Source organism: Gadus morhua, chromosome 17 (genome assembly GCF_902167405.1).
Source record: "Gadus morhua chromosome 17, gadMor3.0, whole genome shotgun sequence".
Taxonomy (NCBI): Eukaryota; Metazoa; Chordata; class Actinopteri; order Gadiformes; family Gadidae; genus Gadus; species Gadus morhua.
Window position 1 is genome coordinate 14,612,137 of NC_044064.1, and position 60,948 is coordinate 14,673,084.

The 60,948-nt window shown below is 44.3% G+C and overlaps 4 protein-coding genes and 1 long non-coding RNA gene across 10 annotated transcripts in view; 4 read left to right on the forward strand and 1 right to left on the reverse strand.

The window, feature by feature from the left end:
- abce1 (ATP-binding cassette, sub-family E (OABP), member 1) overlaps nucleotides 1–9,815 on the reverse strand; it is a 10,620-nt gene extending 805 nt beyond the window's left edge. Inside the window, exons 1-17 of the mRNA XM_030338389.1 lie at nucleotides 9,677–9,815; nucleotides 6,881–7,073; nucleotides 6,529–6,614; nucleotides 5,879–5,976; nucleotides 5,116–5,233; nucleotides 4,709–4,846; nucleotides 4,100–4,169; nucleotides 3,767–3,863; nucleotides 3,068–3,157; nucleotides 2,197–2,318; nucleotides 1,731–1,855; nucleotides 1,360–1,456; nucleotides 1,217–1,276; nucleotides 850–908; nucleotides 648–758; nucleotides 220–362; nucleotides 1–88 (exon numbers count right to left, since the gene is read on the reverse strand). The exon at nucleotides 1–88 is cut by the window's left edge and continues 35 nt beyond it. Of these exons, the coding sequence (XP_030194249.1) occupies nucleotides 1–88; nucleotides 220–362; nucleotides 648–758; nucleotides 850–908; nucleotides 1,217–1,276; nucleotides 1,360–1,456; nucleotides 1,731–1,855; nucleotides 2,197–2,318; nucleotides 3,068–3,157; nucleotides 3,767–3,863; nucleotides 4,100–4,169; nucleotides 4,709–4,846; nucleotides 5,116–5,233; nucleotides 5,879–5,976; nucleotides 6,529–6,614; nucleotides 6,881–6,983 (1,605 nt within the window). The 5' untranslated portion in view covers nucleotides 6,984–7,073; nucleotides 9,677–9,815. The remainder of the gene's footprint in view (nucleotides 89–219; nucleotides 363–647; nucleotides 759–849; nucleotides 909–1,216; nucleotides 1,277–1,359; nucleotides 1,457–1,730; nucleotides 1,856–2,196; nucleotides 2,319–3,067; nucleotides 3,158–3,766; nucleotides 3,864–4,099; nucleotides 4,170–4,708; nucleotides 4,847–5,115; nucleotides 5,234–5,878; nucleotides 5,977–6,528; nucleotides 6,615–6,880; nucleotides 7,074–9,676) is intronic.
- A 9-nt stretch (nucleotides 9,816–9,824) lies between these two features.
- On the forward strand, nucleotides 9,825–13,778 carry anapc10 (anaphase promoting complex subunit 10). Of its 3 annotated transcripts, none has more exons than XM_030338395.1 (6): nucleotides 9,825–9,914; nucleotides 11,113–11,228; nucleotides 12,129–12,219; nucleotides 12,537–12,657; nucleotides 12,744–12,797; nucleotides 13,213–13,778. In XM_030338395.1, the coding sequence occupies exons 2-6, from the start codon at nucleotides 11,114–11,116 to the stop codon at nucleotides 13,384–13,386; spliced, it is 555 nt and encodes a 184-aa protein (XP_030194255.1). In that variant the 5' UTR covers nucleotides 9,825–9,914; nucleotide 11,113; the 3' UTR covers nucleotides 13,387–13,778. The 3 variants fall into 3 exon arrangements, with proteins under 3 accessions (XP_030194255.1, XP_030194252.1, XP_030194254.1); XM_030338392.1 differs by having other exon boundaries at nucleotides 9,832–9,914; nucleotides 13,210–13,778; XM_030338394.1 differs by having other exon boundaries at nucleotides 9,881–10,038; nucleotides 13,210–13,778.
- A 275-nt stretch (nucleotides 13,779–14,053) lies between these two features.
- Nucleotides 14,054–18,354, forward strand: LOC115529584 (uncharacterized). Of its 2 annotated transcripts, none has more exons than XM_030338391.1 (8): nucleotides 14,054–14,220; nucleotides 14,332–14,400; nucleotides 14,775–14,863; nucleotides 15,437–15,599; nucleotides 16,689–16,768; nucleotides 16,975–17,056; nucleotides 17,179–17,390; nucleotides 18,168–18,354. In XM_030338391.1, the coding sequence occupies exons 1-7, from the start codon at nucleotides 14,184–14,186 to the stop codon at nucleotides 17,382–17,384; spliced, it is 726 nt and encodes a 241-aa protein (XP_030194251.1). In that variant the 5' UTR covers nucleotides 14,054–14,183; the 3' UTR covers nucleotides 17,385–17,390; nucleotides 18,168–18,354. The 2 variants fall into 2 exon arrangements, with proteins under 2 accessions (XP_030194251.1, XP_030194250.1); XM_030338390.1 differs by lacking the exon at nucleotides 18,168–18,354 and adding an exon at nucleotides 17,678–17,726.
- Nucleotides 18,355–24,122: 5,768 nt separating this feature from the next.
- On the forward strand, nucleotides 24,123–25,347 carry LOC115529586 (uncharacterized). The gene is made up of 2 exons (XR_003973586.1): nucleotides 24,123–24,400; nucleotides 24,535–25,347. It is a non-coding gene; the product is annotated as an uncharacterized LOC115529586 (long non-coding RNA).
- A 7,589-nt stretch (nucleotides 25,348–32,936) lies between these two features.
- LOC115529582 (60 kDa lysophospholipase-like) lies at nucleotides 32,937–56,013 on the forward strand. Of its 3 annotated transcripts, none has more exons than XM_030338388.1 (17): nucleotides 32,937–33,034; nucleotides 45,106–45,223; nucleotides 46,233–46,347; nucleotides 46,561–46,686; nucleotides 47,370–47,453; nucleotides 48,069–48,195; nucleotides 48,315–48,427; nucleotides 50,480–50,665; nucleotides 51,015–51,128; nucleotides 51,376–51,492; nucleotides 51,942–52,037; nucleotides 52,810–52,973; nucleotides 53,457–53,543; nucleotides 54,067–54,166; nucleotides 54,461–54,526; nucleotides 54,672–54,722; nucleotides 55,292–56,013. In XM_030338388.1, exons 2-16 carry the CDS (start codon nucleotides 45,150–45,152, stop codon nucleotides 54,690–54,692), a joined length of 1,590 nt encoding a protein of 529 aa, XP_030194248.1. In that variant the 5' UTR covers nucleotides 32,937–33,034; nucleotides 45,106–45,149; the 3' UTR covers nucleotides 54,693–54,722; nucleotides 55,292–56,013. The 3 variants fall into 3 exon arrangements, with proteins under 3 accessions (XP_030194248.1, XP_030194246.1, XP_030194247.1); XM_030338386.1 differs by lacking the exon at nucleotides 32,937–33,034 and adding an exon at nucleotides 39,396–39,893; XM_030338387.1 differs by lacking the exon at nucleotides 32,937–33,034 and adding an exon at nucleotides 39,396–39,893 and having other exon boundaries at nucleotides 54,672–54,717.
- Nucleotides 56,014–60,948: the final 4,935 nt, after the last annotated feature.

Consider the following 60,948-nt stretch of genomic DNA (forward strand, 5'->3'; position numbering starts at 1 on the left):
AAAGACAATGACTCGGTCTGCCAGGTAGGTGGCCATGATGAAGTCATGCTCCACCACAAAGGCCGTCTTCTTAGAATGGAGGATGTACCTGAACACAAACACACACCGTAGTAAGCAATGTATTTAGTGCATGTTTGTGAACACACACACACACACACACACACACACACACACACACACACACTCTATAGTGGTATATGTTGCATAATGTGGCGGTACCTCTTGATGACGCGGGCGGCCATGAGACGCTGCTCTGAGTCCAGGTAGGCTGAGGGCTCGTCGATCAGATACACGTCGGCTGGCTTCCCCAGACACAGCGTCAGAGCCACACGCTGCAGCTCTCCACCTGATAGGTTCTGGACCTGGGGGGCGGGGTTACAGTGGTGAGTCGGGGGCGGGGCTAGAGGGATATGTTGGGGGCGGGGTTACAGTGGTTCATTGGGGGCGGGGTTACAGTGGTTCATTGGGGGTGGGGTTAGAGGGATGTGTTGGGAGCGGGGTTACAGTGGTTCATTGGGTGTGGGGTTACAGTGGTTCTTTGGGGGGCGGGGTTAGGGTGGTTCATTGGGGGGCGGGGTTAGAGTGGTTAGTTTGGGACGGGGTTGTAGGGCTACTTTGGTGGTGGGGTCAGAGTGGGGGTGTCTTACGTCCTGGTCGATGATGGCCTCGATCAGCATGGGCTTCATGACGTCCGTGATGAACTGAGGGTGTGTGTAGGCATCTCGGATCTTGTCGTGGAGGAGAGCCCTCACACTGCCCTGGAAACACAAACACACACACAGTTAGTGGACTGGTCTTCATAAGGGAGCAGTGATCTTGATGATGATGATGATGATGTTGAAGACAGACCCTGAACTTCGGGCTGATGGTCTGAGGTTTATAGCTGACATTCAAGATGGGCACGTCACCTGACACACAGAGAGAGAGAGAGAGAGAGAGACTATTATCACTCAATACACACAACCTGGAGAGAGAAACAGCTGGACCTCAGTTTGTGTGTGTATTGTCAGGGGGTTGTGTGTCACAGTCTGGCTGGTCGGTCAGTTGGTTGATATTAACTGATTCGACCAAATTCTCATTGGTCGGACAAGCGCTGGTGTTACTTTCATAAGGAAAAAACGCATTTCGAGTGATAGGCTATATTTTGTCAGAAATAACATTAGTTATTGATACAAATTATATTCACAGCTCTGTAGTGTAGTTGTGTGCGTCTCACCTCCACCATCAGGCTTCAGACCTCCAGCAAGCATTTTGATGAATGTCGTCTTGCCAGTTCCTGGATCACATAGAGATAATCACACACATGCAACCATCTTCCCTGCATCGTCAATGTATGGCACGCACACAAACACCGCTTACCATTTTCTCCCAGCATGACCATGATCTCAGAGTCGGTGAAATCCCCCTCTTTGATCTCCAGACTAAACTCTCCTAAAGTCTTCTTCATGTTGGGGTACTGCACACACACACACACACACACACACACACACACACACACACACACACACACACACACACACACACACACACACACACACACACACACACACACACACACACACACACACACACACACACTTAATTCACATGACACAGAAAATATCACAAAAATACTGTGCCTGTGTGTATGCTGATTAGTGGTCACAGGGGACACAAGCGTTGCTAGGCGTTGCCGTGATTCACGGGCATAAAAGGAAGTGATTGGCGCAGGGAGAGGAAGTGGGCGGGACCTGGTAGTGCCGGAGCTTCTTGACCTCCTCCTCGCTGGCCGTCTCGGCCACCTTGAAGACCAGCGAGGTCTCCCTGAAACGAAGGTTCTCCGTAGGGACATAGCCATCCAGGAAGATGTTGATGCCTGGACACACAGACAGAGACAGACAGAGAGAGATGGAGACAGAGAGACAGAGAGACAGAGCGAGCGACAGACAGACAGAGAGACAGACAGACAGAAATATTTATATAATATATATGCATACACACACACTTATCCAACTGTAATGAGAGGAGTCTATGTGTGTATGTGTGTGCGTGTGAGAGGCCCGTTTTGAAAACAGGTCCCGGTTAGGGAATTCAAATCATGCCTGCATGTACATTCGGTCACCATCAGCTTTACAGCCACAATCAATCAAAACAACGGCTGACAGCAGCTTGAGGACATCAGAGCCAGAACATGTGGAGTGTGTGTGCGAGCGTTACCCTCGCGGACGCTGAAGGGCATGGTGACCACGCCATAGGCGCTGGGCACGCCGTACAGACAGCAGATGAAGTCCGACAGGTAGTCCAACACACTGAGGTCATGTTCCACCACGATGATGTACCTGCACACACACACACACACACACACACACACACACACACACACACACACACACACACACACACACACACACACACACACACACACACACACACACACACACACACAGTTAGCAGTAATATACGTTTTAATTAGGGCTGAACTATTAATCAAATTCAAACCAAGACTGCGATGCAATAGAAAACGATTTTGAAATCGCAATGGCAGCGGTTGTTACTGCTACTAAATGGAGATCAGTAAGATTCATATTTATTTTTCATTTACAATTCAATAGTTAAATAAAGATGTTTAATATCAATGAACGCATCAATTCATCTCAACACATAGGCCTGGCCTAAAGGAAAGAGCGGTTTATACGTTGAGTGCTTCCAATGTTGTGTTGGTCATACTAAAGAATGATCTATGGCTTGTTTACTGAATAATACAGAACATAAAGTCCTTTTAAAAGAAAATTTGAATGCTAAATCGCAATATTGATCGAGATAATCGCAATTAGATTATTTCCAGAAATCATTCAGCCCTAATTTTAATGCAAGCAATATAATACTATGAGTTTATAGTATGGTCAGGGTGTCTAGTCAGGTGTTACAAGACAGAGTCAGAGGTCAGGGTTCAGGTTTGTGACTATGCTTTTCAGCCCCTCCCCCTTGGCCCTTTGCCAGGCCGCCATTGTAAGCAAGATTGTTATCTTAATGACAAGCATGGTTTAAACGAAGGTTAATCAATCCAATAAATAAGAGCGGGTCTTACCGGTCAGGCCTGATGAGGGAGCGGATGGTGATGGCGGCCTTCAGCCTCTGCTTAACGTCTAGGTAGCTGGACGGCTCGTCAAACATGAAACTGGAGAGAAGGAAAACACTTTGTTAGTCAACACCGACCACCGGGTGAGGGTAGAGGAGGCAGAGGGAGGGATGAACCCCTCAGGGCAAGTCATTGGGTTGATTGGAGCGCGCTCATTGGACGACACGCCTGCAGCAGCGACCCGGCATCTTCAGAGAGCCAATGGGTGTGCACGGTTCCTTTGGGGATATGGTTGCATTGTGGGCTGTCAATTTGGATATATTTTTGTGTCCACTCCACTGTGAGCCGAGGTAAGAAGAACCGATACTAAGGCTCTAATTAAATTAATAAAAAGGTGACATATTATACCACCAGGTGTGAGTGTGATTAGCCGTTTCAAGCCGTTTTGAAAATCCTCTTCTGACATCACAAGTGCACGTGTCCACCTAGATGTGTGCTGGATAGATCAGTCTACCCAGTCGACCCAGTGGACTGTAGCAAACGTTGCTCATCTATCCGCCATACATCTAGGTGGACACGCCCACTTGTGATGTCAGAAGAGGCCGATTCTCAAAACGGTAATGGCTGATCACACACGCGAGTTCCTATTAGCACAACACGTCTCCACCACAGAGAGGAGGAGAGGAAGGAGGAGGGCGGAGGACGTACATGTCGGCCTGCTGGATGCACACCACGGCGCAGGCGAACCTCTGCAGCTCTCCTCCAGACAGGGCCTCTACGTTACGCTCCCGCAGGTGGGTCAGGTCTGCCGCCGCCGCCACACACACACACACACACACACACACACACACACACACACACACACACACACACACACACACACACACACACACACACACACACACACACACACACACACGCACACGCACACGCACACCCACACACACACGCAAACCAATGAGCATAGATGTAGATACGTGACATCTGCATTTAACACTGAGTTGCAAAGACAATGCTATGATGACGGTGTGTGCGTGTTACCTAGCTGTTCACAGACGAGCGTTTGTGAATCTGTGTCATCCTTCCTGGTGAGGATGGCACCTACTGACCCCTGGTGGAGAAGGTGGGAATAACAATGCAATGTTAACGCCAACGCTTAAATATTAGCATTTACATTCAGCCATAGAGCAAGCGCTTGGCTGTATTTAAAGAGTAGTTCTACTCAGTATTTAAAGAGTAGCAGACAATATTTAAAGAGTAGTACTAGTAAGTATTTAAAGAGTACTAGACAATGTTTAAAGAGTAGTAATAGTCTGTATTTAAAGAGTACTAGACAGTAAAGAGCGAAAGAGTACTAGACAGTCTTTAAAGAGTAGTAATAGTCAGTATTTAAAGAGTACTAGACAGTCTTTAAAGAGTAGTAATAGTCAGTATTTAAAGAGTACTAGACAGTCTTTAAAGAGTAGTAATAGTCAGTATTTAAAGAGTACTAGACAGTATTTAAAGAGTACTAGACAGTTAAGAGCAAAATAGTACTAGACGGAATTAAAAGTGTGCTGGTCAGTACTTCAATAGAAGCAGACGGTATTTCATCAGCAGACCTACACAGTGTTTAAAGAGAAGCACCAGACAGTATGCAGAGAGCCGTACCTTCACAGTCTTGGGGATCTGGTCCACATACTGGGGCTTGACGATGGCCCGCAGGTCGTCCTCCAGGATCTTGGTGAAATAGTTCTGGAGCTCCGAGCCCCGGAAGTAGGTCAGGATCTCCTGCCAATCGGGGGGGTTCTGAGAGAGACGGGAGTACCAGTGAGAAAAGGCTCGGTTAACCTGTTTTGGTTCTGCGTCGGGTTTAGGAAGTTTGAGTGGACCAATCACAGCCCTCGACGCAAGGTTCCAATTTTTGGGCGGCGCACGTCAGGCCGTTGCGGTGGACGCACGGAGGGTCCGCAAGGACTTGATGGGTCCGTAAAGCCCCTTGGGTAGCATCGTCGTGGAACCATGACTAAGCCTTAACTCTCTCCCAGTGTGGTGGGGGGGGGAGGGGGGGCACTCACATCAAACTTGCCCAAGTTGGGCTTCTGTTTCCCAGCGAGGATCTTGAGAGCGGTGGACTTTCCTATTCCATTGGTCCCCACAAGTCCTAGGACCTCACCAGGTCTGGGGATAGGCAATCTACACCAAACACACACACACACACACACACACACACACACACACACACACACACACACACACACACACACACACACACACACACACACACACACACACACACACACACACACACACACACACGTTCAGTCACTTAAAGGCTAACCTTCAGGATTCTCCATCCTGAACCCTATTTTCCACGCCTTTTGGTTCGAAGTTACTACTACTATGGAAAATGCTTTTTGAAATTGAAATCAGATTGTTCTTACACGTTTCTGACAAGATAATGGGATGGTTCACAACAGAGAATAAAACACAGTAAAAATGTAAAAAATATATTGTTATTGTGTTTAAGGCTCAATCAAATAATTTCCCTATTGTCCTGATGACGTGCCGGCAATCTCTTGCCGGCACTCCCCTCTCCTGCCCCCATTCATGTTTCCACCCCTCTCATCATGCAGCAACTAAACATCTGTGAGCAAAACTTGGTTGGTCACAATGACAAACAGAACGGATCAAACTAAAAATAACTATTGCACTATTACATCATAGGGTTTCATTGAGGCCCTTTGTGGATTGAATAATAAGGTCCAGGTTGAAAAATTTAAAAAAAGTTATAATTAAACTCCAGTGTGTGTGTGTGTATATCTGTGTGTGAGTGCATACCGATGTAGTTTGAAGGAATTGGCACAGTATCTGTGTGTGGTCTCCTTCTCCAGATTGCTGGGCAGATTGACGATGGACAACGCCCCAAACGGACATTTCTAGAACAACAGGCCACAGAGTTCCCCGTGTTAGAAAGAGATAGACAACAATGAGCCACAATAAACACAAGCCTCAGACTCCTCATTCTGCTGACCAATGTCATACAAAAGACCTTAGCAGGACAGAAGAGGAAGGAGAGGATAATAATAATAATACATTTTATTTTTTCAAGGTGCCCAAGGGCACTGTACAAATTAGAAACATAAAGTTAACACAAAGTACATATAGTCAAGCAATCAGACACTGACACTATAGACATAATACACTCAGGGACGGTCAGAGAGCAAGCGTGCAGGACGGAGATTGACACAAGATGGACATGGAAGCAAGGTACAAAGGGAAAAAAACCACATGGAGACACTCAGAGGGGAAACAGACAATACATAGGGCATACAATTTACACCAGATGTAGGGATGATAGCAAGTAAAAACAGGGGGAAAAAAACATGGCAGCCCAAGTAGAAAAGGATAGATAGTATAGGAAGAGGGGAGTGGATGAAAGGAAGAGCTGGAGGAGGGAGTTGGAGAGGATAAGCGGTAGTAGCAGTTACCTTGACACAGATACCACATCCTATACAGAGAGACTCGGAGATCCACACAATCTTACTCTGGGCCGTGACCTCGATGCACAGCTTACCTGGAAATAAAACACACATAATGAGTTACGAAAAACTTTCCATAACTTTGTAAATGCACTTTATATATTAAACACCTTCCATAACTCAAGATATACACTTTATATATAACACCTTCCACAACTTTAGACACACAATTTTTATACCACTTTGTTTGGGCTAGCAGGAGCCCCAGAACTAGCTGCAGCTAACTTTGGCTAACTGTAGCTCCAGACCTAGCTAGTGACTAACTGTAGCTCTAGACTGAGCTCATAGCTAGCGGCCTCACCCATGCGCACCACCGGGCAGCTTTTCTTGCACTCTTGTCTGCATTTCTTGGGTTTGCACTTGTCTCTGTTGACAATGGCTACCCTGGTGTTCTTTTCGGCCATGATGGGATGGGGGTGGGGGGCCCAGGCTGGGGCCACACAAACACACAGTCACACACACACAGACAGACACACACACACACACCAGGAGAGCTGTAGGCGAGAGAGAAGACTTCAGTATCTAGTCATTTACGGGAGGCTTTTATACAACGTGAATACAGACACAGGTCAGGGGTTAGACAGTACAGATACAGGTCATTAGGGAGCAGGTAGGGGTTAGACAGTACAGATACAGGTCATTAGGGAGCAGGTAGGGGTTAGACAGTACAGAGACAGGTCAATAGGGAGCAGGTAGGGGTTAGACTTTACAGAGACAGGTCAATAGGGAGCAGGTAGGGGTTAGACTTTACAGAGACAGGTCATTAGGGAGCAGGTAGGGGTTAGACTTTACAGAGACAGGTCATTAGGGAGCAGGTAGAAGTTAGACAGTACAGAGACAGGTCAATAGGGAGCAGGTAGGGGTTAGACTTTACAGAGACAGGTCAATAGGGAGCAGGTAGGGGTTAGACTTTACAAAGACAGGTCAATAGGGAGCAGGTAGGGGTTAGACTTTACAAAGACAGGTCAATAGGGAGCAGGTAGGGGTTAGACTTTACAGAGACAGATCAATAGGGAGCAGGTAGAACTGTACAAAGACAGATCATTAGGGAGCAGGTAGAAGATAGACAGTACAGAGACAGGTCATTAGGCATCAGGTAGGGGCTAGACAGCACAGAGTCATTAAGGAGTAACATCACATCAAGGTTGTGTCCACGCCTTGAATGTGTTATAACACATATTTATCAACAGATTAATACAATCCTGAATAAATGAAGATTGTGTCCATGTCTGGACTGTAATGAAGCCTCAACAACAACAGCTTGGTTAAATACTGGAGCTAAGCTGTTCCAAAGGTGAATGACTTTTCACTTAAACTCATCATTAGGTTATGTTAATAACAATGTGATTAACATTTTTCTATGAGAAGTTTTGCCAAAAATACAGACAATGTGTGGTTTTCTTCTCACTATACTAGGAGTGTTAGTATTTCGGTGTTAGTACTATGATAGGACTGTGCTAGTAGATTGTTCTTATACGTTTCTGACAAGATAATGGGATGGTTCACAACAGAGAATAAAACACAGTAAAAATTTAAAAAATATTTTGTTAATGTGTTTAAGTCTCAATCAAATAATTTCCCTATTGTCCTGATGACGTGCCGGCCATCTCCTGCCGGCGCTCCCCTCTCCTGCCCCCATTCATGTTTTCACCCCTCTCATCATGCAGCAACTCAACATCTTTGAGCAAAACTTGGTTAGTCACAATGACAAACAGAGCGGATCAAACTAAAAATAACTATTGCACTATTACATCATAGGGTTTCATTGAGGCCCTTTGTGGATTGAATAATAGGGTCCAGGTTGAAAAATCCCAAGTTATGATTAAACTCTAGTGTGTGTGTGTGTGTATATCTGTGTGTGAGTGCATTCCGTTGTAGTTATGGAGCTAAGCTGGAGCTAAGGAGTGTTAGTATTTCGGTGTTAGTACTATGATAGGACTGAATGCACTGTGTTAGGACTGTGTTGGTAGTATAGTGCTAGTACCATGTTAGGACTGTGGTAGTAGTAATACGTTAGGACTGTGATAGTACTATGTTAGTAGTACAGTGTTCATGCCATGACAGTGCCATCACAAATAATAACGGTTTGGTAGTTAAATAAAAAAAATGAATAGAACCGGTATGAATGTTTTTCCTTTTTCTGGTGTCTAGGCCTGCCGGGCAATCAAAACTTTCCACCATGTACAAACCACCTGTTTACTTTGGGATAACTGGAAGTAGGTCTAACCGATAGTATGGAAGCTGTGTCTTGGGTACATCTTTAGGCTACTGACTTTGGAGGATAAGTGGATCTGAAAGCAACTGATGTCCAAGCAGCAATATTTGTGCTGTGGTAGTTTTGCAGTTTATTTAATTGAAGCTCTTTTGAAATTAAAAAAATAATCGTTAATTTGATTTGTGCAGCAGCAGCTGTCTCCTCTGGTTTTGATTTGGGCAGGGAAAGTTACAAACAAACAATGATTTATTGTTTTAACCGGAAACCGCGGGGTTCTCAGAAGAACATCCATCGGTGGGAACATATCCACACCTTGTCAACACTAGTGTAACTAATATGCGAGTGCTGTGTTAGTACTGTGGTAGTAATGTGGAAGTCGGCCAGAGTCCTGTTATCCCTGCATAGTGCGTGTCGGCAATGGTTGTTGAAAGTTGCTGAAAGTTGTTTCAAGTTAAATCCCCTAATACTTCCTTGAGGTTTCTTGTTGTTCATGTTCTAACGATGAGCTTTAGTTTAGCGGTGTTTTCTAAACGCTGGATACTGGAGCTGTTTGCTCCTACCTGACATGGTGTAACGACCGGTAACACACCAGTAGGTTAACCCTTCTCTGACCGCCACCGTTGAATCCACACCCTCCAATGGCAATATATATATATATATATAGGTCGACTCAAAGTGTGTTAAAATGATCCTGAGGTGAGCTAAGACAGTAGATGCCCACACGGCAAAGTAACAGCTCCATGTCCCTCTATTTGACAGCTGCCATGCTGTGGATGAGCTGTGTCTGCGTTTGAGACATTCTATGCCTTAGATATCCTATAGAAGTAGCTGTTCTATGTAATAGATTGTATCGGAGAAGACAAGCAAGATTTAAAAACTCACTACTACTTGGCTCCTGACAACGCGCTCCTTAACATCGACCGATGAGTGTTGGGTTGAGCTTATTATATTCCTAGGAATCAGTGATCTTCCAGAAGCAACGTGTTCTTTCAGCCGGTCTGGAGAGATGGCGCCGACACGCACTAAGATCTGCAACGTGCCGCGTCACAACCCGGCGACCCGGCGGACGTCACCACCCCGCGACCCGGTGGACGAGGGAGTGGGAGATTCAACTTGCTAAGTATAAACCATATCGTTGTTTCGTTGTGTGTAGAGCCTGTTATATACGTGTCATATCCTCAGTGTATCGAAACAGAGTCTTCATTCGTCGCGTTGACGTGGACTGAGCCGCGTTAAACGTTGAGGTACGAGTCGTTAGAGACCGTTCGTTGATGTCTATGTTATGAGTCATGGTAATATTAATAGACTAAATACATTGTTACCAGGAATGCCATAGCCCATAATGTATTTTCTGCAACTACCATACACCGTCGATATCATTACCATAACTACCATAGACCATTTACCGTCACCATAACTACCGTATGGCCGCAATAAACTAAGAGGATGTTGGCACTACGCACCATTGGTCGCAATTCTCTCCATGGAGTGCCCTATTCATGAAAACATAATTAGCAGATTATATTTAAATGTAATAAACTCTATTGGATATCTTGGGTCATCCTCCTTGAATCAGTATGCATGTGGTTCCCAAAAAAATTGCCATCTATGAGCAATTTTCTGTCAATAAGTCTGAAGCGTTCAATCACGTCAGAACGCTGATTAAACACAATAATCCCATAAATAGGGTCATAATTGCTACAAAGAGGTTTTAATGTCAACGTCTTCTTGTCGCTTGCGGCTTAATACCGTCAAAATACGACCTATAATCTTTAACATAATCATGGCCCATCGAAAGCGTTACCATAACTACCATATATCATCGATGTTGATACCGTCCAAATACCATTGATATCGTTACCATAGCTAACATGGACCTTATCGTTACCATGAGAGCCATGGCCCGTCGGTATCTTTACTATAACTACCATTGCGCATAGATATTGTAACCATAACTACCATAGACATCGTTACCATAAATACCATGATGTCCCAAATATTTTGTCACCATAAGTATTTTCACCATACCATATACCTTAGATATTGTTACAATAACTACTTTGACTATATCTTTAACATAAATACCATTGACTGTATAATTCGATACCATAACTACTTGAGAAAGTATAGAAAATCTATTTCAGAAGTTATATTCATCACAGCTGGACTCTTGTTTGTGATCCAACGTGCATGGGGGGAATAAAAGACTAGCTCAGACACATGTCTGTGGTAAGCTAAGTGCTAGTGCCAATGTGATTGGCAGGTAGAGCTCTAAGGTGGAGAGTGGTGGTGCTCACCTTGCAGGGTTCTCCTTTCAGGATGGCCACCCCCAGCAAGACCCCGCCCGGGGCTGACCCCAAGCAGCTGGAGCGGACCGGAACCGTCCGGGAGATCGGATCCCAGGCAGTTTGGTCGCTGTCCTCCTGCAAACCTGGTAGCTCACAGTGCAGGATGGAGGAGAACAGTGACGCTATGCTAGTACTATGTTAGCACTGTGTGGTACTGTGGTAGTTCAATGTTTGTACTATTGTAGTACTTCATAAGTACTGGTAGTATTATGTTAGCACTGTGTGGTACTGTGGTAGTTCCATGTTTGTTCTATTGTAGTACTTCATAAGTACTGGTAGTACTATGTTAGTACTGTGGTATGGAGTCAAAAACGAGTCCAGAAAGCGTTGTAAACGTGAAGTATTATACCTGTATAATAAGTATGTAGTGCACACTTGAAATAGTATTTTTTTACATTTTTTGTGCTCTTTTTGCTTTACTTTTTTTTTTTTGCGATAATTGTCTGCATTTCTCTGGTGGGCTCATTTTGTCATGAGGGTTGCGTAGAGCCCCTTTAACGCATAGTTCCTGGGACCGTCCAGCAGATGGCGGTAATGCTTGCACTTATGGATGCTATGTTGGTACTGTGGTATTATGGTAGGTCTATGTTAGTACTGTGATACTATGTGCTGTGGCACTGTGGTAGTTCTAGTTTAGTATTGTGGTGCTATGTTAGTGCTGTTGAACTACAGTGGTACTATGTTAGTAGTGTGGTGCTATGGTAGTACTATGTTATTACTGTGGTGCTCCGGTACTATCATGTTAGCACTGTGTTACTATTTTAGTACAATGTTACTCTACTAGATGTTCTGATGTCCCTCGAGCATGTTTTGTTCGGTAAGTCGTAGCTAAACGACCCTCCAAATTTATCAAGCTTGATTTATGAACACAAGTATTTGAATAGACGAGGAACTGTTGAGCAGAGGGTTTCTTCTGCAAATGGTTTATTAAAGACAAATGAACAGTGGACTCCATCACAGTAACCCCTCCCCTGTCCCTGGATCAGGCTTTGGAGTGGACCAGCTGCGGGACGACAACCTGGAGACATACTGGCAGTCTGACGGCTCCCAGCCTCACCTGGTCAACATCCAGTTCAGGTAACTCACCTGGTCCACATCCAGTTCAGGTAACTCACCTGGTCCACATCCAGTTCAGGTAACTCGCCTGGTCCACATCCAGTTCAGGTAACTCACCTGGTCCACATCCAGTTCAGGTAACTCACCTGGTCCACATCCAGTTCAGGTAACTCACCTGGTCCACATCCAGTTCAGGTAACTCACCTGGTCCACATCCAGTTCAGGTAACTCACCTGGTCCACATCCAGTTCAGGTAACTCACCTGGTCCAGATCTTCAGTTGAGGGCACAACCTCAAATGGACAAGATGTGTCTTTATGTTTATGTTGATGTTTGCAGGAGGAAGACCACCGTGAAGATGTTGTGTATTTACGCCGACTATAAATCTGACGAGAGCTACACGCCCAGTAAGATCTCTGTCCGCGTCGGAAACAACTTTCACAATCTGCAGGAAGTTAGAGTAAGAACCTATACCGGTCCTACCTCCCATATTTACCCACCTGTCTCACCTCCATATAACCTCTACCCATCTGTCTGTCTCTGCAGCAATTAGAAATGGTGGAGCCAAGTGGCTGGATTCACATATCCCTGCTGGATGCGGTAATTGATAATCTCTTTGTGTAGTATACTGTGCAAACTGTGTTGCACGCCTCGCCTAGGGGGCGCCAGAGTTCTTTAGGGGGGGGGGAAGCAATGCAAGCAAAAAATAAACCGGAAAAAAAAAAAATATTTAGATGTATAATACATGTTTCAAATGTTTAAAATGTGTAAAAGAACAAAAAGTTCTTTAAAAACACACAGAGGTGTTTGAGATGTTTCAAATGTGTAAAAGATCTTTTCAAAACGATTTTGAAAATGTTTGGGGGGGGGCAGAGCTCTCTATTTGTGCTCTAAGAGGGGGCTCACTCCATCACACTTTGAAAACCCCTGCTCTATGTAGTATAAGTAGTATATATGTGTACAACAGGGAAACCGTCCATCTAGTATTGATAGTATTTCTATGTGACCCCAGAAGAACAGTCCGATCCGGACCTTCATGATACAGGTGGCGGTGTTGGCCAACCACCAGAACGGCCGGGACACCCACATGAGACAGATCAAGATCTACACGCCGGTGGAGGAGAGCTCCATCGGGAAGTTCCCACGATGCACCACGGTGGACTTCATGATGTACAGGACCATCCGCTGACTCCGGAGCCCACCGTAATCCTTATCAATATGGACATCAATTCAAATGTCAACAGCGTTAGGACCCGGGGTCGGTCGGTCGGTCTCTCTCTCTCTCTCTCTCTCTCTCTCTCTCACTCTCACTCTCACTCTCTCACTCTCATGGTGGAGAATCAAACGCACCAGGTTACCTCTGGATGTCCTTACAGAGGAACAAGATGAGGTTCTCCTCCCACACCCTGCTGCGTGCCATTGGGCCGCGTCCCAGACGCGCGCCAGGAACCACGTGCTTCTGTCTGCGGTTGCAGGGGAGGACGCGCGTATAGATGCTGCTGAAGAACCTTTCTGTGCATCAAATGACCCTGTGTATCCTCGTCTCTGCTGTGTTTCTATTAAAAACGCCTTTCACATGTATGCCAGTCTCTTGAGGTTTATACACACAGAACATACATCTTCATGTTTCCCTTCTACCATCACAGTCTTATGTATTGATACACATCTCGCTTTTACGATTACCATCTCGCTGTATATCGGGTGACAAAGTGTGTGCCAAAAGTATAGATACTTGTACAAAGCGTGAGATGGTAAATTGTCTACCATCCTCACTTCCTGTGTGGACCATCACCTAGTGGTTTTGTGACTTCCTGTGTGACACATTCGCGCCCTCCAGTGAGTTGCTGAGAATCGGAGTGACATACTGAGTCGGGGTGCTTGTCGAAGAAGAAAGATATACTAAGAATCAGATAGAGATTGGCACATTAGTACAGGAAGTAACTTGGATACAGGTCTCCATCCTTCGGAACGGATAGCTTTGTTTCCATGATGACTATGGATTGGTTGAGAGTGTACCTGGCAGGTGAGCTCTCCTTTCGCACTTGTTCAAGTGAAAACATGATATTGAAAGCTGAACCAGTGAGTTTGAAACCTGTTGAAGTTGAACTATCATCATCCTTTCTCTTTTTCTCAGGGCTCTTCTTGGTACCTCTTATTTCTGCGACCGACTCCACCACTCAGCGGACTTCTGCGGTCACGGAAGGTGCAGATATTAACCAAATGTTTCACTTTATCTCTGAGGGACTTGTATTGTGAAGGAAGGATCAGCTATTAACAATGTTCCACTATACCTTTCATGGGACTTAAACTGTAAAGGAAGTTCAAGATATTAACCAAATGTTCCAGACCACTTAGGGACTTTTACTGTGAAGGAAGGACTATACCTATATTAACCAAATTCTGAGAAGGATGGTCCAGTCCAGATATGAACCCAGTGTTCCACTATACCTCTGAGGGGACATTTACTGTGAAGGAAGGTTGAGATATTAACCAATTGTTCCACTATAGTCTATAACGCTGAGGGACTTAGAAGGAAAATATTCCCCTTGTTGTGTGTAACCTATTGTGTCCCTACAGTGCAAAACTTTTCCACAAGTTCTGAGCCAACCACGGCAGATAAAGGCTCATCCACACTCGTTTCCAGGATACCGGCAAACATTTCCATGGTAATGTCAATATCCACTTCCATCACAGCAAATAGTCAAAGCATCAAGCAAGGGTCTTGTCTAGTTTCTTGGTCAATGCTGGGATTGTCTAACATATGTTAGTATGGTGAGTGATTTGATAGTTTAGTATGGAGAATGTTTTGATACTTTAGTTAAGCATGGAGTTACAATTATTTTATAGTTTCTTATGTTATTGGCTTCAGTCAACACTGGGGATTACTTATTATTAGTTACTGTGATGTGTGGGCTGTTCTTAATGACGCCAGCTTCAGTGAGTAGACCCAATCTTTCACCTGGTATTGTGGATCAATCCACGCAGGTGGCGCTCGTTGTATTGGGGGCATCAGGGAAAAGTTGACTTTGTTGGGCTGAGTACCCGTGCTCAAACTGAGGCGATGGAAGCCCAGTGTAGCACTGACTTTGTTGCAAACCTGCCATTTTGTCTGTGTAAACACTCCAATTGTAGAAAAGCCTAACCCGGAGCTACATGTAGTACATCAGTGTCCACATATAATCATGCATAAATGAAGATATCAACACAAAAACATCAGTCCATCTCCTCTCTTCGTAAAGACCCCGTCACCCTCAGCCAGAGGAAATGCAACTACACCGGAAGCAATGCACCCCACAACCACTTCCAGCTATTCACAGCAGCCAAACAACACAACAATCTTCGTCCAATCAACCAGCAGCCCTGCCGGAACAGTTGCCATAGTTACGACTTCAACAATTGCAGGTAGGGCGACACACACACACACACACGTCTCTCTATACAATATATGGTATATTTTTTATGGGGAGACCCTTTAATTCAGTCTACTCTCTCTCTACAGGTTACGTGTTGTTGGTGATAATAGTCTCTCTCTCTAGAGGTTATGTGTTGTTGGTGATAACAGTCTCTCTCTCTCTCTCTCTCTCTCTCTCTCTCTCTCTCTCTCTCTCTCTCTCTCTCTCTCTCTCTCTCTCTCTCTCTCACTCTCTCTCTCTGCAGGTTATCTGTCATTGGTGATAATGGTCTCTCTCTCTACCCGTTATGTGTTGTTGGTGATAATAGTCTCTCTCTACACGTTATGTGTTGTTGGTGATAAGTCTCTCTCTCTCTCTACAGGTTATGTTTGGTTGGTGTTAATAGTCTCTCTCTCTCTACATATTGTCTGTTGTTGGTGATAATAGTCTCTCTCTCTCTCTACAGGTTATGTTTGGTTGGTGATAATAGTCTCTCTCTCTCTACATATTGTCTGTTGTTGGTGATAATAGTCTCTCTCTCTCTCTCTCTACATATTGTCTGTTGTTGGTGATAATAGTCTCTCTCTCTCTCTCTCTACATATTGTCTGTTGTTGGTGATAATAGTCTCTCTCTCTCTCAACAGGTTATGTGTTGTTGGTGATAAGTTTCTCTCTCTCTCTCTACAGGTTATGTTTTGTTGGTGATAATAGTCTCTCTCTCTACATATTGTCTGTTGTTGGTGATAAGTCTCTCTCTCTCTCTCTACAGGTTATGCGTTGTTGGTGATGATAGTTTCTCACTCTCTCTCTCAACAGGTTATGTGTTATTGGTGACTAACGTTTCTCTACAGGTTATGTGTTGTTGGTGATAATAGTCTCTCTCTACAGGTTATGCGTTGTTGATGATAATAGTCTCTCTCTGCAGGTTACGTGTTGTTGGTGATAATAGTCTCTCTCTCTCTACAGGTTATTTGTTTTTAGTGATAATAGTCTCTCTCGCTCTACATATTGTCTGTTGTTGGCGATAATAGTATCTCTCTCTACAGGTTACTTGTTATTGGTGATAATAGTCTCTCTCTCTCTCCCTCCCTCTCTACAGGTTATATTTTCTTAGTGATAATAGTGATAGCCCTTGCTGTGCTTTGCTGGATCCTCATTTCTCTCAGGAGAAAATCCAGGGTGAGTCAGCTTAACTGAAGCCAACATAAAAAATATATTGAAAAAACTCTTCAAGATTGGAGAAAAACTAATGAAAATTGTTTGTGTGTGTGTGTGTGTGTGTGTGTGTGTGTGTGTGTGTGTGTGTGTGTGTGTGTGTGTGTGTGTGTGTGTGTGTGTGTGTGTGTGTGTGTGTGTGTGTGTGTGTGTGTGTGTGTGTGTGTCAGTGGTATTCCTTTGACTTCAAGTACCCTGTACTCCTGACGGACCCTCCTGGGACTTTTGAGACCGTCAACATGGACGGACTGAGTGAGTGTGTGTTCCTGTAGTCACAGTATCTGTGTACGCCAAGGTGTGTGTATGTTAACGTGTGTGTTTGTGTGTGTGTGTGTGTGTGTGTGTGTGTGTGTGCGTGTCTCTATCTCCTGCAGATATTGTTGACCTTTCACCTTTGCCAGCATCCAATGGGGAGCGTCTCCTGGACCAGGAGGTGCTCCTGCCCTATAGCGGCTTCCTCCCATTGGACAATGAGCAGACTGACAGGAAGTGGGACCAATCCGACGGAGTGTCACTTCATATAACAGAGGAAGAGCTGGAGAACAGCACTGCACTGTCCTGTGGTTCTACTGCACCCTAGTACTGTGTATGTACCCTAGTATTATACTGTCTATGTACCCTGTATGAATACTGTGTATGCATCCTAATAATGCACTGTGTATCTACCCTAGTACTGTACTTTGTATGAACCCTATTACTGTGTATCCTAGTATTGAACTATATAAATACTGTGCATGTACCCTGTATTACAACTGTGTATGTATCCTGTATGAAAACTGTATTTACCCTATTCTGTCTTTTTATTTGTAGCGTATTTGTTGGTTCTTATTAACATTATCTCTTCTCCTCCTCCCCTCCCCTCCATTTCTCTAGTACCCTGTCTCCTCCTCCTCCTCCTCCCCTCCTCCTCCTCCTCCTCCTCTCACCTCTCCTCCTCCTCCTATACCCTGTCTCCTCCACTCCTCCTCCTCCTCCCCTCCCCTCCTCCTCCCCTCCCCTCCTCCTCCTCCTCCTCCTCCTCCTATACCCTGTCTCCTCCTCCTCCTCCTCCTCCTCCCCTCCTCCTCCTCCTCCTCCTCCTCTCACCTCTCCTCCTCCTCCTATACCCTGTCTCCTCCACTCCTCCTCCTCCTCCCCTCCCCTCCCCTCCTCCTCCTCCTCCTCCTATACCCTGTCCCCTCCTCCTCCTCCTCCTCCTCCCCTCCCCCTCCTCCTCCTCCTCCTCCTCCTCTCACCTCTCCTCCTCCTCCTATACCCTGTCTCCTCCACTCCTCCTCCTCCTCCACCTCCTCCTCTCTCCTCTCCTCCTCCTCCTATACCCTGTCTCCTCCACTCCTCCTCTCCTCCTCCTCTCCTCCTCCAGTACCCCGTCTCCTCTTCTCCAGAACTCCTTTCTCCTCCTTCTCTCCTCTCCTCCAGTACCCCGCCTCTTCCCTTCCTCCTCCTTCTCAGTCTCAGACAGAAGATAGTGGTGGAGAAAAGAGACTTAAACAAACTTAAACAAAAATAATTCAAACTGTCAAATATGAAATAAAATGTGTCAACGATTATTTCTTTGTGTGGGTGTAGGAATCTGTTTCTTGACTATTTATTTTGGTTTACTTTATTTTGCATAATTTTTCCAGAAATGACACCATATATAATGTACCAGATCGTTAAACATACATGAAGGCGAACATTACCCATTTGTAACAAGGGAACCAAACAAGTTGCTGATCGGAGGTGCTCCTACAACGTGACGGTTTGCCACGCCACCGTGACGATAAGCTACGCCTGCGTCCTTGTAAAGGCCGTATTATTCCTCACGCCTAGTCCGTGTACCCATGTGCATGATGGAGGCCGTACCCTGCGTGCGTTTGGTGTGTCCTTTGTGCACGTCTCCCTGTCCTTTAGTGGATCATGTAGGCACGGTGCAATACCAAGCATGAGTCATGTTCTGCGAGATGGAAACAGGAAACGGCGAAGTAGTGGTAGTAGTACAACGCCGGTGAATGCGGAAGACTCTGGTCGTATATTCCCAAAGCAGTAAGCCTACGACCTTTCCTAAACCCTTGTGCTTGACCTCTATGAAAAACGCTGTGAGATCAAGGAAAGATGTGGAGAATTCACAAGGATTTAGGAAAAGACAACCGTGGTGCTTTGAAGAACCCGATGGCCCACTAGGCTACATAGCTACAATGTTCCGAAAATGGAGTAAAAAATCTGCAACAGAGAGTCCCTGTGTGAGGCTGTGTTGCTGTGGTAGTACTAGTGTGTGGCGGTAGGGGGTGCTGCTGTCATCAGAGAGGGTCCCTGTGTGAGGCTGTGTTGCTGTGGTAGTACTAGTGTGTGGCGGTAGGGGGTGCTGCTGTCATCAGAGAGGGTCCCTGTGTGAGGATGTGTTGCTGTGGTAGTACTAGTGTGTGGCGGTAGGGGGTGCTGCTGTCATCAGAGAGGGTCCCTGTGTGAGGGTCCTTCTCCGGGGTAGTACTAGTGTGTGGTAGGGGGGTGTTCTTACCATGTTGCTTCATGCAGGCTATATAAACGTGGACAACGCAGTGAAAATATTACTATTATTAATATTATCCATTCATGTAGTCACATGACTGGATGCTCACCCCCCCCGTCCACTCATATGTACCAACATTCATCCAAACTGCTTTGCAGAGGTGGGAGGTTACTCTACCTACTGAGTTACACAGGGAATAGAACCCCTGACCCTGCAGCAGGACTAGTTAGGGAGAGGTTTATCTCCTAACATCTGTGTGACTGTGCCTTTCATTCATGATATAATTAACCTAACCTGGTAACTAAGAGGACCACAGTACTCTCACAAGATAAAATCACTAAAACACACTCAGTATCGGTTGCTTTATTTATATCATAAAGAAGATGCAGAAGAGATTCGATTATTCATTCAGCGAGAGCAAGAAGATGACCTGTTAGTGCCATCAAATAGAAAGAGGTACTATCCAGTATAACAACCAGGAAATATGTCTTTAAAGAAAGAGCCCATAGGGTGTTGGTACACAGATTACTTTGGCACCAGAGTTAGCATGTTGAGGTTCAGGTAGCAGGAAAGACTTTGCTAGCACATAGTAGATTTTCAAAGTTCTCATCTGGGACTATTAGGTACTATCTTTATTCTGTGATCAAGTTATATGGATTGACTGATATTATAAGCAATATTGAAAAAACAAATGAAAAGTAAAGGCTTGATCATTAACATGGAGAGCGCAATTTCCATTGTAAGGTTGTGTTTAAGACTGACTAGCTCCACGGCAATTGTCATTTGGAAACGGCTCAACTTTATGAGCAGTATTCAGTTCTGCTAAAGTTTTGGTCTGTAGCCTAGGAGTATTTGCATTGTTGTCACCCCAGTGTGCATATGCTAACCATTTTCCACTAACTTTGTTATAGCAACAAAATGCTGTCCAGAGAATTGTTGGTATATTGACCTTGTTATTGAGTGGTGGTGTGTTAGCACTGGGAATCGCTCCTGTCACAACAAATGCTTCACTTTGGTCGTTTTGGTTGTAGCATAATTCATCCATCCGATCTTTTACGTTTTCCTCCATTATGCCCCAGCTCCTGGAATTGAATGTTTTATCTTGTGGCACCGCATTGGTCATGGTGAATGTGGATTTCTGAACAATGTCGTCGCTTGCATGAGAACTTGGAAACAAATGCCCTTTATTATAAGTTTCACCCCTGTAGTCTTTTAGGGAAGCCTGGTGTGTTGGTTTCTTCATTTTTCTCATGTTCACTTCTGTACTCGTTGGAGTTTCAAGCTGCAAAGAAGAGAGAAATCAAGGTTCATTTAAGTTGCCCCCTCCAAATTTGTTATAGTTCAATACCCAACGTAACATCACGTCATTAACAACAACAGCTGCTATTTTACTTACATACTTTATTATCAGTTAACTAAGGTCATTATCTTAGTTACAAATTGCATATTAAATTACCTGTGGCTCCCCCTTCCATATGGCACTGGGTCTGTCCACTGTGTGCCCTGTGTATCTATATGCAGAAAACACTGGGATCTTCTTGTCTGTGTCATAGAGCGTCATGAACCTCTTGGTATTATAGAATGTTTGGCAAATGGGCTTGTAACGATTCTGGTCCTGAATGGTTCCGTGCTGCAGGACTCCTGGTATTTCTGGTGGGGTTCCATCCAGGAAGAATTCAGTACAGTTGCTGACTTCGGTCACCACCTCAGTGGCTGTAGGATCCATGGACACGAGAAGCAGAATGACAAGAGCCAATGGACAGCCACCGTGTGAGTGATGTGATGACATCATCACAGGCTGTAGAACTGCAGAGCAGGAAAACAGTGAACCTGATGAGTGGATGTCCAACTAACTCAAGCAATTATTTGAATCAGAATAATATCAATTACAAATGCACAGATCAAGATTCAAACATGTTTTATAGAAATTAACCAATCGTTAATTTACAAATATGACTCTGATGCAGTCATATAATTGACCATTTATATATCAGATGTGAAGAAATCCAATTCTTTACCATTCTGTATATATTAATCACCTACTGGATAGGTGTGAACGTTTAAATTCTAGCTGAATTGAAGAGTGAAGAGCGCATTAAAGACTTACGGGATACCAGCTGATATTTGGTGTGGGCTCTCTGAATGAAATGGTCCAACAGTCGTCGGCGGTGTGAACCACAAGTGCGTTGGTCCACCCCTTTGATTCCTCTTTTAAATTGATAGAAGACAGGGCGTGTCCTAAGATTGAACAAGATCATGTGCAATTATATTATGGTCTAGTTCACATATTATAACATTACTACAACTGATATGGTCTTGTTAACATATTGTAATATTACTCTAAACTAATTTGGTTTAGTTAACTAATTGCAATTTACTATGAAATTGCATAGTAAATTGTTAACATATTCTAATATTCAGGTATTTAATTAACTTGTCACATTAACTATCTATAGTTTCGGTAGGCTTTCCGTCTACTTTTGGTCTGTTGACATAAAATGTTGGATGATGGTGGCGATTCAAGTAGTTTAACGTGTCATGCAATGTTGGGGCAGGGCAGCTCCGCGACCGGGTTCCTCCGTATGTTTATCGCATAACCCTGCAGGCTGTAATAAGAATTGCAATCCGCGGTAAAATACGTCTATATGGTTGTGAAGTAGTCTGCCCCTTGGTCATATTCTAGGACTGTTGTTGTTTTAACTCTAATTATTCCGCCAGTATCTTTTTCGGCAGATAAGCATGCCTTGCGGTGCCCGTGCCTCAGGCCCCCCAATGCCCGGACCAGCTGCATGGCATCTGGGGGCTCGAGGCCGCGACACGCCCCGCCCGTCTCGACCGGGGTTACAGGGCGGTACCGCTGCTGGATCCCGCTCTGTGTGCTGTCTTTGGAGTGAAGCCGGGGCTCAGCGACCGCTGCCCCACTCCCAAAGACCAGCTGACGGCCAAGCTCACAGACAGAGCGCATCAGTGTATGATGCAGCAAGAGGCTGTTATGAATAACATCGCCCTGCTGGCATGACATCTCCACCATGGCGGCTGACCCTCATCGTCTGGCCGAACAGGCAGTCGACGTGGCGAAAACCGGCGGTGTCATCCTCTGCCTCTCCTCCACCGGCGCGGTGGCAGCGGCCCGGACGGCGGCATGGCAGCACCTCATACAGAGGAACCTGTGGCTGCAGCAGACCCCGGGCATCCCTGAGCCGATGAGGCGACAGTTACTGGAGTGCCCCATCAGCCCGGACGGGCTGTTCGGGCCCCGTCTGTCATCTATGGTGGATGACATGCAGGCCGCTTCCGAGGAGGCAGAGAAATTCCGGAGACACGTCTACCGCTCTCCGCCTCCGCCCCGGCAGCAGTGCTCCGCTCCAGGCTCCCGTCGCCGCCATAGGCCCCCCGGCAGCCACTGTCACGGCGCCGCCGGCAACTCCTCCTCCTGGCCCCCCGGCTTACCAGGCCCGCCCGCCCCGGTCAGCGGGCTCATGGGGCAATGTCCCGCCCCACAAGCACCGGCGAAGGCAATTACAGGGCGAGGGAGAAGCGTGTGACAGCGAGAAAAACACCTCTTTACTAAAGACGGCTGTTTTCTCCCCACACCCCAGTTAATGCCGGAGTCTATCGGCTCGGCCATAACCGTTTCACACACATCTCCCACTACATATCAGGGATGGAAATTAACAGCCGCCACCCGCCATTTGCGGGTGGATTTGTATGGTGGCGGGTAATACTTTCCAGTCAGGTCCGATCAAATTTGCATATTTAATACATTCGTCATACGAATGTATTAAATATACACAACCATCCACAACCATTACTGTCAACATCCGGCCCCCTTCTTCTTCTATGCCTCTTTTGCTGAACTGCGACTGTCAACATCCGGGATAATATACCGGTAACAGGGCTCTCAAGTCCCACGCAATTCAACCCATGCACACGCTCACACACCACACTTCGTATTTCTCACGCAGAGAAATTACCAGGATAGCGCCCACCAATTCGGGCTGCTATTTAACAGTAACAGGGTGGAATCAAATGGGTTTCCCATACGTCGGGTAACCAGACATCCTATTTTGCCCGGACATGCCACTTTTTGAGACATGTGTGGCGGAATTTCAAAATCGTCCGGGATTTTATTAAAGCCTCATACATGTTCACATTGAATTTGCGTTGCGTTTCTCGGGGTCGTTCACAAACTAGTTGGTCTACGCCCTCCCCTACTCAGTTCTGTTCGCTTTACATTGGTGGAAGTGAGTAGGAGGAGTGGTTAAGTAGAGCCTTCAGATTGGACGGTTTGACTTGCTCAGGGTGCACTCACACGAGGCAATCTGGCCGTGGCCGTGGCCGTTTTCACACCTAACCGTGCTCAAATCTGCCAGTGTGAGTGTGACCAGTCTGGCCAGGCCAGGCCATTTTTGGCCACTTGGGAGAGGTGTGCTGCTACGGTACGGGCCGCTACGGTACAGATGCTAATGAGTCCACACGCGCACACGCACGGCTACGCAACCTGAGCTGGATGACGTATAGTCCATGCGACGACCATGGACATAATAAAGGCGACGAGCCTTCTTTCCCATTAAACGGTAAACATGGCGTCAAGCGATGTTTACGCTTGTTCGCGTACTCGAAAAACTGGCTGAACGCGTGCACCGTGGCCAAATGGATGGACAGGCTGACCAGCAAGTGTCACACCCTGCAGTTCACCTCCGTCCCGCCACGATTCAACGGGATTGTGGAAACAAAGCTGTCATCCAAGGATCAAAATGTCCCCCCCCCCCCAATAAATCGCTGGGAATAGGAATATAGCATTTCAATATTATAGAACACTTACGGTTTCCCTGAAGTACACTCCGTTCCCTGAATGCATCTCTGCAAAGTGCACACCCTGAATGACTCAATCTGATTCCATTTACAGCCCTTACAGCCAATAGGAATATGGCTGTTCGGGCTAGCTAGCCAATGGGATAGATCCACGATTCGTCCCCGCATGCACGGCTCAGTGATGGCTACTTGTCAGTTGTCACTTGATTGCATTGGTCATCAACCGTCTTTTAGGTATGACCACGACATCAATGACATCAACAACAGCAGCAGTGTTACGGTCGTAAACACAGGTAAGTTATGAAGCTGTTGGATCATACTTCAATTTCAGTGGTAGATATGTGTATCTGGCTCTCATATATTTAACACCTGATAGTAGTTTTTTCACCAGTTGTATTTCTCAATCCTTGTTTCTTTCTGCCTGTAGTGCTCTGTGGATCTCCACTTCCAGCCTGCCTGCTTCACTCTCCAGCCTGAAGCACCCGCAATCACCTCCAACCCATGCTTCATCCCTAATCACCTTTTTTTGTTAGGGTAAAGGTACCATTAAGCCTATTCCTCTACTATCTTAGGATTGGTGCTGTGATTTCTTCTTTTTGTAGTAATTATCTTACTGCGAACAAATTAGCTTAATCTATTATACCAAAAAAAATGTAATACTTTGGACAGTGTATAATCTGTATGTAACCCCATGTAACCAATGTCTTAAAATGAACAGCCTGGCATTTCATCACAGTGAGAATTGGTCTGACAACATGGACTTCCTATTGAAAAACATGAGGTGGGCTTTAATGGAACATAGTCGGCTTATGGTTCCATAGTTATTTCTGGTGAAAAAAAGATGATTCATTACCTTTCAAATGAAATAAATTTATATAAAAGTTTGCATGGAGCCTAAATAACCTGTCGACTAAGCATTATAGTAATTGTTATTTATTCAACGTTTAGAATTATCAAGTCAAGTCTCATTCAAAGTTACAAAACATTTTATAATGTATGTATTCATTCATTCATCTATTACTAATCAGAAAACATTTAGGTTATGTCCTTGACATGTCTAATTCTTTAGCAGTGCATCACCGAACACGGCTAATGGTTTCACCATGAGATCAGCTCAGTGCGCTCTCTCATGAAACTCCTCTATGTACTTAGTAGGTCCATGAGATTGATGCACTTAGGTGGGTTTTATTCAACATTGGCAAATGTGATGGGTATGCAATAAAAATAATTATGGAAATAAGAACTGGCTGGATTTTGTGTCCTTGTTGTGATGGTGCAGGTGTTTCTTTGTGTGTGTTGTAAAAAGACTGATGTTTGAACCCATTGCCAAATCGTTTATGCGTCTAGTTATATAGACGAAGCCAACACATTGCAGGAGAGATTCTTTAGTTTTCAAACTAATTGATGGAGGCACGACCGCAGAGGCCATCTCTAATGTACTTCTGCAACAGTTGGGTGTCGTTTGTTCAGCGGAGAATGAGGTGGACAGAGACAGACTGATGGCACATATGATGAAGCAAGTGTGATGCGAGGAGCAACAGGTGGAGTGAGGAGGAAGTTTCAAGACATTTATCCCAATGCCCAATTTATAGGTTACACACACCAACTGAATTTGGTTATGCAACAGGCCGTTTCCTCAATTACGCCAGTGCGTGGCTTCTTCTCCGACATCAGCGGCTTTTCTTCTTTTTTTCACGTTCCCCAAAGAGAACTGCCACTTTGGACTGCATTGTAGCAGGGAGGTAGCCACGGGCACCGCAGACACGCTGGAACTTTCATAGTCGTGCAGTCAGTACAGTGTATGGGAATTAGGATCTCTTGCTGGAATGCTTTAATACTATTTGAGTATCTCCAGAATTTGATGCAATCTCATTCAGAGACACAAAGGGCTGCTGCCGAATGATGGGGGACAAAGAATTGAATGTCCCGTGTATATACGCTCTTTGCACAGCTTAAGAGGAGTAACATTGATGTGGTGCATACTCAAAGGATCGTAGAACACGTTGTCAGCTTAATTTCAAAAGTTTGTGATTCAGGGCCTTCTATTTGTGCGCAATTCAGTCCTGACGCGCCTCGACGTGGTGGCGCTCCAAACTTGCAGTAAATTGGGTATGAAGTGTTTGACACTGTAATTGCCAATGCAAAGGATAGATTTACATTTGCTGGACAATTGGCTGCCGCTGTACTGTTTGACCGTGAGCGTTTTGCTGTGTACACAGAAGAGTTCCCCACAGCAGCTCTCTGAAAGGCAGTTGATGCCTATCCAATGTTGAGCAAACCACTTCTGCAAACCCTGCAAAAAAAAATATTTGGATATTCTGTAGAATTGTTAAGGCATTGAAGCCTTTTTTTTTTTCAGCAGGTATTTAAATTGTATACCTGATTTCATACCTGATTTCAACAGAGTTGCTGTTGAGAAATGTAATTAGAAATAACTGATTTCAACAGAGTTGTTGTTGAGAATTTTTTTTAAATACCTGATTTTAACAGAGTTGTTATTGAGAAATGTTCACACATGAAAGATCGTTAGGCAAAGTTCCTCTATAAATGAAGCTCTGATAGCTTGCTTGATGACTTCTCATAAGCTATATTCATTTGTTTGATTTTGCCGAATTGCATTCTGTATAGGCCTGGGCCAGGCGCGTGCCGTCCATATGGGCATGTATTGGCTAAAGCTCCATTGTTGTGATCAGTAAATATCTCTAAACATATTCAGTCACTTAAATTAGCTCAGTGCGCTCTCTCATGAAACTCCTCTATGTACTTATTAAACAAGTGGTTGAAAATGTGGTAACCCGAGGGCAATAATGCACGCACACTTGTAACTCAGTTTAACGTCTTTACTGAAACCATGCTCACAGCAGAACAGCCAAAGTATACGAGAGACATTCAGGTGCAGAGCAATCACTACAACAACACAGCGGGGTACACAGGTATAAGCACAAAGGTTCCGGGGTGCAGGATATAAATGAGTGCAACACTAATTCAGTCTATTACAGATATATAATTTCTGATACATAAATATCAGAAATTCTATGTTTTCTGAGTAGGTCCATGAGATTGATGCACTTGGGTGGGTTTTACTCAACATTGGCAAATGTGATGGGTATGCAATAAAAAATATTATGGAAATAAGAACTTGCTAGATTTTGTGTCCTTGTTGTGATGGTGCAGGTATTTCTTTGTGTGTGTGTTGTAAAAAAAGCCAAAACGTCAATGAATATATTGTGAAAAAAATGACTGGATTGGTTGAAATATTGAGTAGCACGAAATGTTTTATTTAATTTAAAAAGTAAAGGAAAACAGAGCTCTGAATTATATGTGTCAACTTTTTCCTAATTTCAAGTCTTCCACACTCCCAGACTGCTTGGTCACATCACATATTAAAGTGTTTTAAACATCCATCGCTAAAAAAGGCTTCAAAATGAGGTGCTAGCCCAGATAGCAAAATTCAGTTGAATCAATGTTTAAATATGGTTTGGCAGAAATGTTGAAACTACGTTGAAGCCTGACATTGAAACGATGTTGAAAGTGTCCCCTCTACTTTTCGTTGAATCAACATTGGATCTTCAACCATATCGATGTTGAATCAATGGTGATTCAACCATCATCTAAATGAGAATCAACGTTTAAATTTCAGTGGATTTAATGTTGAAATAATGTCACTTAATCAATAGTGAATCAACCATCATCTAAATGAGAATCTAAATTTAAATTTCAGTTGATTTTATGTTGAAATAATGTTACTTAATCAATGGTGAATCAACCATCATCTAAATGAGAATCTACATTTCAATTTCAGTTGATTTTATGTTGAACGAATGTTACTGAATCAATATTGGTTCAACCATTATCTAAAATGTATACTAAATATTAATTAATATTAATGAATGAGTATAATACATATATAACTATTACAATGAGTGATGGCCATTTTAGCTTGCAGAACAATCAACATCAACCTCCATTGAAATACACTCTATTTAGCAGTAAGACTATGCCGCCAACAATAGGACTAACTGTATAATAACAACAGACACATTTTGGATTCATTTAGATTTTAGTGATAAAAACATTTATTAGAAAAAACAAATTAAATAATCAAATTGTTGAAGGTACTGAAAGAATCTTTGGCTTGCCTTCACCACAAAAGATACCAACAAGAAAAGGCGAATTAGTGTAATCACATGTGTAATCACAGACCAACAAGGGCCATAGCCCATATGAAGAGGACACTGTGGGAGAGAAGCAGAGACAACATGTCAGCACTCATGATGAAAAGCTTTGCAGAGCAACTTATGCAACAGCTTTTTAGGAATATTAGGAATATCAAATTCATCTACATCTACTTTTTGTTGATGCCTCCTGCACGCCAAGGGGCGTAACGTAGCCAATGTTTCACAATGTCGCTGAAGGCCTGCTGTGTGAGTTTGCGGTCACACTGCCGAGAAGCAACTGAAAGACATGAATACAAAATGGTTGTTTAACGAATGAGAAGATACTCATTGCATCAGTTGGGTTTAAATAAGTTGTTGCCAGCTGAAAGATAATGTTCCATGCAGTAATCGCCCAATACCTTTTGCTCAGGTGGCCGGGCAGTATAAAAATAATAACCCAAAGTGCAATAGTGCTAATGCAGTTGAAATGTCAAAAGTCCAGTTACACTTACGATGTGTAGAGACCGAAAATGCTTTTGTTTGGCCTTGAATGCAGATTACTGTTACTGTGTCAAAACAGCACAAGGAATAGTTAGATAAACTCACCAAACATGCAGTCTTGCAGGGCTGTGTCTTTGAAGGGCTGCTTTGCATCCCTTTGTGTGCAGGTTTTTCCTGCCCAATTGAACTTGCAGGCCAGGCCATTGGTCAAAACCGTTGCAAGCATCCTCCTTACCATACATGTGGAGCTAGTGCCTCCCACCAAGGCCAAGCGGGCAATCTATTGAGATGAGAGGAAAAATGGATTTAAATACAATGCCAGTTTGCCTGTTGATGTGACTCAATTGGAACACCGGTGTTAAAGGTCCGACCATGCGGAACATGGATAAAAAATGTGAAAATGTTGGGTTGCACTACATGTTTCATTGGAATACATTGGAAATGCATTACAGGAACATGACTCTCCATGAGCTAGGGGCAGGTGTGACATCTGTCTTTGCATGTTTAATTACTTCTAGAGGACACAAGCTTTCAGAAAATGTATGGTATGAGAGGTATATTGGCTTTCCCTAAATAGTAGAGACCAAAATGTAAAGTCTTTCTACTTGATTCACAAGGCACATCCCGATAATGACTGGCGTTCTTTACATTATCCCTTACTTACCATTCTGATCAATGTTCAGCATGGTCAGACCTTTCAAAAAAAGTTGTTTTTGTTGGATTAAGGGGGGGGAGGTGGGGTGCGCGGTAAGGCCCAGTAAAGCCCGGTAAGGCCCCACCCAATATGCAGAATGTCTCATTATGCAGCTCAGTTTATCAAACAAATTACCATCTTTTGTCGGACTGGCTCAGTTCCCAACAACGTTTCGGCCTCATTGAAGTCTTCTTCGTTGGTGATAGGCAGCTGGATGGGGAACATCTCTTGGCTTGTGGCTGGCCCTGGTCCACAAGATGGGGTCATTCTAGCCTCTGCCAATTCACCCTTGATGAACTGCACATCCCTTGACAGTTCATTGACAACCACCAGCACTTCGGCAAGCATTTTTGTCATCTTTTGGATGGCAAGGTCTTAAACAAGGATAAAAACAAATCGTCAAACAAATTGTCATGAGATAAAAACGTGCAAAATACTTCTGTGGTTACATAGCACAACATTTTCTAATAGACTTGCCTTTCAAAAGCTGCCCGTTGTCACCTTGCATGGTCACATCTATAAATACAAGTAATTTACAGTATGTTAATTTAATGCATTTCTGTACTATAAAGACCTACACAGAAATCCTTTCTGGTGGTATTACAACAAGACCAAATAACCATTACCATTTTGTGCATATTGTGGGGCACGAAATGGGGTGTGCACGGAACCATATGGTGATATACTGGTACCTGCAAAAACAAAGATATTAATTGATATATTTGGAAGCATCAAAAAAACTTTGAGAGGGGGAGGTCATAACAAAAAAATGAATTTTATGTCATGCTAATGTGTCAGTTTCATTGTGGAGTTCTGTGTCCACGTCTGTACTAAAAGTGTTGCTGGAAGTATGGCATCATACCCTCTCTCTGTGGGACCTGCAGCTGGTGGTACGGCCCAGCGCAGTGGCGGATGCTGCCATCGTTTCTGAATCACATAATAAGAAATGTAAAAGTCAGTGAATTAAATTATTTTACAAAAGACATACAGAGGCTTATGCGACTACTGACCATTATTTGAGAGCTTACCATGGTGAAATTGCTCACGTGCTGTTTGTTTTGCTGCAGTGGCACCTGCAAACATATCTGCAAAAGGGGCATACAATTCATGTGACTTACCATTTCTTGCCAGGTGTGAGGACCATGCTGCTGGAACTCTCACATCAGGGGGGCGTGAAAGACGTGGTTTCTTCGGTTCACTTGATGGCTCATCAGAGTCCGAGTCCATATACAGTGGATTTTGCCTGAATAAAAATAAACAGTAAAGAAAATCAGTCCATTTTATATCAAGCCAAAGTCAAGATAAAATAATGCTGCTGTGACCTCCTTATTAATTATAATAAATAATAATAGATAACTAAACCACACATGAGCGCGCAATTCAACCACTTGCTTCACGCTCGCACTCTGGGGAAGAGCCTGCTAGTTTACGCACACCCCTTGCGCATTTGTTTTCTCCACCACACGTGAGCCCGTCCCCGACCTGTCTGCTGGTGTAGCTGTCAATCAAAGTATACATGCCCCGTTTTGATAGTGATCGCCTCATTGGCTTGTAATGCTTGTAAACAAGGAAGTATTGGTCTTACAGACATGTGTGAGGGCTCTATGTCACCGTGAGACCCTGGCGAACACAGGATTCCATGAATCAGACGACAATAGCAGAATTCAAACCCTGAATCGCAGTTTTCTACAAAAAAACATTGCAGCGTTTCGGTTTTCTATTTTCCGGCTGCTTTGTATAAGATGGCTTGTGCATATATACAATGTAATTAGACTAAAATAATATTGATATTCGATTTCGGCGGACTCTTATGAACTTTCAAGACCCAACATGAAGTATCAACGCATTGCTAAGGATATCCACAACGACGATAAAGTTAGAATGCACCAAGGGAGGAGGAGGTTGAGGGGTGCTATTTTGACCAAAGACACTAGGATATCTATATCTATATCTTTGATCTATATTCGCTAAACATATTTATTCCACCGTATGGTTGACATTGGATGACATTCCGGAGATTCTAAGCTTTCAAACGGTGTATGACATGACTATAACACTCAACTGTATGTTGCCGAAAATTGACCAAGCATGTTGGGGGGAAGGGCTGGTGCAACAAAAACTTGCCCGCCGGCGGGATTTGAATTTTGAAACGATACGGAATGTTCCCCTCCTCGCGAGTTTCACACTCTGCTGGCACTTTTGCAACAATATCGTTGACTTGTTGTCACTACAGCAACTGTTTAAATAGTAGCTAGCGTTAGCTGCTAACTAGCTATATTCACATAAACCAATCATGGTCCTTCCCTTACTGAGTGTTAACGTTTCCATTTGACGACAAAGTGCCCAAACAAACAGCATGTTTTTTTGTTTTGTTTTAAATAATTCAGTTAAAACTTACCTCGAGCAGGAGTTGGTATGAGGAAAGTATTCACTCAAAATGGCACTTGAGTTCTTCTGTAACGTAACGGTAACGGTAGCAGCTAGAAACTGATATGGACTGTTCCAAACAAGTGGCGAGATATGTTTTTGGTTTCTTATTTTTATTTGTTCTCTTAAAGGTTACACACATAACCTAAGATACATGTTAAAAGAAACATCACAATCAATTGTCCACAGCATTATGTTTAATGAAAAATATATAATAATAAAGATATAATAATTAAAAATATATGAAACCCCTCATCTTAATGGTCTCACCTAGCAGTTCCCGCCACTCCTCCTGCGTCCCGCCTAATCGGTTTGACAACATTGATTAAACATTGATCTAATGTTTGCAATTCAACCATTAAATCCCACCATAATACAATGTTGATTCAATGACATTTTTTCAACTTTCAATTCTTCAGTGGTTGATTCACCATCACATTTTCAACCATCACCATAAATCAACCATTTCAATCAAAATTCCACGTTGAAATAACATCTTCTGCTATCTGGGAGGTATTGAGATTTTGCTCTCAGAGTGCACCAGATGAATGTATGTTCAAAACATTTGTCCCCCCCCCCCAATGTTGCTACCATGGCTACACCCTTGGACGCATTATACAGGATCTGAAAAACACAAAATTCCTGGCAGTGCAGGCCGATGAAATGACTGATGTTTGAACCCATTGGCAAATCGTTTATGCTTCTAGTTATATAGATGAAGCCAACACATTGCAGGAGAGATTCTTTAGTTTTCAAACAAATTGTTGGAGGCACGACGGCAGAGGCCATCTTTAATGTACTTCTGCAACAGTTGGGTGTCGTTTGTTCAGCGGAGAATGAGGTGGACAGAGACAGACTGATGGCACATATGATGAAGCAAGTGTGATGCGAGGAGCAACAGGTGGAGTGAGGAGGAAGTTTCAAGACATTTATCCCAATGCCCAATTTATAGGTTACACACACCAACTGAATTTGTTTATGCAACAGGCCGTTTCCTCAATTACGCCAGTGCGTGGCTTCTTCTCCGACATCAGCGGCTTTTCTTCTTTTTTTCACGTTCCCCAAAGAGAACTGCCACTTTGGACTGCATTGTAGCAAGGAGGTAGCCACGGGCACCGCAGACACGCTGGAACTTTCATAGTCGTGCAGTCAGTACAGTGTATGAGAATTAGGATCTCTTGCTGGAATGCTTTAATACTATTTGAGTATCTCCAGAATTTGATGCAATCTCATTCAGAGACGCTAAGGGCTACTGCCGAATGATGGGGGACAAATAATTCATTTTTTACCATGAGCTGTTCCATACCATACTGTGCTGTGTATATACGCTCTTTGCACAGCTTAAGAGGAGTAACATTGATGTGGTGCATACTCAAAGGATCGTAGAACACGTTGTCAGCTTAATTTCAAAAGTTAGTGATTCAGTTCCTTCTATTTGTGCGCAATTCAGTCCTGACGCGCCTCGACGTGGTGGCGCTCCAAACTTGCAGAAAATTGGATATGAAGGGTTTGACACTGTAATTGCCAATGCAAAGGATATATTTACATTTACTGGACACTTGGCTGCCGCTGTACTGTTTGACAGTGAGCGTTTTTGCTGTATACACAGAAGATTTCCCCACAGCAGCCCTCTGAAAGGCAGTTGATGCCTATCCAATGTTGAGCAAACCACGTCTGCAAACCCTGACTTCAGATCATGCAGCAGCGCAATGGCATTGTTTCTGTATATTCTTGCGTTCTGTCTGTCTGGCGTTCTGTCTGGCCTGGCTATAGTAGCCTACCTACTTTTTATTTCTACTTTTCATTAATTTATTTGCAATGCACCTGCTAAGCATATGTTGTCTATTGACAGAAAAAATCAATTTGGATATTCAATGGAATTGTTAAGGCATTGAAGCCTATTTATTTATTTTTTTCAGCAGGTATTTAAATTGTATACCTGATTTCATACCTGATTGCAACAGAGTTGTTGTTGAGAAATTTAATTAGAAATACCTGATTTCAACAGAGTTGTTGTTGAGAATTTTTTTCAAAAACCTGATTTTAACAGAGTCGTTGAATTTTTTGCACACATGAAAGATGGTTAGGCCAAGTTCCTCTATAAATGAAGGCCCGATAGCTTGCTTGATGACTTCTCATAAGCTATATTCATTTGTTTTGTTTGTTTTGCCGAATTGCGTTCTGTATAGGCCTGGGCCAGGCGCGTGCCGTCCATATGGGCATGTAGTGGCTAAAGCTCCATTGTTGTGATCAGTAAATATTAGGGCTGTAACGATACGCGTATCAAACCGAAAATCGCGATACTCAAAGCCACGATCCTGTCTCGCGGTGTGAGAAGGCAGAAGCGCGATACGCCCTTTCTAACTCTGCTGTCAAATTGTCCGATTGAAATTTGCTAATAATTTGTCTAAATAATAGTCTGCTGACAGCGCCCCCTCCTATCGATGCCGTAAGTATGCGACTGCAATCCTCCGTGGCTACAGAGGATCGCATTTCTCCACAGCCGTCGAAGTGCTCATGCGATATGAACGACATTTATCCAGAGGGGCCTGTGTGATCCTGTCTCTAGTGTTTTGTGTGATTTGACTGGCAGTTTGTCTGCTTATAGGTCGGAATGAAGCGGCCACCGATTATTGACAGGATGGGTACTTTATTCTACCGGACTCGTTCGCTTCTTCACTAGACACACGCGCTACCGCTCGCTCTCCTCGCTCGTCCACTCACTCGCTGACGTCACTCACACACGCATACGCACATTGCCATTCTGGCGCACACATATGCTACTCGTAACGCCTCGTTATTGCGACGTTCATGACATTCAGGTTTTTCTCCATCTATTGAAAGTTAGGCTATTAAACATGTTGCATTCTATACGGCCTGATTATGTCATTATTTAAGCTACATAGCCTAATAAGAAGTGCTAATAAGGATATTTGACTAAACCAACCAAACAGTTGAAAAAAGCATCCTCCCACACGTTATTTCTTTATTCATTTAGCTAGACTTTAATAGTATTCTTTCTGTTCAAATCTGTTCAGTGTTCCAAATTATTTGTTATTAAATGTTACATTAAGTTAATTGGTATATAAGTGTTGTTTAAATAAAATGCTTTTTAAATTTCAAAAAATCGTGGGATGTATCGAACCGTGGGTCAAAAATCGTGATACAAACCGAATCGTGAGTTTGTGTATCGTTACAGCCCTAGTAAATATTAGGGCTGTCAAGCGATTAAAATATTTAATCACGATTATTTTTATTATTAAATATTTTTTCTATGCTAAATATCCCTTGTAAAGAGTTCTCGTTGACACTTCCTCTTTTAACAAGCTTATTACTTATACATATTTATCTTGATACTGACTTTCAAGTTAAAAATGTTAAAAAATGTGAGAACTTGTAGACTTGATGGGAGAACTGGTAGGTATGCGATGTGCAATTTTCAACAAACATCGGAACATCTTCAATACTAATATTCAAACACATTTTTGTTTTACTTGTGTGTGTTGATATTGATGGTGAAGTCACACAAATAATCTTTACACATCCTTCCCATCACAAATTCATATTTACATGAATACAATGACAGCTGCAAACTTGAACTAATAACATTGACACATAGGAATTGTTTCTCCTTGAGTTCATCTTCAAGTAAAACACCACAGTGATTACAAAATCACGAATTAACTTCACAAATGTGCTCCCCCGCACAAGTGTGAGGTGAGGAGTGAGGAACCTCTTGCCTAAATTTTGCAACACCATTTGCGATAAATGTGTTGCAGAATTCGCACTAGTAGCTGGCAGTGGGGTGGAGACGAAGTGAAGCAATTTGTACTGAATCTACCGATACTGACCATACATTACATACGCCAACACAGTATATGTATAATACTGAAAGTACATTACATAGCCCTATACAGTATGTGTAAATATACTGACAGTACATTACATACCCCAATACAGCTTGGTATCCCTCTAAACAGTATTCGTCCTGATGCTGACAGTACATTAGATACCCAACACAGTATTCTGAACTGATATTTATGGTACATTACATTACTACTACGGTATTTGTAATGACACGGACAGGTCATTACAGATACTAAGCAGTCACCACATCTTGACTGGAACATTTGTGAGTTGTTGAGACACCTTAGTAGCTGATGTCAGTAGTTTACCACGTAAAGGACACTGCTCTCTTGCCCTCCGCCTGTAGGAGTTTTACTTGTTTTGGATAATCCACTGTGTGAAATACTGCAAATATTGCTGGGAGGATAGTAATAATGTATTTGTATGAATTGTATGAATTTACCAATCATTCCCTACAAGCGTAGGTTGGTGTGCCTGGAATGTCTTGTTGGGGTCATGGTGGGCGTCAGCCCAAGAAAGGTTGAGCACCACTGACTCATTTTATGAAAAAAGTTCACACAAATTGCAAAATAAAATATTCACCAACAATCATTAAAAATACCTTTTCTCATTCTGATTGCTGTAGTAGTTAGCACACATTTTTATTTCAATCACATAGTATGATGTCAGATTGTTACATTTTGGATGGATACTATTTGTGTGAATGTAGTCTGATGTAAGACTCCATGTTTCATTCTAAGGTGTACAGTATTGTGGATTTAGTATGATTTAAAATTTTATGTAGCCCTTTTCTATAGTATTAATACTGTATGTAAAATTACATTTTGTTTGAATAACGGTTGCATATTTTATTCATGTGAATGGGGTCTGATGTTAGGCCCTATGTTTCATTTTCTGTTGTAAATTTAGGTTAAATGTGGATTTAGTATTATTGTCTGTAGGGATATAGTTTGGATACAACTATGTAAGATTGTATGAAAGATTACGCAATATATATATTTAACAAGGGTAATTCATTATTTAGAAATAAAGATATATTGTTAATAAATCTTGTTCCAGGCATACCCTTCTTTGAATCAAAGCCCCTGCCACTCAAAAGGTCTCTGCACGGCCCTGTCTCATACATCAAGACAAACCAAAAATGTATAACATGTTTCTGGAAATTGTTTAACATGAGCATACGTTGCATAATCGAATTACGTATGTGCTCTAGGGATGGGCATTTGAAGGCATACCAATATTCGATAAAAATAAGAATAACCGGTTAACCGAACTACGAAAAAAATATACTGTATTTTCCGGACTATAAGTCGCGTTTTTTTTGTAGTTTGGCTTGCCCTGCGACTTATATTTCGAAGCGACTTATATGCCAAAATTGTGCGTACATAATCTTCGGCCGCAAGATGGCACCGTCATTCATTAGGCCTACAACTGAACGCTGCAAGCCTACTGCACCACCGAATAAATTATATTCTCGTCGTCATCGTCCTCAATGTCCTCCGGTTCAACCAAAGCTACCCCAGCCTTAGCTGCAATGTTGTGCAACATAGCTGTCACACATATCACAGCGCATGACTTGGCCGGTGAAAACTAGAGCCCTCCGCTGGACTTGTGAAGGCATCTAAAGCGCAACTTCCACCTCCCGATCGTGCGCTCAGGTTTAGGACCGCGGCGCATACGCGTCCGGTGGAATACCGGTGTCACTGAATTCGGTATACTCTCAGAACTACGAGTGGGACCGACACACCTATATTGCTATTGCAATCTTATTCAGTCACTCCAGACTAAACGTTCTTGTTTAAATGTTTAAAAATAAATGCGACTTATACACCGATGCGACGTATATATGTTTTTTTCCTCGTCATGGAGCATTTTTTGACTGATGCGACTAATACTCGGGAGCGACGTATAATCCGGAAAATACGGTATATGTGTAGCGCACTCATAATGTAGCCTGAAGTTCTTCCGTGGTTTGGCCTTCACTAAACAAATGTATTCGTTTTCCATCTATTAGTCAAATAAATAAGGAAATAAAAAGCAATTTGCTCAATTTATTGATCAATTTAGAAGTAAAAAAAGCACTCAAAGTCAGTATGCTGAATCGAAACGGGTTGAAATTACACCATCATTTTTGACAAGAATATGAATGAACAGTATTGCATAATTAAGGCACAAACTGAAATTAATTAAAGTTAATTTAAGGCATAAACTGAATAGATTCAAGCAACTGAAGCACAACAGCAAAAAGTATAAGTTGTAACGGGGGGGGTTACAATAGTGCAATAATGCCACGAGCTCTCATTCCACACCGTACGAGACAGACACTGGTAGTGTGAAGCTGTCTCTGCATCTCAGACATCGCTTCCACAGGCAACTAGCTCTGTCCCCTTTTCTCCCTTTCATTCCAACCCGTGAGCAACCCTAGTCTCCCTTCTCTGCCGAATGCATTTTTGAAAAAAAAGAATAAGAATCGTTTTTTAAAATCCTTAAATGTGATGCATGCCTCCGAATCGTGTGATGCGTCCGATCAGCTGCATTTTTTGGGATAAAATAAAAGCGATGACATGACAGTAGTCATCGCTCTTATTTTATCCCCAAAAATATATAATATAATAAAAATGATAATAATAATAATCATCCCACCGTTGTTGGTCTCCCACCATATGCGCGGTCATCAGCACAAATTATCTGTCCCTTGAATCCATCATCCCCCCTGGCTTTTTTTACAACTCGACCACTGACTATGATACTATAATACTACTACTTCAGCTGCTACTACTTCTACTTCGTCTTCTACTTCTACTTCAGCTAAATGTAAATGGACCGCATTTATATAGCACTTTTCTAACCATTGGCCACCCAAAGCGCTTTATAATATTGCCTCACATTCGCCATTCATGCACGGACGGCGGAGTCAGCCATGCAAGGCGACAGCCAGCCTGTCTGGGATTGCCCCAGCAACCTTCAGGTTACCAGCCAATCGCTCTATCTCCTGAGCTACTAGTACTACTTCAGCTTCTCCTAGTACTACTTCGGCTACTACAACTACTACTTCAACTTCTACTACTACTTCAGCTTCTACTACTACTTCTGTTACGAGCTGCGGGTGCAGGCAGGCAGGTAGGACCCAGACGCAGACGGTTTCAGGAAAACTGCACTTTATTCACGCCTAAAGGCTAAGGCACAGGAATCAGGGAACTCAGGAGACAACAGGGAACTCGGGAGACAACAGGGAACTCGGGAGACAACGGGGAACTCGGGAGACAACAGGGAACTCGGGAGACAACAGGGAACTCGGGAGACAACAGGGAACTCGGGAGACAACAGGGAACACGGAACACGCAGGACTAACAACCACAATGATAGCACACCGAACAAAGGAAAGACAAGGGCTTAAGTAACAAACAGAACGAGGAACAGCTGAGACACATTAGGGGAGGGATCAGCAATCAACACAGGAGGGAAACACAGGGAAACACGACAGACCTTGACAACTTCAGGTTCTACTACTACTTCAGTTTCTACTACTACTTCAGCAACTACTACTACTACTACTTCATATACTACTACAACCTCAGCTGCTAATACTACTTCAGCTACTACTACTACTACTACTTCAGCTACTACTACTAATACTTCAGCTGCTACTACTACTACTTCTTTCAGATTTTTCAGATCACTTCATTTTACATTTCTCTGAAATACAATTGGGAAACGACTTATTTGGAAATCATACCCCTTAGGCTCTTGCCGTAATTTCTAAGGAAATGGTTACACATCGCTAAGGAATTTGGAGGCTGGCCTTACTGCTTGACTTGACACCATCCATAGATCATCCGATATTTGGTGAATAACCCTTTAAGACTCCACTGTCGTGGCCGGATATAAAGCTAGGGCCAGAGCCGAGAGGGGTTTAACTCACGGCGGTATATAAGACGTCTACGTCGAATCCTCCCTTGGTCTCTGAAAAAATGACTTCACTCGCTCGAGCTTTGTCTTATCCCAAACCCAGCCACGCGGAGTCTCTGAACTGCCCCCCCAACGCGATGCCAAAACGGATCCTGCATGAAAATTGCGGAGATCATTGGGTACTGGTCATCAACACCGGAGGAACCATTGGAATGAAGAGTCATGACGGGGGTAATTATCTATCTATGTTCTCAGATGAGCCGGGAGAGAGTATCGCGTGTCTAGGGAATCATCTGATGGACTATCTACTTGGACATTTAGGATGTAGATTACGCAGAGTCTACTACGTGCGTTAGTGAACAATTCTGACAGATATACCTACACATAGGCCTACTACTGTTTTGGTTGAAACATCACACTCCTGATGACATGCACACAGGCACGCTGTTCAATCATTTCGCTTTAGTCAACTATGTGTCTGTGAAGGTTTCAAATCAACATTGTGTCGACTGTAGAAAAAAGAGTGTTCTTGATCGATAAAGAAATAAAATAAGAGCTGCTTCACCAAGCTTGGATCAATCCAAGCTGAGGGCTGAAGTTGGCTCTTAACACGCAAGCAGATGAGAGATGTTGGTTGGTCATAAACCATAAACAATATTTGTTAATCGCACACACTGGCACTTTGAGACAAATTCCTATTATGTTCTGCATAAATGGCAATAAAAAGAAATCCTAATCCTAATGTTGGAATTACAGTTTAGCTCTGAGTCCATAACCACACCAAGATTTAGGAACCTGATTTAGACCTTTGTTCCACACTGATCGAGATTCAGTAAGAGCAGTAACTTTCACTTTTATTTTTGGCCCCAACAATTATTTTCAGGTTTATCTTTATTTAGCTGGGGGAAATTGATGCACATCAATTCATTAATTTGAACAATGCCCTTGATGAGTGAATCAATCTGACCATTCCTGCAATGTTAACTACCTATAGATTTATAAAAGTCAGCCTGACCCCGCTGGTGTCATTCGTCCAGTAATAGGGGTGGAGCAAGTTGCCCTTCTTCAGTAGCGATGCTAAACAGTAACTCAATGCTGACTGTGTTAATATAACAACTCATGCTTGGAGTCTAGGGAGACAGCGCCCAGCATTACACAGGTTCATGTTTCAAGCACTGACATCAGACGTGATGACGGAAAAACAGCAAAATATCAGTTTTGTGGGTTTCTTCCCTCAAATGTTGTGTGTGTTTTCCTGGTGCCTCAGGGTATTGGAAGGCCAATACTGTTGGCCTTCCATCAATAATGGCCATTGATGCGCGCGCAAAATGATCGCAAAAATAAATTTTGCTTGACCGGTTGCCATGGTTATCTCTGTGCGGTAAATTTGCAGCTGCGGTGTTAATTAGCGATGTTGTCAGCTTACTGCTACATTAAACTGTAATCAGAAAACGCGGTTATATGCTATAGACCCTGAAGTATCGGTGGTATAAAGGTAGGGACGAATTTCTAATTATAATATATGTACACTTTATGTTGAAAGTAAAGACCATCGCGATTCCTAATGAAATGAATGGCGCAGTGTTTATTCTTAAAAACGAGAGTTGATAAATTGTGAAAAATGAATTAAACTGTAATCAGACAACGCGGTTATATATGCTATAGAACCTAAAGTATCTGTGGTATAAAGGCTGGCACGTATTTCGTGTACACTTTATGTTGAAAGTATAGACCGTCGCGATTTCCATTGAAACGAAAGTAAAGATATAGATGCGCGGTTGGTGGTTATACCCATAGACATCTTATAGATAGACGGAGCATTGGCTGCTGGGACGCGAGAAATACGGCCGCCATCTTGGAGTGGTCAACCGGGAGCAGCAACAGCAGCAGAAACAGGATGCCGGGCTGTTGTTCAACGTATTCCTGCTCAAATCGGCGGACAATCCATAATAGGAATCGGGGGATTACTTTTCACAAGCAAGATTTAACATTACCGTACTATTGGTATAATTAGTATTGAATAATAAAACACGCCAAACCATGTGGCCTTTATCATAGCTACACGTATGACAAAAAACCGCATGAAAATCAGTGGTATTCAGTGAGGTATGATTGATTAAATGCGCTGACAGTTCATTGCTCCAGCCAAACGGATTACACTGAGTGGAGCGGATGACCACTCCAAGATGGCGGCCCCGCGTCTCGTCAGTGCCAGCGGTAGCATTCGAGGCTCCGTCTATCATATAAGATGTCTATGGTTATACCTGCGGAGGGTTGGGTGGATTGCGTGAAAAAAAGTAATACTTGGAGGGATTGTGGGCGGGTCTCGATTGAAATAAATAAATAATAAGCAGGTTAACATATTGACAAGCAAACGGCAAACTGACAAATTATATCTTTCTATAATCACCCTGCTTCTAAAATCTCCGCCCAGCGCTCGTCCGCTGGTTTTCCATAAGCATTCCACTGCGCGATCATCCCTGCTGCATATGCCCTCACACATTGTTGAAATTATATGCTGGATGCTTTATTCTTTCTATGTGGCTTTTAGTTAATGATTGGGTTATAATAAGACCACGTTGGCTATGTTCGTGCAAGCACAGGCTGATGAGGTGTCATGCGCTGTTCGACACATGCATGCGCATTTGCCACCCCCACCCTGAAATCATTCCGGCGCCACTGCTGGTACTTCCACAACAAGTAAAGACTCGTAGTGGGGGTTATCTCGGCCATGGTTGACAAGAATTGGGGGAAAGGAACTTTGGCCTTGACTCTCTGAAGTAACCCCGACATGGAGGAGAAAGGGATTGTAGGCCTACTCCCGGAGCTGAGCTGCCGGACTGCCGCCGCGCTCCCCCCAATGGAGCAGCTCGGCGGCAGTCCGGCAGCTCAGCTCCGAGACAGATCACCCTCACTTTCTCCTCCATGTCTCCTCCTCCGGACTGCCGGGGAGCTCGGCGGCAGTCTGGCAGCTCAGCTCCGGGAGTTCCATCCCTTTCTCCTCCATGTCTCCTCCTCCGGATTCCGGACTACCGGCAGTCGGCAGCTCGTCCCCTGGTCCACAAAATCTTAGCTGCTCTGATTGGACAGCTCGTCCCCTTGTCCACAAAATCTTAGCTGCTCTGATTGGAGGGGGATGGGGAAGTGGGAGCTAATATTCAAAATCGCCGAAACTGATTCGCTCATTGGGTAACTGGAGGCGGGGTCCTTTCAGAATGCATCTCACTCAAAAAATCATGTAGGCTACAGACTTTTCCAACAACCCAGATCCCAAGAAAATTGTTGTTTTCATAATATGTCCCTGGCCAAAATACAATAACAAACATGGAGGTTTTCCTGACATGCAGTATGTCTGAAATCACATATCAACTGCAAATGTCACATCTGAATTTGGCGGTTGATAATGTAGGCCTACTCCTCAACTAAGTGAAAGATCCAATGGTTTATATGTATTCAAATAACGAATCCTACATTAAAGTACTTCAGTATGAAAACATTTCCTCAAATGTAGTTAAAACTTCTCAAGCTTGAATAAGCTTGTCAGCCATATGGCAAGCAAGCAAGCTTGATAGACAAGCTTGCATGCCATGAGTGCAGTCATGCATTCATTGTATTGACAAAGACAATTCATAAATAAAAAAATCATATATACTGCCTGAGAAATCTCTGTATTTAGCATTATGATTACAAATGGTACGATATAATAAATGGAGGAGTCCTACTTGAATGTGTAAACTGAGACTAAGACTTTAATCTCTTGCAGTTTTAGGTTCTGTTTTAGGGTTCGGTTCATACAATTTTTCCCAATCTGTGAATATGTAATGGAACACGAACATGTTAATAAAGTTAAAAAATAAATAAAAGTTATATTATTATTATAACACCAACGACCTCTTTGAACTCTTCCAATCCGGTTTCCGCTCCAAACACAGTACAGAAACTGCCCTCCTCAAAGTGACCAATGACCTTCTGCTATCCTCTGACACTGGCTCCCTAAATATCCTCATCCTCCTTGACCTCAGTGCTGCCTTTGACACGATCAATCACTCCATTCTCCTCTCCCGTCTCCAATCCACCCTTGGCATCACTGGCACCGCCCTCTCCTGGCTTGGATCCTATCTCTCCGACAGACATCAATTCATCGCCATCAACAACTGTCAATCAGCCACTACTCCTCTCATCCACGGTGTCCCCCAGGGTTCTGTGCTTGGTCCACTCCTCTTCATTCTGTACATGCTTCCTCTTGGTCAGATCCTTCGTCACCATGGACCCCGGTTCCATTGTTACGCCGATGACACACAGCTTTACCTCCCCTCCAAAACCATCAGTCCTTCCACCCTCTCAACCCTCTCCAACTGTTTGACTGACATCAAGACCTGGATGCAAAACAGCTTTCTCAAACTCAACTCCAACAAATCCAAAATCCTCATCATTGGTCCTGACACCCTCACTCACTCCACTCTGAACTTCACCCTTAACATTGACGGCTCCACCATCACCCCCTCCACCAAAATCCGTAACCTTGGAGTTATCCTGGACCCCACTCTCTCCTTCCTCCCCCATGTTAACCATATTACCAAAACTGCCTTTTTCCACCTCCGAAACATCGCCCGCCTCCGCCCCAACCTGTCAACTACCGCTGCTGCGACACTCATCCACGCTTTAATTTCATCCAGGCTTGACTACTGCAATGGTCTTCTCTACGGCACCACCAACAAAAGTCCTCAAAAAACTTCAATATGTCCAGAACTCAGCTGCACGCCTCCTCACTGGTACCCGCTCCAGAGAACACATCACACCTGTCCTCCGTGAACTCCATTGGCTTCCAATTAAACACAGAATCAACTACAAAATCATACTCATCACCTACAAGGCCCTCAACAGCCTAGCCCCCCCCTACCTTGCCGACTTCCTCCATCAATACGCCCCCTACCGATTCCTCAGGTCCAATTCTGCCAACCTGCTACAAGTTCCACGGACTGAGCGACGGACTTGGGGTGATCGGGCCTTCTCAGTTGCTGCCCCCACCCTTTGGAATTCACTCCCCTCCCACATCAAAGTCCCTCCAACCCTCTCTTCTTTCAAATCTGCCCTCAAAACATACCTTTTCACACTAGCCTTCCCCACCTAACTCCCACCTTATTCTTCATGTTTAACCTCTGTTTTTCTTTTATTCCTAGTCTGTCTTACATAGTTTTGTTAGGGCAATATGTAAAGCGTCTTAGAGTACCATATTAAGCGCTATATAAATTTCATTTATTATTATTATTATTATTATTATTATTATTATTATTATTATTATATTATGTTCTTAAGCATGCGCATCAAGTGCAATTTTCATTGTTACCAGCAGAGTTCACTGTCAGCCAGGTTTCTGGGCTGCTTGATTGTAACACAGCCACAAACGCACGCCTCTCAAAGACTGTTTCTGTCTCACCCCCAGGCCTCAAACCGGAGCCCAATGCGTTTGTGAAGGAGTTGCGAGAGATGAATATCTTCCACGATGCAAAATATGCCAAGAAAAAGGGATACGACCTCAAGGATAACACACTGGTCCTGCCGTAAGCCTTTCGTCCACCAAGACACCCCTTCAATATGTCATAAATATATTGCTCAGTCTCAAAGGGCTGTTAAGCCCTTTGAGGGCTGTTAAGCCCTTTGAGACTGTGTGATTAAGGGCTATACAAATAAAATATAATTTAACAATCCTATTGTAGGGGGTTCCGATTGTAAAAATTCGGTTACACTTTTGATACATTTTCAACATTTAGTTCACTTTCCTCACATTTAGGGCATTTTCCTCACATTTGGGACAGATATTCATGTAAAACAACACGTTACGTACAATATGTTCAAATGTAAAAAAAGGTTTTGTTGTTTCTGAATTTCTGTCTGAGGAAGCATCGTAGGCTGGTCTGATGGTGGCGCTGTGGATCATTTGCCTTTGCCAAGAATATGTTTAACATTGATTCCCGGGACGGAATTGGTTTTGGCTAATGATTTATCCAATTTGTTGTTTATTGATAGGGCAGGCCACAAGGCCGGCCAACCCCCCCCCCCCCCCCCCCACAAGCACAGACTCATATGTTAGTCCTCCATTCATCAGAGAGCGTCAGTATGATAATGCACTACCCTTGTAACACCTTAAGGCTACACTGGCAGCCTTGTAACACCTGAAGGCTACACTGGCAGCCCCACATAGACGTTGCCACGCGTTCGTCCCATGGTTTGAGAAGAGGGGGGAAATGCTACGCCCATCCACAGTTCTGACTGTGCTTGTAAATGCCTTGGGACCCCCTGCAGCTCAAGCAGAAGGGGATCTGCTGCACAGTCCATCGTTTCGTTTTTCAAACATTTCCCATCCATTCTCTTAAAACTCTCAAATTAATCCACCAGGATTAACCAAATTAACGTGTGTGATCCATTACTGCTTTTGTCCATCTTTTTCATTTTTATGCTGAATATCGACCTTCATTGTAACTGCTGTATTCACTTCTTACTTTTAACGCCCTCCCTTTTAATCGGCTGGGTAATGTATTTGATAATTGCAAAATCGACGTCTTTTCACAGGTCATATAGCAAGAACGATCAACGGGTTGTGTACACCCTTCTAGAGTACGACCCCTTACTGGATTCCTCCAACATGACAACCAAGGACTGGGAGAAAATCGGGAAGGACATCGAGGTATGTGATGCCCAATTATCTGTTTCTCTGCAGCACATTAATTATCATGCCTTTTGGGCATCACAATCAATTAAATATAAGGTGAAACATTTAAGCAGAAGGCATTGCTGGTGCGTGTTGGATAGATGTGTCTGCTCATTCACTAATCAAAAATGAGTTTTCCATAGATTGGTCATCTCACCCTTTTAAACCATATTATACTTGTCTCGGTAGAAAAACTACGAGCGCTACGATGGCTTCGTGATCCTCCATGGCACGGACACCATGGCGTACACGTCCTCCGCCCTGTCCTTCATGTGTGACCACCTGGGCAAGCCCGTCATCCTCACTGGCTCCCAGGTAACGCCTGCGGTCTGACGAGGTCTGGGCTGACACCACAACAGCCCCTGGATAATGCTATGGGGCCCCGTCAAGATGGGACAGATCAGTCAAGGCTGCTGATGCAATACTGCTCTGTTATTATTTTATGACTGTGGCACCTAAATTTCCCTTTGGGAATGATTAGTAGTATATTAGTAGTCTGTCTCTCTGTCTGTAGCATCTTATCCTAGCTATCTTTGGTGTATACAGGGAATGGGATAACCTAACAATTTTTAGTGCTTGGTGGCACTTAGTTCTATGAACATCCTTACTGTACTGGCAGTAAGGATATACTGTCGTTATCCTCATCCTCATCTTTATCCGCTTATCCGGGGTTGTGTCGTCGGGGCAGCAGCTCAAGATTTATTTATACTGTTGTTATATATATTGTATATCCAAAGCGACTTATTATAAGTCGCTTTGGATAAAGCGTCTGCTAAATGCCATAAATGTCGATGTCAATGTCTGTCTACTTTACTTTTGTATCGACAGGATAGTAGAGTGTGTTGAAAGAGTGAGATTGTGACATGTAGCATAAGACATTTATGCCCGGGTAACCAAGGCATACTGTCGCCCGACTGGTTTGCACATCAGTGGGGTGAGTCACCGATGCGTCTTTTTTCTAATGTTATTATTTGATTTGAAGACAAACTTTCTTCCAGGTGCCAATTTATGACCTGTGGAACGATGGCAGGGACAACCTGCTGGGGGCGCTGCTGCTCGCTGGTCTGTTTGACATTCCGGAGGTGAGCAATAAGAGGCTGCTACTGTTGGCTACTGCACGTAGATACTACATGTAGCTACTGTGTGTCAGTTGATTCTTCTATTAACATTTTTTTGCACAACCAATTTGTAAATTTTCATCGACGTTGCCTTTTGAACGGGAACGTTCAAAATAACGTATTTTTCCCGCCTTTTTATTGTCCGACAGAAAATTTGTCATTGTTGTGATTGACATTTGTTACAGTTTTATGTGGAGGGAAGGAACAAAAACGTTGTTAACATTCTCACTCCAGGAGATTGTTGGGTAAACGCTGGTGTGTTTCGCAACAGCAGGTGATTATCTCAAAACAGGAAGAGGACTGTCAGGGAGTACAACAAGATACTAGGAGGACCATTAAAACTAACTGATTAAACTCCCTTTTTTACACGAAAGATTAAACAGTTGATACGTTTGACACTATTATGGCTTAATTCACTTGTCTAGTTAGTGAATGAAACTATAATAGTTTAGCTTGAACCAATTTCTTCCCGACAGACGTTTGGTTCATGGCTGCTGTCCTCATCAGAAAGATTGTACCATTAAAACCATATTCCTCTATCAAAATACATTGTTCACCTGAACGTATCTTCCTATCAAGGTATGCCTGTACTTCCGCAACAAACTGTACAGGGGAAACCGCGTCACCAAAGTGGACGCTGGGAGTTTCGATGGCTTCGCCTCCCCTAACCTGCCCCCCCTGGCCAAGATGGACGTGGATGTAACGGGTAATGGATGAATCAATGGATGGATGGATGAATAATTGGCTGGTCATGGTGCTTCCTTATCGTTTGTGTTTCCAGTTGTGGTTACCTTGGCGATTTAGTGAATTCTCTGTCCCCTACAGTCTACTGGGACAGGCTGTGGAGAGACAAGACCTACACCAAGTTCTGCGTGAGCACAGAGCTGAACTGCAACGTGGGCCTGCTGAGGCTGTTCCCTGGCATCACCACGGAAACCGTAAGTCAGCCAGGGAGGAGGGGAGACGGCAGAAGATAGCTACAAGTAGGGGAGGGAGGGAGGGAGGGAGGGAGGGAGAGGGGAGAGGGAGGGAGAGAGAGAGGGAGGGAGTTGGAGCAAGTAGGAGGGAGGGAGGGAGGGTGGGAGGGAGGGAGGGAGGGAGTGGGAGGGAGCAAGTAAGTAAGCTGGAAGGAGGGAGGGAGTGAGGGAGGGAGGGAGAAGGAGGGGGAGGCATGTATACAGGGTTATATATACAGAGGTATATATACAGGGAGGGACGGGATGTCCACTAGGGAGGGAGGAAAAAAAAACTTTTCATTCATATTCGATCTTGATCTTGTCTGCCATCGAAACTCCCAGCGTCCATTCCATTATCTCAATACGTGTGGGTTAGTCAAAATACCTTTTGATTTTGTCTTTTGACATCCATATGTGTCTGTCAAATACTATGTATGTGTATACTATGTGTAATGCACAGGCTTTGCTCAGTTATAGGAATACATTTCACTATGTTATGGCATGAAGGAAGCCCTCCATCTAGCCATGCGTCTGTCTTCTAAAGTAGGGATAGTGGCATTGGTAATATTGGTAATAGTGGTGTCCTTTCCTCTTCAACTTCTTACAAAATTCGGAGAATAGCATCCATGCTCTAGAAAGATTTCGTTTTTTTTCCTTCCCTGTAATTAGTCGCCTGACCCATGTTTGTAAACTGCCTGAGTCCCATGTCGCATTTTCAGAAGGACACGTGCTTGTACGACTTCTACGGCAATTGGAAAAATAAATTGAGGGAATTATTACAGCGTTAGACTGGGATCTAACAGGCCAGATTGTGCGTGCATCTTCTTGGATTGTCGTCCAGTGTATCGAGTGCAGGTGACAAGCCACGCAGTAAGACAAACACATTTGATTTAAATACCCATTTGCCATTGCAGTAGGCTTCAGATCCCTTTAGAGGCATAAACACCAGACTTTACAACGGGGAAGGGCTCCTGTGGCGAGGCGAATTAGACTGAGAGGAAACCGAGGGTTTCTCTCCCGTTACCCCCGTCGACCATCAAAAGACCTTCTCTCTCTCTGCCTCTCTCTGCCTGTCTGTCTGTCTGTCTGTCTGTCTGTCTGTCTGTCTGTCTGTCTGTGTCTCTGTGTCTCTCTCTCTCTCTCTCTCTCTCTCTCTCTCTCTCTCTTTCTCTCCTTTCCTCCTTCTCTCTTTCTCCTTTCCTCCCTCCCTCTCTCTCCTTGTCTCCCTCCCTCTGTCCCCCTCTGTCTCCCTCCCTCTCTCTCCCTGACTGTCTTGAGTCACATGGTTGTCGTACTTATGCTCGGCTCACTGTACCCTTGCTGTTTGCTTTGGGTTTGAAGCGCTTCCGTCTGTACGAGAGGCTTGGGGCATGGTGTATCCGCCTATCGTATCAGCAAACGACCTTTCCTGCTGGGCTTTTTTAGTGCTGCGCACCTGTCCCACTTAATGCTCAGAGTGGCAGCATCACAAGACAATGGCAGATGTGCTTTTAGGGGAGGAGCTAGGATCACATGCATGGATGGGGTTGGGGGAGTTGAGCCCTGGGTATGGGAAGTTGTAGGTACCCAGCAGGTCTCGAGGTCGGGATGCAGTTAGGATTCTGCGTCTGTGGTTCGGAGCCTTCTCTGCAGAAAGTCACTTATTCAGTGACGTCTGGTGATCTCTTTAACGGGGAGCTGATGAGTCGTACAAAGGAACACGTGTGAAAACTAATCATGAATGCACCGACAAACCCAGCAGGGTTAGGGTTAGGGTTAGCTAACCCTAACCCTAACCCTAACCCAAACCCAGCAGGAAAGGCACAGCTGGCGGTGCATCTCCATCACCCCGACTTGTAGTTAGGTTTTCGGAGGGGGGCCCATAACATCTGGGGATCTTAGGGGCTTTTGCAGGGGACAGAGTCCAAGTGACTGACACAAAGTCCCATGTAGCCTCGACTCCTCCTCGCCTGCTCATGATGTAACCCGTATGTCTGGCTAGTTCAGTGGAGTCCATATATGGCGTACTCTGATGCGTCTGCCCCGTTTGTGCAGGTGAGGTCGTTCCTGCAGCGCCCCATAGTGGGCGTGGTCCTGGAGACCTACGGCGCCGGGAACGCCCCCGACAACCGCCCCGACCTCCTGGCTGCGCTGAAGGAGGCCACCGACCGCGGCGTGATCATCATCAACACCACCCAGTGTCTGAAGGGCACCGTGTCCAAGATCTACGCCACGGGCGAGGTAGGCGCTAGCGTGTGCTAGCCATCAGAGAAGGGCTTCTGCTGAGTGGGTCAGTAGTAAATGGCAACAAAAGTCTGAATGAATAACCACACAAACAAATGCTATTGGGAAAACAACCAACCAAGGGCGTGACTGATATCACATTTGTAAGTGGTTCTTCAATCTTCATTTACTGGAATTTAAAGGCCCTGAACTAACTGAATCCTACCATCGTCCTGTGCAGTTTTTAAATGCAGTCGAAATGTCGTCAAAACTGAAATAAGAGGAATCGTTTGGAGGAAAAGTCCCTAAAATGGCAGACGAGGGAAATGAGCCCTTGGATGGTAGCCATCTGCCTGCCTCTCCCCAGGTCCTGTATGAAGCGGGGCTGCTGCCCGGTAGGGACATGACCCCCGAGGCGGTCCTCACCAAGCTGTCTCACGTGTTGGCCATTGAAGGGCTGGACCTGCAGACCAAAAAGATGGTGGGTCTTGCATTTAGATTGACATTCAGGGCATTTAGCAGATGCTTTTATCCAAAGTGACTTACAATGTGTACATTTGTTAGAAGAAGGAGAAACAATATATCGCTGTCTGTACAGTCAGGTCGTTCTTACTATTGTATCGTTGTTGTTCAGTTCTGCCACATGCCGCCGATGTGGTTGTGACCACTGCTGACCCCAAGTTTGCATGCTTATCTTTGGGTTCCTGCACGTACCTCACACGGTCCAGATGATGGTAGAGAACCTGCGAGGGGAGATGAGTGCAGACCTGGGAGCCAAGCGCAACCTGAGTGACAGCCGCTTCATCCAGGTCATCACCAAGTCGCTCAGCATCAGCTGCAAGAAGGTCAGTCTGAACGGAAAGATGCTTTACGTTTTACGCCCTATGTGAGATGCAGCATGTGGAAAGTTCAGTGTTTTTCAATGAGACACAAGCCTCTATCTCCATCAGACAGGGATTCTGCACACCGCATACGATCTACTTGCAGGTAACCTTTTATAAGGACTTGGGGGCTTGGCTAATTGTAGACGGTGTCTATGTCGAGATGTGAGCCATCAGCTATGATTTTGTGTTCTGAATTTGGGCCGTTGTCAAACCATTGACGTCTGTTCTATTCCAAACGAGCAATAGATGTATCTTTTGTTTTGTCCAACACAAGTAAGCCTAACCAAACAAGCCCTGGATTCATAGTTTTCTCCAATAGTGCCGGCATACTCTAAAATCCACAAGTGTTTAGAGGCCAATAGGCATGCTGTAACGATAAAGCTTCACTGATTTTGAATGCGGTTCCCCAGGAGCTGGAAGCAATACGTGATGCCCTGGGCCCCCCGCTGGCCTGCGCCGCCGCCAAGATCGGAGACGTGGAGGCCCTGGAATCCATCCGGGAAATGGCAAGCAACACTGAAATAAACGCATAATAATAATGTAGCATGCCAGGTAGGGCTGCAACGATGAGTCGATCATGCGAGAAAATTCATTAAATCTTATTTTGATAGTTATTTATCAAGTATAAGTATAAAACAATTAACTCCTAAAGCTAGTGCAGGTAATTTATTTCAGAAGCATTTATTTGTGTTCTCTTTACATCCCAACACAACACAGTCTGCACATGCACTCATCACGCATGACCAGAGCTTTCCACAAGGCTAGGCAGAGCTATTGCTAAAGCTAGCCAGCGAGTAGAGTAATATGTTTCAGGAGAGTCACTTTGGAGGAAGGCCTTCAAAATCGACCTCCAAATCGTCTAACCGGACTGAAATGTTATTTTTGGTGGCTTGTCAGAAAAAGCAAGCACCTTTAAGCCTTCTCTTTGTCTGTAACCTTATGATGAAATTTGCTTTGACATTTTATTGTCCAAATTATTAATCTAAAAAAGATCCTGTTGGATTCATCGACTATAAAAATTAGCTGCAGCCCTAAGGCCAAGACGTTGAACGCAGCAGCTTGACAGGTTATACAGATCTACAATTCTATTGATCGCTTCTGTTACTTTGAGGGACCCGGAGGCTAAGATCGACCGTGTTTTCCTTGATTCAGCTTTTCTATCGTTCCTTAATAAAATATATCTCGCCCTGAAAGCTGTTTTAACTACATCATCATCCGGTCTTCATCATTTGACCAAAACACTAACGGCAGTCGTGGTTTGTCCGGTGTGTGGACTAGGGGAGTATCCTGAGTCTGGGCGACTTCGACGGACGCACACCGCTGCACGTCGCTGCGAGTGAGGGCCACCTGAAGGTGGTCCAGTACCTCCTGGAGCACGGGTCCACCATCCACGGCCGGGATCGCCACGGCGACACACCCCTGTCCAACGCAGTGCTCTTCAGGTAAGCCCCGCAATAACGTTTGTGAAGGACTGTGCTTAACTGGCTTTTAACAACCGCCTCTTTGTCATTAACTCCACGGAGGACGGGCCCGGAGGAGTTCCTCTTTGATTGTCATTGGGGAACCGAGGTCTTTAAACGTTAAACTATTAGAAAGTAATTGGGGTCATTAGTTCGATTTATAGCCGAGCCAGTTTGGGGTGTCCCCATTTTTTGTGCTTTAGTATCTGGACATGTTGGGTCTTTCTGCTGAAGTCACTGAGCCTCAGGGGAGAGCCAGTCTTTAGGGTGTCAAAGAAAAAGAGCGTATGATGGTACACGCTGTATTTGTCCCCTGCGGTTGCACCTCAACAACACGGACACCTCCCAACGAGTGCATCTTTGTTCTGTCGCAACCCCCCCATCTAATAGTACTCATTTGTGCCCAATTGTTACTGATGCACAACTCCTATGTTCCCCCCTCCGCCCCTCTGTGGTCTCCTGCAGACGCAAAGACATCGTGAGACTCCTGCGGAAGGCCGGAGCCCACCTGTCCCGAGAGCAGCTGGCCGTCTCGGGCACAGAGCTGTGCAGGTGAGACGCGCTCGGAGATGGTATGGGGGACAAGCGTTGAGACAACCACCCCCACCCTCGTCATCACAGCTTCGACCAGCCCCCCTGTGTCTGAGGCCGAGCGCTCCCAGGCAGCATGACTGCGGCTCTCCTCATCCCCAGCATCTCTCTCTCTCCCTGGCCCCCATGCACGCAGAGCCTGGCTCCTCCGTGTGGCCCCCACGCTCGGGTCGCTGGGCCTGTCGGCTCCGTCACGGTCCGGATGCTATCCCGCTGCGTTACGACATGTCCTGTAAAACGTGCCGGTTGAAGATCTGATACAGAGCCCGCCGTGTGTCCATTAAGATTGATTACCTCGTCGCCAATCATGAAGTGCATGCACCTCTTCCATTTCGTTTTTTTATTTAAAAAAAATGCATTACCTTTGCTGACGCTTACCTGCTGGTTGATATGACTGCAGCGGTTTAAATATTCTGGTTGTTTAGCTGAACGGCGGCTGTACGTCGAGGGCTACTCTGACCTCTGATCCCTTGTGTGTTTTTAGCCTAGCGGCTCACGGAGACCTGGACGGTCTGCAGATCTGGCACGTAGCCGGGGCCGATCTGAACACCCCCGGGTACGACGGACAGACGGCCCTTTCAGTGGTTAGTACTGGAGTCCTTTTACGTTCCCTTTCCGCACTTATTTTATATTGTATGTCCTGGCACTTCAAAACGGTACGTAGCATCATGTCGCGTCTTATAATATCTATATTCTTTGTATACGGAGAATGGGTTAACCTAACAATTGTTAGTGCTTGGCCCTTGGTTCTATGAACATCCTTACTGTACAGCGAGTGATGTTTGGTTTCTCTTTCTTCTGACAAATGTACTCATGTAAGTCGCTTTGGATAAAAGCGTGGAGGTGTCAACATGATAGTAACGTGTTCCTCCTTCCAGGCCACGGGGGCTGGCAAGTTGGAGGCCGTTGCGCTGCTTAATCGCCTCCTGAGTGCCAAGGATCAGGTGAGCCGTTGTTGTTTCTCACCACTCTCTCTCCCCCCACCACCACCCCACCACACTTTTAAGACACAACGCAAGCCAGTAAACCCACTGAACTATAGTGTGTTTCTCTGGTCTCTCTGTCATCAACTCTTGTCTGTCTTTCCAGGACAAACTGGGTGATGAGTAGGATGATGATAATGTTGGTGACAGGGGTGAGGTAAATAATATTCACTGTCTATGTGTGTATAACCCGTGTGATTTTCCATATCTGAATTCTGACCTCCCTTGCACGTTCATGCTCTTTGGAATCTTCCTTAAGGACTTGTGTTATTATTCCTTTTTCCCCTCCTTCTGTGTGTGAATGTTTCAGCTCACGTTAGTCTAATTTCTGGGTTTATCCCTACACTTGTGATGTCTATGGAGGGCAACGTTTCTACACTTTTGTATTGATGAATTTGAGGTCTTGGTTGACCCATTTTGCAACAAAAAAAAAAAGCTCATAGTTAAAGGTTTAGAAGCATTATTATCATTTATCATAGCGACCATCTTGTTAATCCTACCCCACCATGCCTCCTCCTGCGTTGGGCTAGATCCCCAGGAAATGCCTGCACACCTCAAACCTGTGCAACCTGCTGTCCCTGAAAGCTGTGTATCTCTGTGTGCACGTGAGCATGCGGTCAGGACAAAGCAGCCATAGTCCTCCGATCAGGCAGCCTCTGCTCCCCACCGTCCCCAACCCCCCTGTCCCCCATTCTAATCCCATCTCTTCTCGCCCTCCTCCCTCAGAGTGGGATCAAGCCCAGCACCCCCCCGGTGGGATGCTAGACCCGGGTGGGCTCCTACGCCAGCCAGGCTCGCTCACTGCCTTTCCCAGAGCCGCGCCTTCTCCTTTCCTTCCAATGTTCCAGCGAGTCCTGCCGCTTCAACGCTTTCTCGATCCCTTTGTCACGAGCGTCTCGGTACGCCACCAAACATGTGAACCTTTATTTCTGCCTGCTCTTTCCCCCAATGTTATTTGTGTGTGTTGTTATTTTTACGTTCATCTATTGTATGTTCTTGTCAAGGTTGCTTTTCCACTTGTCCGTACCTACCAGGCAATCAGGGAATCTGCTGTCAATGGCTTAAAAAAGATATGAGGATGAGAACTTGATAAAGAAATTGCACTTGAGATTCTTGAACCATTGTTTCCGGCCTTCTGTATGCTGTTGTCTCTGCCCCTGAACTATTTGCGCACTGGGCTGGACGAGTTGTTATATTTGCAGTGCTTCATTATCACTTTTGACCATTGCTTGTACCCAAAGCCAATGTTAAAGTAGTTAATGCTTGAATGTATTCTTCTAAAGCAATCAATTAAGGTTTGTGTGAGTTTTTTTAATTGCTGTCCAACAAAACAAAGTTTTTCAGGGTTTTGTGTCCCTGTCGTATCAATATGCTTAAATGCTGTTCCTATTTGATTCGAAATAAAATGTAAGAAAAACATTTAATAAATACATCCCATTCTAAATAAATCTCCTGTAATCAATGGTGAAATGTTACATCCACATCGAACATACTTTGATAAAGACAACCAACCCATGAAGGTAATATTATATTTAGATATCGCTTGATCGGTACTGAATGAATCTACACATTAAAACGTATCAAGTCCCACCAGAGAATGTCTAATATGAGGAGAATGGGCACTCGCGGGTTAGTTCCGGTTTTCTGGACTGGTTGCAGTAATAATCTCTGACCACGCGGGGCGCTCGTAGGCGAGTCCAGAATGAATGGGAGCCAACGGGGTTTTATCCTCAGAATCCACTTTTCTCACGATGTAATTTTTTGTCAAGTAATTTGAAAGTTGCTATCAAAAGGTGGGCCTAATATAATAAACTCAGCTGAATATTGCATTTTTTAAGGTCACGTATCTGTTCTAAAAAGGCGTTAAAAACATGCGATGACGTCACACATTGTCATACTGTCAGAGGTACTGCTTTACGGCAGTTTCTAAAGCACTTCCCTTTTCCCGCAACGATAACACCAGCTGTTGGAGGTAAGGCTTTTTTTTGCTTAATACCCTAGTTACAGAGTTTTAGTGAGCTAATGTAAAAAAAAGAAATGTTACTTACAGAGAGTGTTTTTTCTAATCCTCACTAGTGCCGATTTTTAGTAACGATTATGAGCCATTTCTTTTTCCTAAAATAGAAATCTGGATTAGAATCATAATTTTAAGACTGCATCAATTTAGTTTACATCAGTAGACATTCTGCTAGAGAGCAGTGTTCTGTTGTACTCCTCCTCATGCCTCTTCCTTTCTTGATCTGTACAGTTGGACCTTGATGCTGTGACAACGGACAAGTCTTCTTCCTCTGTCCTTTTCCCCTGCCTCTGTTCATTATGTTCAGTGTTGTTAAATCATTTCTCTTTTTTTTTATTAGTTACTGTTCTTATTTTGTTCTTGTTAGTGTGATGTTTGAATAAACTTGCCTGTTGCAATGTTGGTATAATTGTGGCGGGGGGTTACGACTGAGTAATGCTGACAACGCCACCCCTAGGACAAGCGCAGGGGCACTCTATTTTACTCTAGAAACGCACGCACAGGCTTGACTTACAGGTATAAAAATATATTCTTTATTCTCATTTAATTAAAAGTTAGTCGCTGTAGGTCGTCAATAAAATAGGACGCCCATTAATACATTAAACAAAACAAAACAAAAACAAGGAATAAGCCTTGGTAGGTGGGCAAATGAAAAGCAGCCTGCCCGGGCCTCAGTTTCAATATCACGCGTGAGACACACCAAGCTTAGTCAACACCCACTACAGTGTTTCCCCCACGTTCACACAGCAGCGGCGCGCCGCCGCTGCTGAATTTTCTCCGCCGCTGCAATAAAAATCCTTCTCCTAATTTTATTTTTATTTTTACGTAGCTCCTTTTAGAAAATGTACAGCGCGTAACGTCAATTGCGCAGCACGCGGCACATCGTCACGTAACCAACATCAAAGAAGAAAAATACACAGCGAGTGTGGCAGTTGTTGGCAGTAGGCTACCCTACACGGTTGCAAAGTTACATTGATTCTAGCAGTAGCGAGTGAAGCGGAAGATCGAAGAAAGAAGGAAAGCGAGAGACAGACAGAGAGAGAGAGAGACAGACAGAGAGAGAGAGAGAGAAAGTAAGTTGCTAAAATGTGTCGCTACATGACCACCAGTGTTAAAAACCCTCTGAGCCCAATCATTTTATTGTATCTATAAACCGCAACCTCCGTGCCGTTTTTCCTCTAGTATTGTGTGTGTGTGTGTGTGTGTGTGTGTGTGTGTGTGTGTGTGTGTGTGTGTGTGTGTGTGTGTGTGTGTGTGTGTGTGTGTGTGTGTGTAGGCCTATGTGTGTGTGTGTGTGTGTGTGTGCGTGTTGTCGCTCTTTTTGGGATCACTCATAGCCTTTAACAAGCCGCGTTTACATGGCACATCTGATCCGCATAGATTTCTATGCGGCATAGATCGCAAGGAAAGAATCCTGAGGTATTTGTATAAATAACGTTAAAAAACCTTTTCTAAGCTATAAAAATGGTTACTAACGTGTCGAAATATTTTTTTATTTCTTTGTTATGTTAATTCAAGCGATAAATACGTTTATTTGTCTATAGAAAATAATCGGAGGTAACTTCCGGCGATAAATACGTTTATTTGTCTATAGAAAATAATTTGAGGTAACTTCCGTCCAGCCACGGTACTTCCGTCACGCCAGGGTGTTCTGTCACGCCAGGGTGTTGTTCTCCGGGGCTGCAGCTGGATACTATTGCATAGATCTGTTCCTAAAATGTGTTCCGAATGTACTGTATACATGGCAGTAACAAAAGTGTCCGTTATGTCTCTCGCGCACACCTGACACATCTCTGGACCGGCGGCGACATAATGGATGTCTTATCACTATCGGGGATTTTAAATTAGAATTTAATGAAAGCACAGCAGGAGAGAGCTTTTCTCTGCCTGCTCCTTCAATTAGGAAGGAGCAGCACAGCGCAGCAACGTCAATTTCTCGTCAGATCTTTATATTTACCCTAAGCTCCGTCGCAAACAAGAGGAATTTGGATGCAGGACAGGAGCTTATATCCAGTCAGGAATTTATAGCCTAGGTATTTTCGGGAACTTTGAAAAATGAATCCATACTGTTAGATCCGATGTTGTTCTTTATTGCCATATAAAATCCGTTTTCATCGCGTATTTTAGTTAAGGATTTATGCTAATCGCCTGTAAGCATGTGGTCATTAGCATAAATGCAGGGAAAAAACCTAAGGACATTTTTGAACAAAGTGTTATGTAAAAAAACAGTTATGCTTTGGGCATAGCAACCATGTTTAGTGTTTAAGCATTAGGCAAAAATCTGTAAATAAATTGTGCAAATTATATTTGCGTTGTGGCATTTTTTGTTTAAATATTACTATACAAAAATATAAAAATCTGTAAATGAAGTCACAAAAGGCAGAGTTACAACACCAATAATCCCATCTACAGTAATACACAGGACTGTTTGAATAGGATTTAAGTGCATATTCTCCTCTCAAAGTGCACCAGATTCATGCATTCCAATGTAAAGGGTACAAAAAAAATTCGGCCTGAGGGGCATGCCCCCGGACCCCCCTAGAGGGCTTCGGGGACCACACCACCGCTGCTGAAAAAAATCCTGCGGGAAACACTGCACTACAATCCACACAGGCAATATTGAACATGGCACACTTCACACATTCCCTACCAGGGGTGATAAACAAAACAAAACCAAACTGAGACACCGGGAGTCTAGCCTATGGGCCCAAACTAAACCTAGGCTGTTAGGGGCAGGAGGGGACGACAACCCAGAAGAAAGAAAATGTAAGTTAACAAAAAGAGGGGCCCCGCTAGCCGGTGTTCACAATTAGTCTACCAGCACAAATCTCAAAGTCCACCGACTAGGGGAAAAGAAAGAAACAAAAGAAACACATGAAGCAAACAACCAAACGAACAGAAATACAAAACGCGTCCTAAAAGCAGCACCTGCACGTATCTCATTCACCCCAATCACGAGAACAGCAGCCGACACTCGGATTGCCGGTAGCGTCTATAAACAAAAAGGAAACGAGAGACCCAGTTGCGTGATCCATACATATTTGGTTCATAGGCTAACTATTTACCACGCCACAACCGGATTAATAAAACGCCTATTCAATAAAGCACAGCCAAAACATACCTTGTTCCTTCTCCCATCGGGATCGCTGAACGCAGACCCAGGCTCGTCACTCGCACGGACAGTGTCACCGTCGGCGAGCACTCAACGACGACTAGCCCAATGGAAACACAATTAAATCCCCCGTAGTGCACTGGCCAAGTAACTATCATAATTCCCCAATGAGGTAGTTAAGACATACCTTGCGCTGCGACCCACACCTCTAGACACTGCTGCTATCGGCATGAGGACCCTGTGTGGCTTACCGGCATGAGGACCCCGGGTGCCTTTACACCTGCCTGATCGCAACCGCCCACATCAGCATGAGACAGAGAGAGAAGACCTAATCCCACAGGCCACAATCCACCCCCTCCAAATGAATCGGCGGCCCGACGATGACGCCTCATGTCCGGGAGTCTTCACCCTCTATGCCTGATGGACTGTCATCCATGACACTCATTGTCTTGGGTAGACGGTGCGGATTGGAATGCTGCCCTGCTGTAGGCCTCGCTGAGCGGCGCACTGCCACTGTGGTTTCCTCCGGCATCTCAGCCGTATCTTCCATGTCAATTTCTTCTGCCACTGAGGGACAGGTGGGAGCAGGTTGGGGTTCTTGGGGTTCATGTTCCGCCTCATACCAGATGACTGCATCTCGGGTCTCATCGTCATTCCCGGCAGGGGGGTCGTCCCGAGCAGGGGAGTCGATGGGGATCTCACCTTCCTGAGCGAAGCCAGGGATGCCACTTTGTCCGGGCTGTACTCCTGCGGGGACGCCACGCATCTCAGAACGATGCACCTGTCGGACAGGTCCACCCTCAGCTGCCGGGGTTACTGTGTATACCGCTCCGGTACTGGAAGGGCCACGCACGACTCTGTAGTTTACAGGATTCCAGTGGTCCTGGATTTTATTTCTCCCCGGTGGATGGCTCCGCAAATAGATAAAATCTCCTTCTTGGAAGCCAGCGTCCTTCACCTGATCATTATGGTTCTGGTTCCGTCGGAGGGCCAGTTCTTCTGATCTTTGCCTGACGTGTTCCTTAGTAATTTTGACGCTTTCCTGGTGCCTTTCAACCCATTCTTCAAGGGTATGGGTATCTGGGGCAGCCTCCCTGGAGCCAAGCAAAAAATCAACTGGCAATCTTGGATGACAGCCAAACATCAGAAAATATGGTGTATAACCCGTAGTCTGGTGTGGGGTAGTGTTATAGGAGAAGGTGAGCTGTGGCAGATGGTGTGGCCACCGACGCTTCTCTGCCTGGGGTAGTGTGC

Coding starts and splice junctions, on each gene's coding strand:
- anapc10 (XM_030338392.1), top strand. CDS start 11,114: ATGGCCACCCCCAGCAAGACCCCGCCCGGGGCTGACCCCAAGCAGCTG. Junction 11,229..12,128: donor GCTGTCCTCCTGCAAACCTG/GTAGCTCACAGT, acceptor TCCCTGGATCAG/GCTTTGGAGTGGACCAGCTG. Junction 12,220..12,536: donor CTGGTCAACATCCAGTTCAG/GTAACTCACCTG, acceptor TGATGTTTGCAG/GAGGAAGACCACCGTGAAGA.
- LOC115529582 (XM_030338386.1), top strand. CDS start 39,725: ATGACTTCACTCGCTCGAGCTTTGTCTTATCCCAAACCCAGCCACGCG. Junction 51,129..51,375: donor ACCTGCAGACCAAAAAGATG/GTGGGTCTTGCA, acceptor CACACGGTCCAG/ATGATGGTAGAGAACCTGCG. Junction 54,527..54,671: donor TCCTGAGTGCCAAGGATCAG/GTGAGCCGTTGT, acceptor CTGTCTTTCCAG/GACAAACTGGGTGATGAGTA.
- LOC115529584 (XM_030338391.1), top strand. CDS start 14,184: ATGATGACTATGGATTGGTTGAGAGTGTACCTGGCAG. Junction 14,401..14,774: donor GACTTCTGCGGTCACGGAAG/GTGCAGATATTA, acceptor GTGTCCCTACAG/TGCAAAACTTTTCCACAAGT. Junction 15,600..16,688: donor TACGACTTCAACAATTGCAG/GTAGGGCGACAC, acceptor CCCTCTCTACAG/GTTATATTTTCTTAGTGATA.